Genomic DNA, 72,089 nt, shown 5'->3' with positions numbered 1-72,089 from the left:
TATGGAGAACGGTAAGAGTTTTATACCGATCGAAGACAATTGTTTGGAGGAGAAGCGGAGCGACGACTTCAATTATTGTCTGAGATCGATTACCCTTAACGCTAGTTACAGTACAATGACCGCTACCATCCAGTAAATTCTACCACGTGGAGTCAACACGAGTCTACCGCTTGAACATTCTGGACCTAATTGCGACGTATTGGACAGCAAGATCAGCAATTATAAAATTATAAAACACCATGTAAAAATCAATATTTTTCAGTCTGATTTTAAATTATTGAGTTGTATCTAAAATCTTTGTTTGTCGAAATAAAAGTTTTAATTGTGAAGTTTAGTTTTTTAAAAAAGTGTTTTTCCAAAGAACATTCATAATTGGCGCAGAGTCAGTACGGAAGTGGAAGAGTCTTTACAGATCCTCGTCACTTTTAAGTGTTTGTCCACTGTTCCAAGAACCAGCCCCAGGGAAACCGTTGCAGAGTTCACCCAAGGGAATTAGCAGTTAGAAATAGAAGTTAGGAGCCTTCAGGAGCAAAGGAATTATACAAGGAAGTAAACCAGCATATACAAGAGAATAAAAATAAAGTCATCGAAAATAGAAACAAATCGAGACAGGACCCTATTACGTATAAACCAAGCACAAAAATCTATACACGAAAAACAGTTACCAGAAATAAATTACTTCCGCGATATTCCGCAAAATATATAAAAAGAAATAACGAAGTGACTGTAAACACATCAAAAGCTACAGTTCACAAGAAAAATATAAAACATCAACCTAAGTCAAAAACTAATTCTGAACCTTCCCCACAGGATCACCTTGACGATGGGAGAAGAAGTGAAGATCAAGGACCTGAAAGACAACCCAGGAATAATTCCCCTCAACCTGGGACAAGCAAAGATTCATACTAGCACACACGATTTTATACACTTTTTCAAACTACTACCAATAAAAGAAGAATTGGACAGAATTGAAACCCAGTACGATGCAGTGACCACAGCAATTCAAAATGGACTTAGCCATCCGTATTTTAGCAGTTTACAAAATTTTGACCAAGCTCTTAGATACCAATTGAAATCAGCTCAAGAAAAATTCTCAACAATTTACCCCTATAGCAGAACAAGAAGAGGGCTAATTAATGGACTAGGAAGCATTATCAAAGCAATTTCTGGAAATTTAGATCAAGATGACGCAGAAAAATACAACAATGCTATAGAAACCTTACAGACGAATCAGGAAAATCTTATAAATCATCTTAATCGTCACATTAGCCTGAACAAGAAGATTATAAAAGAGTTTAACGAAACTATCACATTACTAACACACAACCAAGAAATAATAGCAGAAGAAGTAAATAATATCAGCACGAACCTCAATACATTTATTTTTGACTTCAATCATTATTTGCAAGCAAGGAATGTTCTGGACCAATTAAATTTGACCCTTCAAATTATACTTCAGTTACTTAATGACCTAGAAGAAGCCATTACATTTTCTCGTGTAAACACTCTCCATAACAGTGTGATCAAGAAAGACGAAATAAAATGGATAATCAATAAAATGCTAGAGCACCATAAGGCAGACCAGCTTGTGTACATCGAAGACGAAGACATCCTAAAGTACTACGACATCATCAAAGTAGACGCCTATTATTCAAACAATACTATTATATTTATCCTTCATTTTCCTGTCCTACATCCTAATTCCTTTACTTATTATCATTTATTTCCTATACCTACCGCAAATTCTACTACAATCATTCCTCCCGAGCCATATCTCCTCATAAGCGAAAAATCCTTTCAATATTTGGAAGAACCATGTGCCCGAATCGACACAAGATATCTTTGCCAAGAAGGAACAATGCTGGAAGCAACAAAAACTGACGACTGTATCAAACAAATCCTGCAGTTGAGCACCCAAGAAGCTTCTTGCCAATACACCCCCGTCCAAACTCGAGATGTCATCATACAAAGACTATCAGATGCCCACTATATAGGAATATTCCCCGAATCAACCAAAATTACAACTCGATGTTCTACGACAAAAATTTTAGGCCTAAAAGGAACTTATCTCATCAATCTTCCACCCAGATGTGAATTCAAGACCCCAATCCAGAGTTACATAAATTCAAGAACAACCATCCCAGAGGAACCACTAATGCTTCCCAAAATTAGGACCATAGATATTCAACCAGCGATTAAATTCAAACCATTAAGAATAGATCACATCCCCTTAGACAAACTGCATGAACTCTCTAAGGAAGAGGAACATCTAGAGACCATTAACCCGAAATTATGGAACCATAGCCATAACCATTTTTGGATGACTCCTTTATATATCTTAATTACAATAATCTGCCTCTATATATGTTACAGGTATAAAACAAATAACAAAAAGCCCAACTCTAGCGACGAAACTCCAGAAGAGGCCAACTCAACAGTTCTGTTCGTCCCTCACAAAACTTCTTCAGGGGATGGAGTAGTTACAGTACAATGACCGCTACCATCCAGTAAATTCTACCACGTGGAGTCAACACGAGTCTACCGCTTGAACATTCTGGACCTAATTGCGACGTATTGGACAGCAAGATCAGCAATTATAAAATTATAAAACACCATGTAAAAATCAATATTTTTCAGTCTGATTTTAAATTATTGAGTTGTATCTAAAATCTTTGTTTGTCGAAATAAAAGTTTTAATTGTGAAGTTTAGTTTTTTAAAAAAGTGTTTTTCCAAAGAACATTCATAATTCGCTCGACATGCTTGTAACGTTTTTTGCACGATTGATACCATTATAAATTATAAAATTAAACATTTTCGTCATACTGACTAGTTTCATTCATTTTATCAAGATAGATACTTTGGTTGTTAGGTAGTAACTAGTTTTCCAGCAGTGGAAGTATACGGATGTATGTTTTGATTTGTTTTCTTGTGTTTACAAGTTTTGTTATTTGTTTTGATTTATGTGTTGTGAATACTAGCTGTAAGTGTTTCAATTTTTATTACCATCATCACATCGACCTAGTTAATTTTTGCACATCTAACCTTGAAAATGACGTACACTTGTGAACATTGTCTTACACAATATTCTGACTCGGATAAATACAACCAGTTAAGATGTAATGGAGATTGCCAAAGAAACTTCTGTATGAAATGTACAAAATTAAACAAGACCATCACTAAAGCCCTATTGGACCAAAAGTCTTCTCATCTTAGATTCTTTTGTACCGTATGTGACTCTCCAAGTTTAAATTATTTAAATGACAAAATTACAAATTTATCAAAAAATCAAATACCTTTAGAGAACTTTGAGGCCTTAATTCAAGTTACTAAAAAACTAAATGACAATTTGCCTGTTTTTATCGAGACTTATGACCTATTAACTAAAAATGACGGCAAACTGGACTATCTTACGAAAAAAATTGACGAGATCCACAAACTAAACAACCTGCTGAATCCTGAGAAGGTTTTAAAATCTGTAAGGCAGAAGGAACACGACATTTTTAATATATCGTCAGTCTTTTTCGGCTCTTCTTCAGATGAGACTATCAAGGTTGAAATCCAAGACACAAATTCAACTGAGATTAAGTTGGGATTAGAAAGGCTCTCTTCAAATATCGGTGAAATGTCAAATCAAATGAGCAGTCTTACAAAAAATCTATCTAATATACCAACTAAAAAAGAGATATTGAAGAAAAATACATCTTATGCCACCGCAAGTACCCAAACTGAAGAGCCCCGACATCTCGAACCAAGTCCAGAGCAAAAGCCAAAAATTACAGAAGATAAATGTCACTTTGTAGTTATTAGTAACTTGACCCCAACGTACACCCCTATACAAGTTGTGCACTATATCAAAGAGAGGCTAGGCATTAAGGAATACATTAGATGTTACACACTCCTTAAAGATGCCGACACAGCAACTGGCTCTTCGTTCAAAATAGGTATAAAATCTAGAACAGCTACTAACCTATTATTTAATAAGGAAATTTGGCCACCTGGTGTTAACATCAAATGGTCTATAGAATCATCAAATTCTGAACCAACGCTTTTATCTGAGTCACATAAGAATCCGAAGAATCTCAGAAGTCCTGTCACCTTGGAAAATCCAATTACCAATTCTCGCAAGAACAAAGATGAAGTAGAAGACACAAACATACGTACAGACAAGCAGGCCATCGAAGTTTGTAAATCTAAGAATCCGTTCCATTCGCCTGTAAATTTCATTAAGAAGGATACTTTAGAACCTTCGATAAATCTGGATCCTTTGACCCCACCAAGAGTTAGATTAACCAATAACTCGAATATTCGATATCTTCTAGCCAGATTAAGGGAACCGGATATCTTAAAAGCCATTAAACTTCATCTTGCTTATCTACACGACCAACCAGCTTCAGTGTTTTACGATGGATTTACCAATACAAGCGTTAAACTCTTTTTGGCTTTCGAGGGATTTCCCACTAAGACTGAAGATCTACGACGAATTCTGCTGGAATTTAACAGTGCCTATGGGATTGGTCCAGATGAGGTGGAAGCTGATCTTGATGCTTACAGATCCTTTCTCACTTCTGAAAGAATTATTCACCTGCAAAAATCAAGGGAATGTCACCGAAATTACTATTCCGCTACCTCTCCAAAACGAAATTTTTAAACATCACGACGTGTTCTGAGGGACTAGAATCCTCAAATTGTTTTAGTGATAACAACTTTAGCATGGTTCTGATTAATATTCGTTCTATAAGATACAAAACTGATGAATTATTTTTGTTCCTAGAGGAATTAGGATTTCCCCCGATAGTTGCGGTTACAGAGCACTGGCTTGAAGTCAACGAGCCTTTTTTTGTAGAAAAATACACCACAATTGCTAGGTATGATCGTCCAAGCTCAGCTTACGGAGGCACCCTAATTCTATCTACGAGCAATGATTTTTCTTCGGTAACAAAATATGACTTTCTGCTAAGTGAAGCCTTCTTTGAGTTTTCGTTAATTTACAATAAGAATCTTAATCTTTATATTATTTGCATTTATAGATCACCTAACTCTTCCGTGGAACTATTTTTTCAGAACCTGCTAAATTTGTTAGATGACCTGCGCCATAAAAGTAGAAAAATTTTATGCGGGGACTTTAACATTGATTATGCTGCTGCTAGTGCTACACAAATATCCTTGGTCAACATATTTGAATCGTATGGTCTAACAATGCACGTTGATTCTCCTACAAGGATTACAAAAACTTCATCTACCATAATTGATTATACTGTCTCAGATTTTTCACCCCTTGATGTCCACTCTACAATTATTAATGCTAGACTATCTGATCATGAAGCAGTTTATACGAAGTTTAATATCTTGAGCAAACCCTCCTCGAAAACCCGACGTTTAGGCAGGATTTTTTCCACCCGGAACTTTCGTAATTTCCAAAATTTATGCTTAACCTCTGAGTGGCGTTTTCCTGCTATGGACGTGAATAATAATTTCAGTGCTTTTTTGGATAAGCTTGTCTGTATCTTCAATAAAGCATTTCCTTTAATTGCAATTAAGCCAAAACATCGCAAACCCTGGACTACTAAAGGTATCCGAATACCTTCCAAGAATATGCGTTCTCTTCTCTATATCAGGAAATTTACTACCAACGTTTATATCACTGAATATATCACCAAGTACAGGGCAACCTATCTTAAACTTATAAAATCAGCTAAAAAAAACTACTACCATAACCGTTTGGGAAGCTCAAAAAGTTTTGCAAAAGAAACTTGGTCCATAATAAACGATCTTCGAAATAAAACCCACACTTCTAAAACAATTTCCCTTCCAGACCCTGAAAATCTAAATGAATACTTTGTTAATGTGAGTAAAAATATTACATCAACTATTTTGCCACAACAAGATCCCATTGCTTATCTCCCTAATTCAAGAAAGGTCTCGAATTCATTCTTTATAAAACCAGTCGATAAATCTGAACTGATCCAAACAATCAATAGTATCAAAAGCAAATCCTTCTGTAGTACTGATGGTCTATCGATAAAAATGTTTTCTAATCTCCCAGAAAATGTGTTAGAAGTCCTCATCTCACTAATTAATGATTCCTTTGAGAAAGGTAAATTTCCAGAGTGCCTGAAGACAGCCATCATTATTCCTCTTCATAAGGGTGGTGAAATAACTAATACCTGCAATTATAGACTTATTGCACTACTACCGGTACTCTCCAAAATTATTGAGAGGCTCATAAAAGCCCGACTTATGTCCTTTCTAGTTGAAAACAACATTTTATCACAAAATCAGTTCGGCTTTTTAAATAATAAATGCCCCACTGATGCCATCTTTTCTGTACTACATGAGGTTTATCAAGCACTGAACAATAATCTTCACACTGCCACCGTTTTTTGTGACTACGCCAAAGCTTTTGATTGTGTAAATCATAACATTTTGATAAGAAAACTAAATTTCTACGGAATTCGAGGTATTTCTTTAGATTGGTTCCAATCTTACTTGGATGATAGGAAACAACTGGTTAGAGCAAATGATACAGACTCTAGTCTCAAAAACATTGTATGTGGGGTACCTCAAGGTTCAGTATTGGGTCCTCTACTTTTCCTTATCTTTATTAATGACATCACTAGTTTAAAAATCGATGGAAAAATCTTTCTTTTTGCTGATGATACCAGTATCACTTGGAGCAACTCAAATATTGCAACTCTTCATACTACTATAACTTCTGATCTACTTACAATAAAAACCTGGTCTGATCTAATTTACTCTCGTTTAACGTATCTAAAACAGTAGCATTGTCTTATAAAGGAGTCCTTCAACCCTTACCTCTTAATAACAGCCAGATCAGTACCGTTGATTCTGTGAAATTTCTTGGTATTTTTTTAGACAGCAACCTTAAATGGTCCCACCATATCGATTTGTTAAGGAAGAAACTATCCTCAGCTTGCTATGCTATAAGATCTGTTTCGAATGAACTCAATGTAGCATCTTCCAAAATAACATATTTTTCTTTGTTCGAGTCACATCTTCGTTATGGTCTTCCTGTTTGGGGTTCTGGTACAGCTGCCCAATTCGATGTTATTTTCAAATTACAAAAAAGAGCAATTAGATATCTGTTTGGCCTCAGAAGAACAACATATTGCAGAAGTTACTTCAAAGATCACAGAATTTTAACCCTTCCATCTTTGTGTATTTTAGAAACTGTTTGCTTAATTCGTAAACATCTACATGTCTTTCCACCAAGACCTAATTATGACTACTTCACGAGAAATTCTACGTTTGACGTCTATATGCCGACCCCGTCCTCTGAGTTAGTAAAGAAATCTATATTATATTCCGCAAAAAAACTTTACAACCATCTCCCTCTACAACTTAAATCTGCAGCATCTTTCCCCAAATTCCGTAAACTGACAGAAGCCTACCTATCTGAAAGACCATATTATTCAGTAGAAGATTTTCTTAATCAATAACTAAGAAATTACAGTACCCTTTGCAAAAGTAGTATTTTTATTATCATTTTTTTTTGTCTATATTTGGGTGTCATATGCAGCAGCTTAACTTTTAAACTTATTAATTACTAGGTAGACTATGCATTTGCAATTTACTTAAATTTTGCAATTGATTACTTCTGTTTAACTTCATTATTATTGTTATTATTGTAAATATATTGACAATTTATGTAATTTTTGTAAATTGGATTGTTATTGTTTTGTTTTCTTGACTTTTTATAAGCTTTGTCGATAAAATTGTACAATTTTTCATGACAATAAAGCATATTTCTATTCTCTTCTAGGGTGCATAACAACAATGGAGAATTGAGTTTTTATTTAGTTGTCAATAATTTTAACTACAATTTTGATTATTATAAATTAAAATACGAGCGAAAGTGAATTTGAAGAAATTGAACGGGCTTGGGAAGAAGGGTGTTCCGCAATTATTCCCGAAAAATCCAAAATCCGTTATCAAAATACCTACCAAAGTTTTAAAAAATGGTGCGAAGGCAAGAATTTAAGAATCGAATAAAAGACTCTATTGGCATATTTCGTTCAAAGACATATGCAGTTAAAAGCTCCTGGAAGCCTCTGGGCAGAATATTCAATGATTAAATCCACCGTTTTTCTTTATGATGGCATTGATATTTCCAAGTTTTCAACTTTGATCGCGTATTTGAAGAGAAAAAATTTTGGATACTACTAATGTATGCGATTCTGCAGGAGTTTCTGTTAGAAGTGAAACCACAGCCCAAACAAGTGGGATTTCATTAAATAATTTAACAAATTGGACCATAAGTTTCAATATTAATAAATAGTTCGTTAGTTTTCTTTATTCTTTCAAAAAATAAATTAAAATTAAGAGATTTTTAACTCGACGGTAAGTGAATTACTTACCGTCGAGTTGGAGTACTTACCGTCGAGTTGGATTACTTACCGTCGAGTTGTTAGTAAATGTCACCTACTGACGTAAAATCTGTCACGGTAAACAGTCAAAAATTATCAATCGTGCCAAAAGTTATATTTTGACTTGTTTATTAAATAATATTGATTTGATAATTGATAATTGATTTAAGACGTCAAATTAATAAAAAATATTTATTGTTTATTATTTGTGGAAGATCCAAGACAGAATGCATCAGGTTATATTCTGTAATCCAAGTATTTTGTTGTTTAATATTATGTTCAAAACTTAAGCAAGCGTTCCATACTTACAGTATATTATTAAAAAAAATAACTTTATAACTTTCCTCTTTTCTCGATTAAGTATTAGTTTTTATTGTATAGTATATAAATTATTAAAATCACTGAATACATAGTTAGTCAAAAAATTATCATAATTAAAACTTAATTAATAATTTAAGCGATTATACAAGTAACATTTATCCAAGAACATTCAAAAAGACATCTCTTTAGTTAATGATGACAATGTCATTGTCAAGTAATGTTTACATATCTATACCATTGAGAATTTTACTACACGTAATTTGCCGTGTAAAGAAAGAAAAAGTAAGGATAGCCGAAAAAAATTTGCGCCTACACTCTTAACAACGAAATATTTGAATCACAGAATATATCCTGGTGTATTCTCAGGTTGGATGTTCCATAAATAATAAACAATAAATAACTTTTTATTAATTTCACGCCTTACATCAATTATTTATCAAATACACTATAAATATTATTTAATAAACAACTCAAAATATTCCTGAAGCCGTGTAAAATATTTAAAATTGTCACTGTCTTGTCAACACACTATGTTCGACTGAGTGCGTTGTATGACAAAGATAGCGAATGTTTGATTTGGAAAATGTCACCACAGATATGGTGTTCATTTTTTTCGAATCCTGAAAAAACTAATCGATATTTTTAAAAAAATTTAAACGCATGATGAAAGATTACGTTATTACCGAGGGCCGAAAGTCCCTTAGAATAATCAAAAATTTTCCTTTGAATGAGATATTTGAAAATAAAAATCACACTAAATTTTCTCGTTTTTTCACCCCTCTATCTTATTGAAATAAACATTATAGAAGTTCTCAGGGTCTTTCGGCCCTCGGTCATAACATAGTCTTTCATTTTGCGTTTAAATTTTTTAAAAATACTTAATAACTTTCTCAGTATTTGAAAAAAAAAAAGAATGCATTTAAATAGGATTAATAGTGAAAAATTTTGCGCCTATCCCCTTAATTTCAAGTTTTACGCGGATTCTATAATTCTATTATCCTTTTTTGTAAATATGGAAAACAAACATCCCTCGAGTTACAAAGTGTTAACACAGTCAAATATTCTTTTTATATGATTTTCTTGTCAGCTATATGTCACACAAAAATGTATAAGTTTTTTGTTTTCGTAGTTGTGATATATCATGTATAACTCGGCCAACTCGTGTCACTTTCGAGATTAATCTTTTAGAGTACCATTTTAATTTCACGCACCAAAGCTGATGTGATGTAAGTGAAATGTCGGACAACTCCGGAGTTTTCTCTGACCTGATAAACTTATAGTCAGCAGAGAATAACGTATTGAGGGTTTTGTCTTCGCTAACATGATAATAAAATCAATATCAACGAAAGTATTGTCTCTTCAATCGTCTTTATAATATTGTTCTTTGCAATATTAGAATATACAGGATGTTTGGTAACGAATGGGTACATAGCTTAACCTTAGATTCCTGAGGTTTAAGTGGGTCGATTTAAGCTAACTTACTTTGGAACCTACGAAAGTTGATAATAACCCAAATACATGGTGTCAAACTTTTATTTTACTTATTCCTAAATATTTATACATTCTATACACTTTTTGAATCAAAACTTTTATTCTCTTAATATTTTTACTTAAAAAAATATATTAGATGCATTTCGCTAAACTCAACCGTTTTCGAAGTACACGCATTTTTCCACCTACCTCTACCGAAAGTATACTTTTCCTGACCGGATTGTAGGGAGCAAGGTCGTACTTTTCCTCCCTAGGGAGGAAAATTAAAAGTGACGTCATGGTATGTCATTGATAAAATAACTTATTGGCGACCTATACAATATTATGTATTCCAATATTATCTATTACGTAAGTATCTACACATTTTAACGTTTATTTATAGAGCACCCTGTATTTTGCAGAATGGTAAAAACAGTAAATTATTATTTTGATTTAACAATGTTTACATTAATAATTTGAGTTATATTTGACAGTTGACAGTTATACTGTACCTACTTGTTAGTTTTAGTGCTCTAATAAAGCCAGTTAGTTATATAAATAAATTATTTAAAAATGAAAAATTTACTTGATATTTGAGGAAGGTGGAAAAATCATATGTATAACATGGGAGTAAAATGCCTTTTCCTCCCTCGAATGATTACTGCCCTCCGCTACGCGTCGGGCAGTAAACTTCATTCTCCAGAGGAAAAGTAGCACCTTCCTCACTTGTTATACAAATAGCTATTAAATGTGCGATACAACATCATTTTTGCATAATATCATTGTAGTTACACCCGAAAAATAAACTTGAAACCTCATGCATACATGCACATTTAAAATAGGTGTGCCTGTTCTCATATTTATGTCATTGCATTACAAATTCCATTTGAAGGAATTTGCGATAGATTTTTGGATATAATTATGGTTTTAAGTTTATTTTTCGCGTGTATAACTACAACGATATTATGCAAAAAATTATTTTGCATTTCTGATTTAAAATGCGTTTATCTCGAAAACGGTTGAGTTTAGCGAGATGAATTAGCAAAATAAATGTAATATACTTTTTTAAGAAAGATAATAGGGGAATAAAAGTGTTGATTCAAGAACTATGTAAAGTTGGTAATAAAAAAATGGACGTATTGAATGGGCGCGTGAAAAACGTATATGGCGTCCCATGCGTTATCCCATGCCTATCAGGAAGTATTTAAGAATAAACAAAATAAAAATTTCACGTTGACACCCTATATTTCGTTTATTATCAACTTCCATACTAAAGTAAGTTAGCTTAAATCGACCTATTTTAATCTCGGAAATCTAAGGTTAAGCTATGACCCAGTCCTTACTAAACACACTTTATAAAGTCCAGAACACTTTCTGTTGAATTTCTATTAAAAGTTGAAGCAGCGTTTAAGTCAAAATATTTTTCATAAAAATAAAATCAATCTTTCAACAACAAACATATGGATGTGCCATGGGAGCTAGCAAATCTAGTGCAATCGCTCAGTTAGAGCACCTAGAAGAAATTGTTCTAAATAAAATAGATTTCGATGTACGTTTTTTTATCGTTATATAGATGACTGTTTGAGGGCAGCAGCAGAAGACAAAATGACTATTTTGTTAAATGAATTCAATAACTTTTACCAAAAAAACTATAATTCACACTAAGTTGAAAAAAATTGTTAAATCAATTATGTGGAAAATATTTGTAACTATTTGCAAAGAACTGAAATATCTATTCAAAACAAATGTTACATTATTTGTTCTACGAGTTAAACATAGGTAGGTATTTCAAAATTTGGCAAATAGTTATTTATGTATCAAGGGCGTAAAATAGGCGTTTATGGACCGCGACGTGTAAGTGTAGTAAACTATTAACACGTAAGGTCCATAAACACTGTTTACGGCCGAAATACATAAAAATTTTTATGCACAACTGTTTTAATGATAATTTATTAATAAAGATACAAAATTCCTGGCACGATCGTCTTAGTGATTATTTTTTAATGCTTCTTTTTCTTTCCACCTTTTGCGAGCAATTTATTAAAAATACCGATTCAAAGGTGCATGAGTTTTATAGCTCAATTTATTAAAACTCATCCTGTATAACAATTCACCGAATTATTTGTATTGGTTAGTTAATAAAAAATGTCATATTGAAAGAAATATGTGTAAGACATAATAATATGATAGAACAGTAATCTCTATAGCTATGTTCGCGTTACCCTAGCAACAAACTAAATAAGTCAAGAATAGTAAGCCGCTATTATTTATCGTATTGAAAGTTTCATAACACATTTTTTAAGAAGTTCTTTTATAATGGAAACTTGTGACGATGAAACATTTTCTGGAACACCACCGGAAATTGTTAAAGCAGCAGAAGATGCAAAATTAAGTTTACAACCGGCTAAATCTAAGAAAATATACGATAAGGTCTACGATGAATTTGTTAGTTGGTGCAAATTGCAGAATGTTAAAGACGGTAATTATACAGAAAATATATTTCTTGCATATTTTCTGTAGAAGTCTAAATGCCGTAAGCCGTCGTCTCTATGGTCATATTATTCGACGTTAAAAGCAACTGTAAATTTGCACAATAATGTAAACATCGCTAAATATTCAATATTGATAACATTCTTAAAACGGAGATCAGATGGTTATAAACCAAAGAAATCTAAAATTCTAACCAGAGAAGAAATAGAATCGTTTTTGGTAAATGCTGCAGATAATTTATATCTTGATTAGAGCTCGGGAAATATGCAAAATGCATATTAAGTGCATATTTGCATATTTTGGATAAATTTTGTAAGTGCATATGCATTTATTAAAATTGCATATTTTTAGACTTTTTTACATTTTTTTTGCATAGATGCATTTTAAAGAGACAGAAGTCTCAGATCTAAACAATAAATCTGAAAATTCTCGTGGAACCACTTTCTGGTAATATCCTTAATATCTGCCTTTTACAATTTATAAGGCGACGAATAAAGGAGACGAAGGGGACTCTACAATATGTAGTAACATTTTGCTAGTGAAAACATTTTGTTATTGTTAAGTGATGCTGCGCCATATGATCAAAGGTGGACAACATTTAAAAATATTTTTTTCAAATTTGTTACTTGTCTAGAGCACGCGTCTGCTACAAATAGAGTAGCAGGATGCTACATTCTGTAAGGATGGAATTTAAAATGGTCAATACCCTTCTATCAAATATAAAAACATATTTTTAAAAGCATTTCTGCGCGTATAGGTGTATAAAGATCGTTTACCTAATGTGTCTTTACCACCTGAACTTGTGATAAGTAGATGGAGAACATGGTTAAATTATGTAAATTTCTTAACGGATAATTTTGAGGGAATTAGAGACGTCCTTTGTAGTTTCGACGTAGACGCAATTGAGGTGCTATGAAAAATGTGTGGATATTTAAAAAAACCGTTATTAAAAAGTATCTTGACACATACAGTATTCAAACACATATAAGTATTGAAATTATCAATTAATTAAATGAAATAATTAAACACCTTGGTGAAACCAACAAAGTGTATCAAAAATCTGCACGGTGTTAAAGAAAAATGAGGGATGATAGAGGGATGATAGAGGATGTGAAGATAATTTAATTTTTTAGTTAGAACCCTTAATTAAACAATATTTTAGTTTGCTTCTTTAACTTCATGTGAAGTAGAAAGAAGTTTTTTCGTGTATGCTTAAACAATTACAATCAGACATACCTACGACTGTTCTTCTGTAGAAAATTTAGAAAAACGTTTAAAAATGTATAGTTTTAATAACAATTGTAATAATAAAAATAATTACAGATGCCGATATGGATGTCAAGCCCAAGAAACCATCCAACACCTTACAGCGGGCTGTCAGGCATTTGCTGCAACTGAATACAGGCAACGGCATGACGCAGTGGGAAAAATCCTTCATCAAGAGATAGCGATCAAGCTGGGACTTCTCCAAACGGACTATCTCCCATATTATCAATACGTCCCTGAGAGTATGCTTGAGGATGGCAACTACAAGCTATACTGGGACCGCACTGTGCTCACAGACCAAACAGTGGCACATAATAGACCAGATCTCGTACTAGTTAATAAATTAACAAGACAAAAAACACTAATTGATGTGGCGATACCTAACAACAATAATCTACGTAGTAAATTTACTGAAAAGATCTCCAAGTACAGAGATCTGGAAATTCAAATACGAAGGCAATGGAGAATGCAAAGTACCCAGACGATACCGATTATTATGTCTACTACTGGAGTCATTCCGAAGACCCTCCTCGAAAGCATAAAAAAGCTGGGTCTGAATGAACATCTTTATAAGACCATGCAGAAAGCTGTACTACTCGCGACGGCCAGAAGTGTACGAAAATTTTTGGGAGATACACCTGCATTCCAAGTCACCTAGGGCTCGATAACACGGAAAGAGTCCCACTAGAGCTCAATCCTTTTGATACCGTATGTATCTGGGATGAGTCAATTTTCCCCTTAGAGAGAGTGTGAGCCGTATGGCTAAATCTGGAAAAATAATTATGATAAATATAAAGAATAAGAAATGAATATTAAACCAGGGCGGATCTGTAAAAATATTAGTACATTTGGACGTTGAGAGGTGACTCAAATTTTTTTGCAGAAATTGCTTGAAAATAACTGAAATAATAATATTTGAGTTATCCTCCCTCTCAAAAAGGTCCGGAACATTGTTTAAATAATCAAAATGTAAAAAAATTAAGGAAAAATTCGATTTTTTTCTTCGTTTTTTGATTATAACTTTAAAAGTATTCATTTCCGAGAAAAGTTGTACTGACATAAAAGTTGCATAATTAAATTTCCTACAATATTGGATTGGTTAAAAATTTAAAAAATAGTCACCCTTGTTGTAAAATAGCAATAATTGCGAAAAAACTATACAAAATCAAGTATTCGCATTTTACGTTTTTTCAATCATTTATGCTACACTTAGGACCTTCATATTTCACCCAGAAAAACTTTATGATACAGTAAAACAATATTGTAAATTTCATTAAGATCGGTTTAATAGATTTTGCAAAATAAATTTTGCAATCCAGCTTTCGAAAAAAAAATCGTTTTTTTAAATTGTTACAGGACTGAAAATAAAGCAGATAGCAAGTTGAATTTTTTTGCGTATAAAAGTGTACTGTACCTTTTATTTGCAGTTTGCAAGATTAAAATCGATTAACTGCCACGGCGTTAGGAATTTTTTTAAATAAACATTAATTATTGGTGCTACGCGCAGGACAGCGGATAGTTTGCTCTGATTGGGCATTTCAATGACCTTTGATAATGATTGTTACATTTTAATTTTTATTACATTTCGATATAAGTAAATAAATTTGTTTATTGCAAAATAAAAACACATACTCTATCCTTTGAAATAACACTTTTGTCAGCAAAATCTTTCTTTGTTCATATATTTTAACTTAGAGAATAAAAGCTTATTATTTTTAAACATATGCAATTGTTTAAACAATGTTTCACAAACAATAATAAAATTAGTTTGATTTTTGTGGAATTAAAATATTAAAATACAACAAAATATAGAGTAAGAAAATAATATATTAGATAAAGATTAGAAGAAATTTTGGTGGAAATCAACTTTTGTGAATCGAACACCGCTGTCCTGCGCGTAGCACCAAAAATTAATGTTTATTTAAAAAATTTCCTGACGCCGTGGTAATTATTCGATTTTAATTTTGCAAATTGCAAATCAAAGGTACAGTACACTTCTATAAGCAAAAAAAAATTCAACTTACTATCTGCTTTATTTTCAGTCCTGCAACATTTTTAAAAAATGAATTTTTTTTTGCGAAAGCTAGATTGCAAAATTTATTTTGCAAAATCTATTAAATCGATCTTAATGAAATTTACATTGTTGTTTTACTATATCATAAAGTTTTTCTGGGTAACATATGAAGGTCCTAAGTATAGGATAAATGGTTGAAAAATGTAAAATGCGAATACTTGTTTTTGTATGGTTTTTTTCGCAAATATTGCTATTTTTCAACAAGGGTGAATATTTTTTAAATTTGTAACCAATTCTATATTGTAGAAAATTTAATTACACAACTTTTATGTCAGTACAACTTTTCTCAGAAATGAATAGTTTTAAAGTTATATTCAAAAAACCAATAAAAAAATCGAATTTTTCCTTCATATTTTGACATTTTGATTATTTAAACAATGTTCCGGACCATTTTGAGTGGGAGGATAACTCAAATATTATTATTTGAGTTATTTTTAAGCAATTTCTGCAAAAAAATTTGAGTCACCTCTCAACGTCCATCTCAAAACAGATGAGCCCTGGAATATATAACGATGTAGGTTATAGAAATTTCAATAAATATTTTTTATGACTTTAGCATAAAATAAATATTTTTTAGCAAATACCTCGACAGTCCATTGGCATCAAATAAATAATTAAATACTTTCAAAACAAGGATTACTGCGTTTTTTTATTTATATGCATTAAATGCATAAAAGCATATTTCAGTGCATATTTCAACTGTTTTTTGTGCATATTTGCATGCCTATTTTAGGGTTTTTAACTGCATATTTCCCGAGCTCTACTCATGATAAAAGTAAGTTACTTGCTACTTGTTTATATTTTAGAATATTAGACTATTATTTTAATTGAGTATTTATTGTAGGTTGCACTAATTTTTGATATTTGTGGGGCATGCCGTCGAGAGGTTATAGCTAATATTTCAATAGACGATATTCAAGATTTAGGAACAACATTGCTGGTAACCATTCGAGAGTCTAAAACCAAAATTTACCGTATTTTTAGTGTAATTGACAAAGAGCAGAAGTCACCAAGTTATCTCTACTTATACAGGGTGTCCCGAAAAGAATGGTCATAAATTATATCACACATTCTGGGGTCAAAAATAGTTCGATTGAACCTAACTTACCTTAGTACAAATGTGCTCACAAAAAAAGTTACAGTCCTTTGAAGTTACAAAATGAAAATCGATTTTTTTCAATATATCGAAAACTATTAGAGATTTTTTATTGAAAATGGACATGTATAATTCTTATATCAGGAACATCTTAAAACAAAATTATAGTGAAATTTGTCCACCCCATAAGAAATTTATGGGGATTTTGTTCCCTTAAACCCCCCCAAACTTTTGTGTACGTTCTAATTAATTCATTATTGTGGTACCATTAGTTAAACACAACGTTTTTAAAACTTTTTTGCCTCTTAGTATTTTTTCGATAAGCCAGTTTTTATTGAGATGCGGCTTCTTTTTCAATATATTTACGTAAAAATTTTATGGGGGTTTTGTTCCTTTAAACCCTCCTAATGTTTGTGTACGTTCCAATTAAACTATTATTGTAGTACCATTAGTTAAACACAGTGTTTTTAAAACTTTTGTCTCTTAGTCTTTTGTTCATAAGTCACCTTTTATCGAGATGTAGCTTCTTTTTCAAAATATACCTAAAAATGTAAATTATAAATAAATTTTCAGATTATTAACAGGTCTCTATAACCGTACTTAACCATATACAAATATGTGGTGGATTCGACAAATATTCAAAATATCTCGATAAACACTGGCTTATCGAAAAAGTACTAAGAGGCAAAAAAGTTTTAAAAATAATATGTTTAACTAATAGTGCCACAATAATAGTTTAATTGGAACGTACACAAAAGTTTGGGGGGTTTAAGGGAACAAAACCCCCATAAAATTTGTATGGGGTGCACAAATTTTACTTAATTTTTTTTTAAGATTTTGCTGTCGTAAAAATGCCACATGTCAATTTTCAATAAAAAATCTCTGAGAGTTTTCGATATATGCAAAAAAATCGATTTTCATTTTGTAACTTCAAAGCGCTGTAACTTTTTTTGTGTGCCCTATTGTATATAGGTAAGTGAGGTTCAATCAACCTATTTTTGACCCCAGAATCTGTGGTATAATTTATGACCAACCTTTTCGGGACACCCTGTATAGAAAATATGCTGCACGACGTACTACAAATATCAACCACCAAAGTTTTTTTGTATAGTACAATAATGGCAGATGTTCCAGTCAGGTCGTTGGAAAGAATACGTTTGGTCAAACTCCTTGTAAAATAGCGACTTATTTAAAATGAACTACTCCAAAAGATTACACGGGCCATTGCTTTAGATCAGGGGTGGGCAAATACTTTTAAGCGCGGGCCAAAATGATATTTTCAAAATGTCCTCCGGGCCGGAGGACTACACCCAATATGTACGCTAATGTTTTTGGTGGAGGTTTTTCTCTGCCCAAGAAATTTTTTTGACAAAAATACTACAAGTATCATTTTAAATCATTTGGAGAAAGACATTTGACTATTAATAATAATAAAATGTCTTTCTATTGTGTACATGCGAACAATTTGTTCCCAGTAAAATTACGAAATTTTTAATATGGTCCATTATATTAAGCCATAACAAGGATCCAGATAAAAAATGAACTTCAGAAATTCGATCAAGAATAGAGTAATCAAGAGCAGCCTTTTTGAAGATTAGGAAATTTTTGAGTAACCAAAGATTCAATCTGCAAATCTGATATCGGATGGTAAAATGTTATGTCAAGTCAACCATCATAGACGAAATTCAAAGGAGGCAATTGATCTGGTATTGTCACGTACGACGTCAATGGACGACGACAGGCTGCCAAACCAAATTTTAAAATGGACGCCAAGGAAAAGAAGGAAGAAAGGAACGCCGAAACAATCCTGGCTAGGAAAGGAACCTTCACCCTGACGAATGCAACGACTGACAAAGCTGGAAACGGGCAACCGGAAGGCGGAGAGCACTATAAAAATCCGTTATAATAATAAAAATGTTATGTCCATTCTATTCTTCTTTATTGGATTGTTAATGCTGACTTAATGAAAAAGCTGCAAGCTTTTGAGATGTGGCTTTTTAGGGGAATTTTGTAAATACCATGGACCGATCATATTACGAACGAAATGGTGTTGCACAGAATGGAAAAGGAACAGAGAACTTTTGACCATCATTAAAAGGAGAAAGACAGCAAGGAGAAAGGGCACATACTTAGAAATGATAACGCAAGTAAGTTGTTGCAGCAGATGATTATGAAGGGTAAAATCGAAGAAAAAGGGGTCCTGGTAGACGACAAATACCCTGACCGAAAAATATTCGCAACTGGACCGGGTTCAACACACAGACGCTTTTAAGAAAAGCAGAAGATAGATATTCATTATTTATACGAACATTACGAAGACTAACACTGTTGATTTCAGCAAAATCGCATAAAAGAGATTAAGAGCGTAGGCACATAATTTCGGACCAATGCTTTTTAAATGCATTCATTTTTTTTTCGAATCCTAAGAAAACTAATTAATATTTTTGAAAAATTACATTATTACCGAGGGCCCAAAGTCCCTTAAAATAAACAAAAAGTTTCTTTGAATGATCTATTTGAAATTAAAAGTCATACTAAATTTTCTCTTTTTTTATCTCTGTGATAAACATTATAAAAGTTTTCAGGGACTTTCGGCCCTCAGTAATAATGTAATATTTCATTCTGCGTTTAAAGTTTTCAAAAATACTTATTAGTTTTCTCAGGATTCGAAAAAAATGAATGCACTTAAAAAGCATTGCGCCTACGCTCTTAAAAAAATTGCTTGCGGGATTTCTCAATGGGCCGGATAAAATAAGCAAACGGGCCGGATCCGGCCCGCGGGCCGGCTATTGCCCACCCCTGCTTTAGATGATCCTCAGCAACTTTGCTGGCTAACGCAGGTGAGGATATCCTTAACATAAAACGACATGCAGGTTGGAAGTCTACATCAGTAGCGGAAGGATATATTGAAGATTCCGTGTCAAATAAAATGAAAATCGCCCAAGAAATTGTCAATGCTGATATGCCATCTACAAGTTGCTCAAATTGCAGTCCAAATTTGTATGGTGATTCTTTTGGGCATGCACCTTCCACAAATCATACGGACTTATTGGAAATTCATAGCAACTTACAACAGAGCAAAGTAGCAAATCCTAACATTTCTATAAATAATTGTCCAAATGTTGTTCTTCTTCTTCTTCTTTTGCCCTTCAATTCGTCCAATTTTGAACATAGGCTGCCCCCAGTTTCGTCCATTCGCTTCTGTTTAGTGTTTTCTCTTTCCAGTGCGTTCCTCCTATCTTTTTAATGTCTTCTCCCCATCTCATCTGGGGTCGTCCTCTTGCCCTCTTTCCTGTCCATGGTCTCCGTTGTTGTATCGTGGTATTCCACCTATTGTCCGTTGATCTAGCGTTATGACCTGCGAAGCTCCATTTTAGCATGGCTATATGTGGTCCAGCGTCTTTGAATTTTGTTCTATTTCTTACCAAGTTGTTTTTCTTTTTGTCTGTTAATCTTACTCCTAACATTGCTCTCTCCATGGCTCGTTGTGTTTTCATTATTTTATCCATCTTTGCCTTGGTCAAGGTCCATGTTAGGCATGCGCATGTGAGAATTGGGAGTATGCACTGGTCAAACACTCTTGTTCTTAAGTATTGTTGTATTTTTTTATTCTTTAGGGTCCATTTTAATTTCCCAAATCCTGCTCAGGCTAATCTGACCCTTCCTTTTACCTCCGCTGTTTGGTTTTCCTTATTTATTTTTATTATCTGTCCCAATTATATATAATCATTAACAGATTCTATTGTGATGTCGTTTAGTATTACGTTTCTATTATCTTGTGTGTTTATCATTGTTTTTGTTTTGGCAAAATTCATTTTTAGACCTATTTGTTCGGATTCATTTGCTAGTTCGGTTAGCATGGTTTGTAGTTCTTCAAAACTTGATGCTATTACTACTACATCATCTGCATATCTTAGGTGGTTTAGTTTCTTTCCATTTATGTTTATTCACATGTTTGTCCATTCCATTGTTTTGAAAACATCTTCCAGTGCTAACGTAAATAGTTCAGGAGAAATAACATCTTCCTGCCGCACTCCTCTGTTATTTGGTATGGGTTTTGTGGTTTCTTCCAATTGTACTGTCATTGTTGCTTTATTATATAATATTATGTATCTGTATCTGGAATCTATTCTACAGTTGTTTATAGCTTTTTCCTTTTTCTATTGGCCACATTTCCACGCTGTCAAATGCTTTTTCGTAGTCAACGAACGCTAAGTGCAGATCTATATGGTATTCGTTAGCTTTTTCTATTATTGGTTGATATGAATCAAGTTTGTGTGTTAGCCTGTTGTTGATAATCCTCATGAATAGTTTATACGTTTGCGACAGCAGTGAGATGGGTCTGTAATTGTTGATGTCCTTGCTGTCGCCTTTTTTAAATAGCAGGATTGTAAGACTTTCGTTCCATTCGTCGAGTATTTCTACTTTATGTATACAGTGATTAAATAGATTTCTTAATGTTTGTAAGATTTCTTCTTTCCCTTCTTTCAACATTTCAGCAAGGATTCCATCTGGTCCCGGTACTTTGTTGTTCTTTAATTGTGATAGTGCTGCTTCTATTTCATAATTTTCTATTTTTGCTAATGTTTCTGAGTTTACATTCGTGATTGTTTTCTTGATATATTCCTGAGTGTTGAGGTTTGCGTCTTTCTTTGAGGTGTATAGTTCTTTATAAAACCTCTCTATTTCTTCTGATATCTTATCTTTTCTCCTCTCTTCCCGTCCTGTTTCATCCTTTATTGAAATGAGTAGTGGTTTCCCTAAATTTGGTCGTAAGCATTTTAGGCCCTTGTTTCTCTCAATTACTTTCTCGATTTCATTTTCGGTGTGTTTTCTTAGATCTTCTCTGGTCTTTTCCTAATAAGTTTATTTAGCTCTACGTATTCTACTGTGTTTCTTTTGTTTTCGCTTATTAGTTTACTTTTCATTAATTTAACTGTCCCGCTACTTAATCTATTTTCTCTTGTTCTTAGTTTTCTGACACATTTCATTCCCACTTCTAAGAGTTTTTGTTTCATTTCTTCATTAATCTTATTAATTTCTGACTATTTCTTTGCTACTTGTTGTTTATAGTTTTCCCTTAAAGTCTGTCTATATTCTTCTGCGTTTTGTCTTATTCTGCTAGGGTCAATAGCCGTTGGTTTTCTTCTAGCTTTCTGCGTCTATAGTTTGACTATTTCTATTTTGGCTCGTAGGATGTGGTGGTCGCTGCCAGTTGAGAATTTATTAAGTGCAGTTACGTCTTCGAAGATTTGTTTATCTTGGCAGAGGAAGTAGTCTATTTCATTTTTTGTCACCCAATTTGGGGAGACAAATCCTATTCCTCCATATGTTTCGTCCGCCTTTCCTTTGTAATAGAGGCGATTTTCTGATTCTAGTTCTATACACATTTCTCCTCTTCTTTTGACCTCTGACAATCCTACAATGTCCCATTTGATTTTAGTTTATTCCTCTTCGAATTCGTACAGCTTTTCATCTTGAGCCATGGATCTGATGTTATATGTTGCTATGTGTATTGTGTTGCATTCCTTCTTTTTCCATTTTCTGTGATTTGTTCTTGTCGAGCTTTTGACTCTCCCAGAATCCTTGAGTCTGATCGGTTTCCCGATGTGGGACTCCGGATTTCTCCTACCCACCTGGGGTCCATTTCCGCTTTGTTGTAAGTTCGACATTGTTAGTTTGGGGAAAATAGCCTTAAAACACCACGATGGCCAGACGGCTTGGTGAGTTGTAGGGATCACATTTCCTTGATTCCCTGTAACTGTTGTATGGCTATCCCGCTCATACTCGTTCGCCAGAGCCTCGTCTGTTATATAGCAGGAGGCACCGGGTAATTTTAGACTACCACTCGTGCAGGTGAGGTTGACTTTTGGATCGATTGATGTATTGTTGTTAAGTCCGATCCCTTACCTCTCCAAATTGTGTTATAAATATACAATTATAGATGTAGGAAACTCACGTTTGGCTGCTAAAGTTATATTTCTTTTATTAAAATAAAATTCAATAAATAAAAACTTTGTGTTTCAGTAACCACACCCGCCAGCTAAAATTACCGTCCGGCAGGGGATAAAGAAGCCCACGGGCGGTAAAGTGGCACTTAACGCCCGCCAAATGTATACATAATATGGACTTTACAGCCCGGCCGTGCATAAAATATATTACATTTGCCAGAGTATTATTATATACGGAGAATTTTACTGAGAATATCAATTATCAATTTTAGGACCCCAAAAAATACAAAAAAAATTCCGTTTCCCCCTAAAACCCATCATAAACATAGTAAAAAATGGCAAAAATTATAAATATAATAAAATACACATACTATTTTAACAATAATATAAATGGTTAAATACAAATATCTTAATTATACCATATCCCTTAAATCTTTATTTGCAGATACATTTATTTTGATCATTAAATTAAAAGAGACCAATTTACAAAGGATCAATTATATAAATGAGCCTTAATGAACCCGCTTCGCTCAAAATATCTGATTAGTTTTTCATAAATTATGATAATGGAATATAGCTGCAAAAACAACAGGATAAATAACAGCCAATTAGTAAGTTCATTTAAATAATTTGCTAATTTACTACAAAAATATATGTCGCTACCGGTTTTAGCCTCTAGTTGATTTTATTATTCGAATACAAGAGAGCAGGTGTATTGTTAGTACAAGAAATATAAACTGGTCCACATTTTAATCTCTTCGCATAATTTTAAAATGTTTTATTTAAAGTACATAATTACAGTGTATACAAACTTTTATACTTTGTCTGTAATAATTTTAGGTTCTTTTAGTCCGGTGTCTTTTGCATTTTGCATATATAGGCCTGGATTCCGCGTTCCAAAAACGTTTATTAATAGCAAGCTGAAAATTTGTTAATAGCTTAACGGTGTCTAGTCGGACAAACTTTAATATACGGGAACCCTGGAACAGGAGTTTTAATTGTGGAACAGGTTACAGGTTTCGTACGTCAGACTACGAGAAAGTCCCATGTATTTTGTCGTACAGAACTTATAATTGATTTGCTACCCTCTCATTAAACTCTCATGCAAAAATCAGACTGATATTTACTACTAATATAATTCCTGTTATTTGATATGTTCTACGTGTCGGCCTTATTAAAATGCCCAACATATTTGTCGGGCAAACATTTTTTCATATATTATACAAAGTTTTTAATATGTTTGTCATATCAAATATTGAATAAACCTAAAAACAACCTGCTAGTTTTCACAACCATAAACTTGTCAGGATGACACGATTTTCAATTAAAGTCACATTCCACAATTAAAATTTCCCCTGTTCCAGTGTTCCCGTACATCAAAGTTTGTCCGAATAGACACCGTTAAGCTATTAACACATTTTCAGCTTGCTATTAATCAGCTTTTTTGGTACGCGGGCTCCAGGCCTAATAGATCTGGTATAAAATATAAGATAGTTATTACACAGTTCATTGTTTTATGAGAATTCTCCACGAATAATATTATACTTTTGCATTCGCACCAACTAATTCTGGAAAAAGTTATTCCAATCGTGTCATAGAGTCAAAATTGTATATTTGAAGGTATCAATGCATTTTCGGATGACTGAAACCTATGACCATGTGGTCAGTTCTTGATTTAAATAACAGTAAAAAAGTCGTAACACAAGTCTTGACTTAAATGGAATGTTTTTTCAAAACTCACTGTAAATTAACAATCATATCCCAACCAGCATTAATAGTTCTTTAATATTGTAGAGAAATTGCTTCTTCATGATTTCTGTAAGTTGAATGTAAAAATCCATAGATATGACTATTTATCTCTCAGGATATTGAACAAAGTTCCTACTTTGAAAATACCAGTTTGTTTCTTTTGCTTAAGCTATCTGAAAGAAGGTTCATGATAGATTATGTTATAAACAGCACAACATATAACAAATAATAGAGGTACATCTATCAAAAATAATCAAAGTAAAGTAAGATGTCTCAAGTTTGCAGATGTACAGCAAATACAGCACACCCAAGAGATTGACACCAACAAAACCAAAAATCATAATCTAAGGACAACATAAGGAATCCACGAAATACTTATAAAGAAAAAGAATATCAGGGAAAATGGCTGAGAATGAAGTATCAGAAACCGATAACAATGATAACATCGAGGAAAGAAAACCTTATTGTTTAAAGAGAAAGTCATGGCAAGATATGAAGAAAAGAAGAAAGCCCTTTTGAAATACACAACACGACAAAAAACAGGCATATAACTATAAAATGCTTTAAACCAAACAAGATAAGAGGAGCTATAAATAAATCTCAGCCATATAAGTCTCCTGTGATAATTGGGGTATACATGTATATTATCTTCAGCCATATATGTATATCTGATACTTATGCATATTTATGGGATTAAAGGTATTGATAACATACATATGCAAGCTCCTCAAAGCCAGTTTAGCATGGGGGGTCTAAAATATGGCAATAGGTTAAAGTCATATACTTGCCTAAGGTAGGTAAAGTATCAAACCTAGCACCAGTCACATATATTGATAAACCTATCTTCTTTATGAGTGTTAGATGATCTAAATCTAAATAAAAGGCTTACTCAAAGTGAATGAAAAACAAAAAAAAAATAGCTAATGGATTCGACCGTTACTTGATGGAAGTTCATTTTATCTCACAATAAAACACTGAAAACTTTTGTTTTCTATACTTCCACAAAATTTATTATTTACAACTATGTGACTACAGCTGTTTCGGCAGAGTGCCATTCTCAAGTGATATAATTTACAATGTGTTTGCCTTTTTAAGTCTCTAACTGAAGAGGTTGAGGAGTGGGGAGCTGTTTGTCTCGAGTTGGTCATTCAGAATTATATCTGTATTTTTCAGTTTATTAATTTCCACAGATTCTAAAAAAGATAGCTTAAGGCCTTTATTTTGGATATGCAGAATTTGAAACTCTTCATTGAAAGAATGATTATGATCTAGAAAGTGAAGTGCGTATGTAGAAGTGTCTGTTTTTCTATTGTTGAAAGCCCTTTTGTGTTCTGCTATCCGTTTGTCAAAAGTTCTGCCAGTTTGACCGATGTACGTTTTCGGACAGTCACCACAATTTAGTTTGTACTTTGTACACACCACTCTGTAGTTGCTTTCTCTTTCGGCTTTTATTGTTCTTAATATATTTGCTTAAGTTGTTGTTAGTCCTGAAAGCTGGTGTTATTCCTTTCTATTTTATGTATCTGGCTATTTTTGTTGTTATCTTGCCAGTATATGTGAGAGAGCAGAAGGTACTGGGTTCTTTCTGTAGTGGTGGATACACTACTTTCGGGGCTTTCTTATGGAGTTTTTGATTTAAAATTTTGTTAACTGTTTGTTCGTTATAGCCGTTGTTTACTGCTATTTGTTTAATGATGTTTAGTTCTATCTCGAAGTTATTTTTTGTCATGGGAATTTCTGTCGATCTATGTCTATGCATAGACTGACAGAAATTCCCTTCTGTCAATCTATGTCTATGCATAGACTGACAGAAATTCCCATGACCAAAAATAACTTCGAGATAGAACTAAACATCATTAAACAAATAGCAGTAAACAACGGCTATAACGAACAAACAGTTAATAAAATTTTAAATCAAAAACTCCATAAGAAAGCCCTGAAATTAGTGTATAGTCGGTTCGCTAAACTCAGACGCAACTGGCTAGATATTTTAGTCTATAATTTTTTTGTTTTTTGCCAATTATCCACCACCACAGAAAGGACCCAGTACCTCCTGCTCTCTCACACACACTGGCAAGATAACAACAAAAATAGCCAGATACATAAAAAAGAAAGGAATAACACCAGCTTTCATAACTAACAGCAACTTAAGCAAATATAATCAAGTATATTCAAATGGGAAATAAGCCACAATTTTACCTAAAAATGATTTTATTAATAATTTTATTAAAATTATTAATAATTTTATTTTATTAAGCAAATATATTAAGAACAATAAAAGCCGAAAGAGAAAGCAACTACAGAATGGTGTGTACAAAGTACAAACTAACTTGTGGTGACTGTCCGAAAAGTACATCGGTCAAACTGGCAGAACTTTTGACAAACGGATAGCAGAACACAAAATGGCTTTCAACAATAGAAAAACAGACACTTCTACATACGCAGTTCACCTTCTAGATCATAATCATTCTTTCAATGAAGAGTTTCAAATTCTGCATATCCAAAATAAAGGCCTTAAGCTATCTTTTTTAGAATCTATGGAAATTAATAAACTGAAAAATGCAGATATAATTCTGAATAACCAACTCAAGACAAACAGCTCCCCACTCCGCAACCTCTTCAGTTAGAGACTTAAAAAGGCAAACACATTGTAAATTATATCACTTGAGCTTGAGAAAGGCACTCTGCCGAAACAGCTGTAGTCACATAGTTGTAAATAATAAATTATGTGGAAGTATACAGAACAAAAGTTTTCAGTGTTTTATTGTGAGAAAAAAAATAGCAATGGCCACTTTTTGAGATATTAATGGAAAATTTAATAATGATATTTTTGACAAAGGCAATGAGTAGAAGAGGCACTCTTGCGGTAATATGCAGACGAATAAGGGCCTCCCTAGAGAATAGGATAATGCCCCAGATACTTTGGACAACCTTGGTACAATCTTTTAAAAAATCTGTCCACAAAATATTTTTACTGTCTAGGTTACGCTGGCAATATTGCAATTGTTGTTAGAAGCAAATGTCCCAGGTAGATTTTGGGAGAATGCAAGCATCCCCAAATATAGTCGAGAGCTTGTGTAAACAAGGAAGAGATAGTCAATGCTCAATAAACACAAATCCTCCACTGCACAAAAAAGACAGCATTGATGGGCATAAAAACACTGGTGCTGGAAGGAATAGAGATTTCATTTGCTGAAGAAACAGAATACATAGGGGTATATTTTGATCATATGCTTACAGGGAATACTCACATACTGAAAACCATACAGAAAACTGTGTGCAAGAACAAGCAAGAGGAAGGAAAGCTGTATGTAGAAGAAAGTGTGGTAAGAATTGGGAGCTCAACTCAGACGTGGTGCACGAAGACGCAGAACGTTGGGCAATAAGGCTGCTAAGTAATACACAAATGCTAGCATGCTTGTATATTATGGAGTTGACATGCGTGTGTATTACGCGAGCCATAAAAATATCTCCTACAGCGTCGTAGGAGATAAACACAGAGTCAGCAATACATAAACCTGGCCCACAGTTTTGATAATCAAAAGCTAACCGGGGAGCTAAAAACACATATTGTAATGGGGCAACCCTTTGATGCAACAGCTACCGGATATATTATAGCATTGACAATAAATTCAAAATTAGTATATCAGGTAGCGAAGACTGAAAGGAAGGTGTACCCATCGATTAATAATAATAATAATGGTAATAAATTACAAGCATAAAGGAAGAACAAGTGCAGTACGGTCCTTGAAAGGATATAGCGAAGTTATAATATTATAGTTATGGGTTGGATTTACAGTTATATTATAGTTGGATTTATCCGAGTTAGCCGGAGAATGTGGTAAAAATTAATAAAATACAGTTCACTTACGGATAAACTCCATTATATGTAATTGCAAAAACATGAAATACATATGCGTAGTACATCTAAATTACGTACAGTTGTATACAGTATTGTTCATGTCTTGCTAAAAAACTCAGTCAAACTAAAAAAATGCTTTTTTGTCTGATGAAAATCGGTCCGAGTTATCGGGGGCCTACTTATCGGGGTTCAACTGTATATAGTATGGAAAAAAATCCGTAGCGACTCGACTTAATAATATTGATCTATAAAGTGTCAGTTTCAATTTTGCAGTCAAGGAGGATGGATCTAGCATTCCTATTCGCATCTGATTTGGTTCTCAAGAAGAGGAAAAGAAGTGGCAAGGAACAGTGTTGATAAAAAAACTGGTGAAATTTACATTCAAGTCATGCATATGGAAAATCGCTTCGAGCACTCCACAGTGAGCCAGACTACTGCAAATTTTTGTAAAAATTGACGAACAACTGTTTTAACACCTAGTTGCATTTTAAACTATCTGTTAGTTAACTTATACCGAATTGCGATGAATGGTCCCCATTTGCTCTTTACATAGAATGTCATTATTAAATTTTTTGGCAAATATTTTGTGTTTAGAAGCCATAATTTGAAGTTCTTTGACCCAAATGGTTGTAATTTGGAAGTCATTTAGGACAGAGACGCACTTTGGTTCATGTAATCGATTGCAAGCTAACATAATAAATTCTTCGACAGGTAGTATGACGCAAAGAACAGTGTGGATAAACACTGGTTAAATAGACGTCCGACTCATAGATATGAGGAATTGCTCTAAGGATTTAACAGTGATCCAAATGACTACAAAATTTTTTTAAGAATAGATTAACAACTGTTTCAACACCTAGTTGCAGTCGTTTCACCATTTTCACCGTTTCAAAACACTCAAACAAACAACTTTTACAGCGTCTGTAGAACGGCATTTCATTATTGTGGTCAAATACTTCAGGAATTTTCAGATTGCGATCGGTACACCACACACCCGCATCCTGGAAGTAGACCGCAGACTATAGTAGCACCAGTTATTCTTATTATGAGACCTGTAGGTCTGGATCCCGCGTATGAAAAAAAAGTTGATTAATAGCAAGCTGAAAATTTGTTAATAGCTTAAGGGTGTCTAGTCGGATAAACTTTGATATATGGGAACACTGGAACAGGGGCAGTTTTAATTGTGGAACAGGTTAAAAATTTGGAACGGTCACACCCCGAAAACGGCACATGTATTTTGTCCGACAGAACAGACTTAAACTCTTCGAACAGAGATTAAACTCTCATGCAAAAATCAGACTGCTATTTATCACCAAATGGGCGTTTTAATGAGTGGAACATGTAGAATATGTCAAATGACAGGTATTATGACAGGTGATAAATAGCAGTCCGATTTTTGCATGAGAGTTTAATCTCTGTTCGGAGAGTTTAAGTCTGGTCTGTCGGACAAAATAAATGTGCCGTTTTCGTGGTGTGACCGTTCCAAATTTTTAACCTGTTCCACAATTAAAACTGCCCCTGTTCCAGTGTTCCCATTTATCAAAGTTTATCCGACTAGACACTCTTAAGCTATTAACAAATTTTCAGCTTGCTATTAATCAACTTTTTTTTCATACGCGAGATCCAGACCTACTAGTAGTACCATTTTACACTAATCAATCAATTTTAAATTTAGAACAACTGAAGTTTTATTATGGTAGGGGAGCCCAATCGGGGATTTTTGCAGTTACTCGAGAGCGTCAGATTAGCATATGGGGAGAAACCTGGTACCCTGCAGATGTACCTCTACCATATATTGGCTCTTAACACAGGGGAGTTCGTTAAGGGGGGCCCGAAAAAAAATCTAAAAAAACTCAAAATTGTCAGATTAAGATAAGGTAAGTTACGTATAAGTATGTATGTACATACAAAAGAGTGTATATTTAAAAAATCTGACGATTTGATCCGGGCGTAAGAAAATGGGTGAGTCCCAAAGTTTTACAAGAATAAAGCGAATATTTCGCGAAATGAATGACAGATCGAAAAACTAAAAAATATGTGCTCAACATTTTTTAAAGATCTATCGAATAATACCAAACACGACTTTCCACGGAGAGGAAAGTCGTTACACGACTAATACTTAGAGATGGAAAAAACCGACCAGTTTTTACCTAAAACCGGTTTTTTACTTCGCAATAACCGGTTTTACCGGTTGTTTTTTTGTCCAGGTTATAACCGGTTTTTTTCTTTTTAAAGTAAAAACCGGTTATTAGGTTTTTACGGTGATTAGGATTAGGTTAGGTATTATTTTGGATCCCAATCATAATTATTATTCTCAAGTAATTATTCCAAACAAAACCATAATTCAAATTTTATTTTATAAATTATACAAATATACAAACGTGTTAAAAGAAACACATACATACATAATATTTTTTTTGATTCTAGTAAAAATAAAAGATAAATTGCATTATCCAATTTAATTTTAGGTAAAATATTTATGTTGATATTATTTTATTTAAATCCCATTTAAAAGAGTCTGTGAAATTTTTTATAATTTGAAATGGTTGGGTTAAATTGTATATTATGTATTTATATTAATCTTACTCTATATTATATTTAATAATAGTCAATAAATATATATAATAAAATAATAAATAAATATAATAATTAATAGAATAAAATGGTTTAATTAAAAATTGTGTTTTATTTATATTGATATTGATGTTCTTTCGATAGTACTAATTTTGATCATATTGATATCGAGTATCGAGTCGAGTGGAGTATCGCAAACTAAAGTGCATTGTAAATGTAACATTGTAACCTATTGGATTAAAAAACCGAAAACCGGTTTTTGGAAAAACCGGTTTTTTTACCAGTTATAACCGCCAGGTTAAACCGTAAGCAAAAAAAAACCGGTATAACCGAAAACCGGTGTTTTGTCAAAAACCGCCATCCCTACAATACTCAATATGGTGTATATCACTCACACGATATCAATAATATTGACGGCGCCTCAATTTATATTGATGACAATTCAATAAAAATCAAACCGATTTCATCTTCTTCAATACTATTACCATTAATATTATTGTTTCAATGTATTCCTTACACGTTCAATATATTGATAAATATCGATATTGCTTCAATGGGGCTTTTCATTCACAGTCATTTGTTTCGAGCTTATGTCATATGTCTTAGAATCCGTGTATATTAGTATTACATAGATTATACAACATATGACAGAAGCTCGAAACAAATGACAATCGATGAAAAGCCCTATTATACTGACTGTGTAAACTACGCTTTTAAAGTGATTAGGTAAAGAATGACGATCCCAACTCCAGATGTGAATATGTGAATTTCTCATAGTTCCTTAATTCGTGAAAAGTATTAATTCAATTTAAAAATGTAAAACAGTTAGAAATGAAACGAAAAATATGTCAACCACACATTTAGCTTTAAACTGTACGTTTAATTTTCTAAAAATTTCCATTATACAGCCCTAAATTATTCATTTATTCTTTAAAAAAAGTTTTTTAATTCGATTATCCCAATATTAAAATTACCCACAATTCAATTTATATCAACGACTAATGATAAATTTAAAATTATACAAACAATTTAATATTATAATTTTGAGTGGCGAAATATTTTAATAATTGTTATTAAAGTCAAAATACTGGCAGATGTCAATTTATTTAATTGAAGTTTGAGCATTTTATTCTGATAATTAGAGGTTTGTATAAAGCGCTCGCAAATATTCCATACTAATTACCGGCATAAATAATGGTACGTATATCGGGTTTAATTTAGATATTATTTATAATAAAACTTTTACATAATTTATTGCCACTTATGGTATGCTAATACTAATATTAAAAAAACTCTTTTCTACCTTTCTATGCATATATGTATTTAAAGTTCAGCGATTAGAATAAATATATAACAATAATAAAAACCGCTACACGCCGTAAAAATGAGTGGCGCATACAATATTCCAGCTACAAAAGATCTGATATGAATATTACGTGGCGCGAAACTGTATTTTTATTTTGATGAAAAACAAAATTCTAGTTTTATTTTAATATATTTTTTCATAATATTTGCCCAATTTGAAGTAAAACGCACCACAAAAGAGTAACTTTGATACAGTTTGAATTTTGAAACTCTTTTGTGACTCGTTTACTTCAAATTTAGCACATTATGAAAAAATATTTTAAAATAAAACTAGAATTTGGTTTTGCATCGAAATGAAAATACATTTTCGCGCCACGTAATATTCATATCAGATCTTTTGTAGCTGGAATATTGTATGCGCCACTCATTTTTACGGCGTTTAGCGGTTTTTTATTCTTGTATCAGGAGTTTTTCAAAGTTATTTATAAACTAAACGTATAAAGTTGAATGCAATGTTTCTCGATTACACGTTAAGCTTTATAGATGGTCGCCTTTGTCGCATTATTTCCCAAATGATCTAGTATCCATCGAATGTACAATAGATTTTTTTTCTATTCGAAATAGATTGAAAAAAATATTGGGATGGTCGACAAATTAACTCGGATTGCCCGTTGCCAGATCAAATTAGCGTCGTAACCACTACAACTACATAAACCCTTTAGGGAATAATCATTAATTGGATTATACTTTTGTAGCTTAATAACTTCTAAACGGCTTAACCGATTTTGTTCACTAAACATGAGTTTGAAACGTATTGACACGTAGTATCTTATGCATCTAAGGTTAGGTATGATAACTGAAGCTATTACAGGAATTACTGAGCTTGAATAACCGTTTTTTCCATAAGAAATAGATTTGATCATACTTATAACTTAAAAATTCAAATTTTCCCGGAAATAAGGTATACACCGTTAGATTCGTCTAGAGTCCTTCTACAAACGCTCAGTTACTGGCGTAATTCGTAGGTTGAAATTTTGAGTAATTGTCGAAAAACCAACATTTTCAAAAGTTTAGTTTTTCAGATTTTCGGCTATACTGAGCCGTGTGTATGTCTGATGCTGACAGCTTAGACACCATTTGAAAGCTTAATTTAACGCTATTGATTTGGCGTATTTACTGTTCTCCTGTCTCTTCTTGAACCGAAGATATATACCGCCAAAAAATATGCCGTTTTGTACCTGCCAATTCCTATAGCTAACTTATGGGTAGTCAAAACTCACAAACTACACCGGTTCTGAATCGGCTCTCACCACCTCTTCAAACACAGAAAAAAAATTCAGATCGGTTTAACTTTGCCACAAACATACATACATACATACATTCATACATACATACATAGTGTTATGATCTGCTTCTTATTAATTTTATATTAATTATTATTTATTTGATTAATTATTTAATTGTCGCAAATCATACATAAAAAATGAATAAAAAATCTCAGGGGGCCTTTTTATAATATCAAAAAAATGTCTAAATTATCTTACGTTATACTTATCTTCTCTCGTGGGTTCAGTATCTCTTAGTTGATCCTAATCGGGATAAAATAGGGAAAAGAAATAAAGCAAAATATAAAATAAACATACAGAATTGTCTTTTATTTATCAAAATCGGTACTCTAAAAATCTATCAAATCTAAAACCTGTGGACACAGATGTCCGAATGAAATTTCTACCATTTAAATTTATTCTAGTTAAAAAAAAAACAATTTATCGGTTTGTTCCCGATGACTTTGGTACAACAAAATAAACAAAACCAAATTATGTATTCGCAAGATTAGCTATACTCCCTATTCACTTTCTGAAATATTGGAATTTTAATTCCTAGGCCTTTTACTCAAAATTTTAGTTTCCGAACATAAATATATCTTTCACATAAGTTGACTGACCTTTTGCTTCACTCTCTCTGATGTCTTCTCCTGACCCAAAACAGCTCTCCCTCGTTGACTATGTTAAAGGCTACTCATCAAAGCCCTCTCCGTTCTCCAGCTTCAAAACTATCAGCATACCAGCACCAATTCTCCAACAAGCCAGGCCTCTTTTGACCAGTACTCGATTCAAACAAAACTCCAAAAATTCTCTGCTCTCCTTCTCACAATAATACAGAATCAAAGAGGTATTTCGTCTCAATTTGATCTGTCTCTCGTTCCACTTTTCAGCACTATTCTCCACTATCAAACAACCACTGGTACTTGCTAACTATCTATCCACGAAAACGTCGAACTGCTCCTCAGCGATGCCAATAACATAATGCCCTCTTTTTCAAACTCCCTCAATCATTCAAACCACTTTTCCCCTTCCAAATTTGCCAAGAATCAGAAACATTTCTCTTTTCCATTCGACAAATAAACAGTCATTCTTTTTAAATTATTCCGATCATCCTAATTACTTTCGGTGAATTCTACAACATTTTACTTGGGGTGAAACAAAGATATTAAAATTCCAAACTTTCTTTTAAACCATTTTTCTAGAAAATGATAATTACCTCTACCTGTGGATTCTATAGTTCCCGTAATAAACAATTTTTTTTCCATTTTAAACCTAAATACATCGTTCTTTTCACTTTAATTATTCACAAAAGTCTTTAATGGTTCATCGGAAAGCTCATTAAAAAAGAAATCCACTTACATCCAAACTAAATTCTAATAAATATTTACAGATCAATATACAGGGTGTATCAAATTTATGTGCCCGCGTTATTTAAAAAAAAAATTAATTTAATTTTAATTTTGCCTTTGATTGATAAATTGAAAACACAATAATACATACTATTGTGTTTTCAATTTATCAATCAAAGGCAAAATAAAAATTAAATTATTTTTTTTTTAAATAACGGGGGCACATAAATTTGATACACCCTGTATATGGATCTGTAAATATTTATTAGAATTTAGTTTGGATGTAAGTGGATTTCTTTTTTTAATGAGCTTTCCGATGGACCATTAAAGACTTTTGTGAATAATTAAAGTGAAAAGGACGATGTATTTAGGTTTAAAATGGAAAAAGATTGTTTACTACGGGGACTATAGAATCCACAGGTAAAGGTAATTACAATTTTCTAGAAAAATGGTTTAAAAGAAAGTTTGGAATTTTAATATCTTTCTTTCACCCCGAGTAAATATTGTAGAGTTCCCCGAAAGTAATTAGGATGGTCGGAATAATTTTGAAAATGACTGTTTGTTTGTCGAATGGAAAAGAGAAATGTTTCTGATTCTTGGCAATTTGGAAGGGGAAAAGTGGTTTGAATGTTGAGTGAATTTGAAAAAGAAGGCATTATGTTATTGGCATCGCTGAGGAGCAATTCGACGTTTTCGTGGATAGATAGTTAGCAAGTACCAGTGGTTGTTTGATAGTGGAGAATAGTGCTGAAAAGTGGAACGAGAGACAGATCAAATTGAGACGAAATACCTCTTTGATTCTGTATTATTGTGAGAAGGAGAGCAGAGAATTTTTGGAGTTTTGTTTGAATCGAGTACTGGTCAAAAGAGGCCTGGCTTGTTGGAGAATTGGTGCTGTTATGCTGATAGTTTTGAAGCTGGAGAACGGAGAGGGCTTTGATGAGTAGCCTTTAACATAGTCAACGAGGGAGAGCTGTTTTGGGTCACGAGAAGACATCAGAGTGAGTGAAGCAAAAGGTCAGTCAACTTATGTGAAAGATATTTTTATGTTCGGAAACTAAAATTTTGAGTAAAAAGCGTAGGAATTAAAATTCCAATAGTTCAGAAAGTAAATAGGGAGTATAGCTAATCTTGCGAATACATAATTTGGTTTTGTTTATTTTGTTGTACCAAAGTTATCGGGAACAAACCGATAAATTGTTTTTTTTTAACAAGAATAAATTTAAATGGTAGAAATTTCATTCGGACATCTGTGTCCACAGGTTTTAGATTTGACAGATTTTTAGAGTATCGATTTAGATAAATAAAAGACAATTCTGTATGTTTATTTTATATTTTGCTTTATTTCTTTTCTCTAATTTATCCCGATTAGGATCAACTAAGAGATACTGAACCTACGAGAGAAGATAAGTATAACGTAAGATAATTTAGACATTTTCTTGATATTATAAAAAGGCACCCTGAGATTTTTTTTTCATTTTTTATGTATGATTTGCGACAATTAAATAATTAATCAAATAAATAATAATTAATATAAAATCAATAAGAAGCAGATCATAACAATATGGCGAGCCAACGTAGGACATTAAAGTATCTCTGGTTGTGAATTTGAAGGGAATAGGAAACGAAAAAACAGGTGAAGAAAAATTTATTTGCACGTCGGAAAAAGTTGATATATTTAAAGTTTAAGAAATATTTGTTTGGAGTTAATTTTTTATCTAGGTACAGTTTTTACATATTTATTTTATGTTTGATTGATTTGAATTTTGAAATATTTAAAAATTTGTGGGATAAATTGATTATATTTGCGGAGAGAAAAATTTTCGTCTCGACAGCATACAAGGTATTTTCGAATTTCATATTAGGCGGGGATAAAATTTAAATACATGTCGATAACAACCAGAAGCAAAAGCAAAGAAAACAAAAAACAAGAAGAACGTTTGGAACAAGAAGAACACATAGAACAAGAAGACATTTTCGAAACAACAATCATGGCATCAGAACAACAGGAATTATCAGGAATAGATAATGTAATACAACTGATGCAACTCCAGTTACAAAAATGGCATGAAATATTAAATAAAAGGGATAAAAATCAGGAAGAAACATCGAAGAAGATGGATAAAATGGATAAAATGCAAGAAAATCAGGAAGAAACAAAACGACCAATGAAGGAAACACAACAAAAAATGGATAACAATCAACAGGAAACAAAACAAGCAAAACAAAAAGAACAGGATATTCTGGAAATGGACAAGGAACATGAGAAACGGAAAAAGGATAATTTTGACAAAAAACAAACGGTGGAAATGAATTTGGCAATGAAGCAAGGACAGAGAAGAAAGAGGAGAAAGCAACAGAAGATAAATAAAGACAATGAAGCCTGGGATTCCTCGAAAAAGGAGATGAGCCCAGAAGAAGAAAAAGAAGAAGAAGAAGAAAAAAGATTGACAAAAGAAAATGAAGCTTGGGATTCCTCAAAAGAAGAGATCAGCCCAGAAGAAGAAGAAAAAGAAGAAAAAAGATTGATACAAGAAAATAAAGCTTTGATTTCATCAAAAGAAGAGATGAGCCCAGAAGAAGAAGAGATCAGAATAGAAAAAGAAGGCGAAAGAGATACCTTTGAAACTGTGTTATTTGAAGAAGAAGTAAACAGGGGAGAAGCCAGAATTAAAAAAAGTGGTATTTGCGCAGCAGTCGCGCTGAGATATTATTTTATTTACGAAAAGTTAGGCGGAGGAGAACCTGAACTTCGTTTTGTGCAACATCCCTTAATCGAACTAGAAGTTGATATTCCAAAAGAGGACAAAGAGGAAGAACTAACTCCAGAAACCGTAGACTATAAAGACGATGTAGAATATTTGAGAAGTTTAGACCCTAAAGAATGGAAGTCACAAGATCATTACAAAGTCCTAGGTATCCCAAATATAAGATACAAAGCAACAGATGACATTATCAAAACTGCCTATAGGAAGAAAGTCTTAAAGCAACATCCTGACAAACGTAAAGCGCTAGGGGAAGAAATCAAAACAGATGATGACTATTTTACCTGTATAACAATGGTTTATGAAACTCTAGGAAATATAAGTAGGAGAAGAGCGTACGATTCTGTTGATCCACAATTCGACAATGATCTACCTTGTACTAGTGATATAAAAAAAGACTTTTATGGGCCATTCCACGAACATACGCCTGTTTTGGATTACTTCGACAACGAATATTTTACTGTGCAACATTAGAATTACGAAAGTAAATGGCGCTAATAATAATTATTCCAATAAAGAACAATGTAATTTGCAATTTACTTTCGTTCTTCTTATTTTTCACAGTAAAATATTCGTTGTCGAAGTAATCCAAAACTGGCGTATGTTCGTGGAATAGGGTTTATAAAACGTTTACGTATTATTTTGACTTAAACTCCCGATGGTCTGAAAAAACACGGGTGCCCAAATTAGGAACTGAAAATTCGACAAAGGAAAAGGTGGAACACTTTTATTCGTTTTGGTATGATTTTAAATCATGGAGGGAATATTCCTATGAAGACGAAGAGGATAAAGATAAATGTCAAGATCGTGATGAGAGAAGGTATGTGGATAAGTTAAACAAAGCTGAGAGATTAAGAAAGAAAAAAGAAGAAATAAAATTGATATGTGGAGAAGAAAAGGAGAAGGAACTGCGTGTAATATTGAGGGAATGTGAAAATTTAATAAATGAAGAAAACAGAGTAGCCAAATAGTATGAAAATTCATTTGAGACCAGGGGCGTCATTTGATAGGGGGCAGGGGGGCATTTACCCCCCTGACCCTGAAAATTACTGAAATTTACAAAAAATAGATCAATTTTGTATTATGTTTGCATATAAATGTATTGTATATATATTGCTTGCCCCCCCCCCTTATCAAAATTTCAAATGACGCTCCTGTTTGAGACTAAAGACTTAGGAGATTTTCGATCGAAAACTTACCATATCCCATCTAAGTACAGACACTGGGAAAAAGAAAGCAATTGTTTTTCAGGTGGGACTAAATATTTTGACACAATAGAAAAGTGTTGTTTTCGAGAGAAAATCAATTTTGTTTGCACTTATTAATACTGATTTTATCTCAAAACAAGGCGGGGATGTTATTGTGTTTTCAATTTATCAATCAAAGGCAAAATAAAAATTAAATTAAATTTTTTTTTAATAACGCGGGCACATAAATTTGATACACCCTGTATATGGATCTGTAAACATTTATTAGAATTTAATTTGGATGTAAGTGGATTTCTTTTTTAATGAGCTTTCCGATGAATCATTAAATACTTTTGTGAATAATTAAAGTGAAAAGTATGATGTATTTAGGTTTAAAATGGAAAAAGATTGTTTACTACGGGAACTATAGAATCCACAGGTAGAGGTAATTATCATTTTCTAGAAAAATGGTTTGAAAGCAAGTTTGGAATTTTAATATCTTTGTTTCACCCCGAGTAAATATTGTAGAGTTCCCCGAAAGTAATTAGGATGGTCGGAATAATTTTGAAAATGACTGTTTGTTTTTTCGAATGGAAAAGAGAAATGTTTCTGATTCTTGGCAATTTGGAAGGGGAAAAGTGGTTTGAATATTGAGTGAATTTGAAAAAGAAGGCATTATGTTATTGGCATCGCTGAGGAGCAGTTCGACGTTTTCGTGGATAGATAGTTAGCAAGTACCAGTGGTTGTTTGATAGTGGAGAATAGTGCTGAAAAGTGGAACGAGAGACAGATCAAATTGAGACGAAATACCTCTTTGATTCTGTATTATTGTGAGAAGGAGAGCAGAGAATTTTTGGAGTTTTGTTTGAATCGAGTACTGGTCAAAAGAGGCCTGGCTTGTTGGAGAATTGGTGCTGGTATGCTGATAGTTTTGAAGCTGGAGAACGGAGAGGGCTTTGATGAGTAGCCTTTAACATAGTCAACGAGGGAGAGCTGTTTTGGGTCACGAGAAGACATCAGAGTGAGTGAAGCAAAAGGTCAGTCAACTTATGTGAAAGATATTTTTATATTCGGAAACTAAAATTTTGAGTAAAAAGCGTAGGAATTAAAATTCCAATATTTCAGATAGTAAATAGGGAGTATAGCTAATCTTGCGAATACATAATTTGGTTTTGTTTATTTTGTTGTACCAAAGTCATCGGGAACAAACCGATAAATTGTTTTTTTTAACTAGAATAAATTTAAATGGTAGAAATTTCATTCGGACATCTGTGTCCACAGGTTTTAGATTTGATAGATTTTTAGAGTATCGATTTAGATAAATAAAAGACAATTCTGTATGTTTATTTTATATTTTGCTTTATTTCTTTTCCCTATTTTATCCCGATTATGATCAACAAAGAGATACTGAGACCACGAGAGAAGATAAGTATAACGTAAGATAATTTAGACATTTTCTTGATATTATAAAAAGGCACCCTGAGATTTTTTATTCATTTTTTATGTAAGATTTGCGACAATTAAATATTTAATCAATTAAATAATAATTAATATAAAATCAATAAGAAGCAGATCATAACAATACATACATACATACATACATACATACATACATACATACGTACATACATACATACATACATATATACATACATACATACATACATACATACATACATACATACATACATAAATACATACACACATACATACATATCCACAAACATTTTCCCCTTTTTAAATAAAAATTGACTAATATTTCTGAGCTCGGTAACTTTTGAACGGTATAACCGATTTTCAAAATTAGACATGCGTTGGAAAGGTAATGATCGCTTCTATTAGAAACTGCAAAGGTCGGAGTTAAATTTTCGAAGTTTTTGGGAGTTTTGGGGACGAAAACGAAAAACAGACCCTAAATAGGAGGGGCCGTAAAATCCACACCCTTGGACCAAAATGGATGGTTTACAAATAAATGGGTGAGCCTTTTCCTGGACTTAAGATGGGAAATATAATAATATAAAAATGTATACCATTTTACTCAGTTGCAATGCAAAGGCAAAACAATCTTACTTTTCAACTAGAATACGGAGTGCAGTCCAGTCCTTTGAATGGCGATATTCGGCTCTTATTGGAGCCTTCATCGGAAGGAACGTAGGCACTGTTCTCCATATTTTAACTGATTCGTATCGAGAGGTTCTCCCACCCATTTTAACTGAAGTGATGATAGTAGGTGGCTAGCGCCATTGTACAAGAATTCATCTGTACTCAGTAGATATATCTTAAAAACACCCTGTATTTATCTACGATAATTACTTTCAGTTATTTATGTCATCATAACAATATTACAACCTTCATTCGATTATATAAATATTGTTATCCTAGATCACGATTCACTAATAATTGCAGAGTCAATTATAAACACTTTTCATGGTCGATGCTGAATAGGCATTTCTAAATATGTAAACAGCAAAACTATAACAAGGGAATTCTTATTATTATATGAGACATTCGTCATTCTATTTTTTGATCAGACGTAATATTTCCACATTAAAGATAGTGTCTCTTTCTACACGAGACGTTCTTTGGGTGCGGTGCTACCAGCTTATGCTCATGCGAGTGTAAATAAAACAACTCAACAAGTAAAAGCGTATCAATTATTCCACCCCTCGGATAAGGGATAACCACCCTCACCGGGAGAAGATAGCCTTAATGCAAGGGCTGTCATATGGCGATCCAAGACCAGGCGAGAACTCAGAACTAGCAGTCTAGAACGAGAAATGAGAAAACACGTCAATGTTCAGGCACCTAGACCACCTTAGACAACAGTGTGGTATGTAAAATGGATGGAGACATCAGGCCGACGCGGAGCTGAAAAGGGAATAGTATGGAGATGGAACATCGTGGGACAATGGAAAATGGACAATGCTATGGAACGTGCAGCGAGGACTTGTGATACGAACAAAGACGTGTAAAAGTGGTAAGTCCATATTAGCTATTTTTATGGTATTTCCTGATTAATATAAAGTATAAAGTATAAACATTATGTGCTACCTTAATTACATTAATATATGTTTCAAGTTTACCTATTTTTACTTAATTATTCTATTCTATTACCAATATTTATCAATATACAAAGATTTTTTTTTACCCTCATATTAAGTTATTATAGGACGCAATGATACAATTTTATATGATTTTTTACATATTTATCAACGTATACTTTATCCTTGCTGACTTTTATTCATTTATTATTTGACTACTGATTTTTAGTACATTTTTGCAATTTTTTATGATTTTAATATTTGCTGTCGTAAATATACCTATCAAAATAAATACACGATATATAACAAATATACGCTATATGCATAATACATTTAAATTATTATTCTAACTACTTATTTACAAGGGTTAATATAACGTTATTTATTTTTGAATTTTTTATTACCACTGCAATTTTTACATATTTTTACCATATATTGACGTATTATTTTATCTCCATATTTTTTTACTATATATCTATATACTACATATCTATATACACCGTAAGACTATCGAATTTATATTTTCGCTAAGAAGTGCAGAAGCTGGAAAAAAGAAAAAAAATTATGTATAAATGAGTAGCAACAAAGTTACTTGGGAAGATTTTGTCAAAATAGTGGAGGAAATTGCACAAGAAATAGACAGGCAAAGCAGAAGAGTCTTAAAGAAAAAAGTTCCGAAATCTAAGGACATAAAGGAAGAAGTGACGACACAGCTAATTAAAGCTTATAACAAGTTCACGCAATTGACTAGGAAAAACTGGGAAGCACTTTCGGACAAACAAAGGGAATCGTGCAACAAATATTTTGGAAAAATCAGAGACAAAGTTATACGATCATTTCAAGCAGTAAATGTGAGAACAGTGGTTCCAAGTTCAATACATCAACCAATCGACAAGGAAGTTGAAGAAGAACAAAGCGATGAGGAAATAGAAGAAGGAAAAAGCGAAGAGGAAGGAGAAGAAGAAATAATTAACGACGGAATAAAAGAGGATAAAGGTGACATAAAACAAGATATAACAATATTAAACATGGCTTTGACAATCAATGAATTTTTGAATATCGCAAGCAAGATATTGCCCAACGAGTTCGATGGAAGCGCAGGGAAATTACAGCCATTTTTAGACGCATTAGAACTACTTGGAAAATTGGTAGAAGGTCATGAAGACACAGCTGTAACGCTAATAAAAACGCGACTCACCAATAAGGCTAGGAACCTAATAACCACAGAAGATACGATTCCACGGATAGCTGAAGTACTAAAGAAAGAATTAAAAGGTGATAATCCGAAGAATTTAATAGCCAAATTAGCCAAAAAAAGGCAAGGGCATAGAGATGCAGCAGGGTACGCATCTGAAGTGGAAGAGTTAGCAGAACAATTAAAAGTAGCATACATAGCGGAAGGAATGCCACTTGACTTAGCAAAGAAATATACGACGGAAGCAGTAGTAACAACAATGAAACGAAACGCTAATGCAGAGAAAGCTAAGCTAATACTGGAAGCAGGTAACTTTACATCACCGCAGGAAGTAGTATCTAAATTTTTGTCGATCGATACGACTGAAGAAAATGCACAAGGAATAGTCTTAAATTATAGGACAAACTACGAGAATAGGAGAGGACAGCAGCAATACAGAAGAGGATACCATAACAAATATGACAGAGGAAGAAGAAATAACTTCGGACAACGGAACGAAGGAGAAGCAACGGACAATCAACGAAATTATTCGAACAGAGGATACAGACAATTTAACAAACAAACATACAGAGGAAACCAGAGAGGCGGACGTAACAGGAACGTAAGGTTACTAGAAATAGAGGACAGTCAAGAAGAGCAAGGAAACCAGCAGTTGGGGTTTTGAATGAACAAGAAGTTGGAAGCACACAGGCAGAAATAAAATATAACATTTACAACTTCGACCTAAACCTAACGAACTTTGTACGAATGAAAACAGGAATTCTTGAAAACACAAGCACTTTTATCATAGACACAGGAGCTGACATTTCAATACTAAAATGTTCACAAGATTTTATTAAGGAACAGGTGAAACCAAACACAAAGGCGAAAATAAAAGGAGTCACTAAAGGAGAGTTGCAAACAATGGGAGAAGTTGAGACAACACTCGAAGTAAAAGGAACTCGATTCGAACACATCTTTCAATTGGTAGAACCTAACTTTCCAATTCCAACAGACGGAATCATTGGGAGAGACTTTATTTCTAACTTTCAATGTATACTAGATTACGCAAACCTTAAAATGCACATTAAAGAGGACAACGATTGTTACATTAGTACGAAAATTCTGGATAATATAGACAATGACACCATAATAATACCGCCTAGATGTGAAATTTACAGAATCGTAAAAATTTTTCAAACGTTAAAGAAAGACAGGATAGTGGAACAGCAAAAATACAACCAGGAATATTCATAGCAAGAGCAATTATTTCAAGTAATAATCCATACATCAAAATTTTGAACACAACGTACGAAACAGTAAATGTAGACGCAAGCACAATCAGGACGTTGGATATTAAACTATTCAATATATATAGGCTAGTCAACGACAGCAAGGACAGAAAAAAAGAATTACGAGAATCACTGAAATTAGACATACCAGAATACATACGAGACAACTTAGTATCGTTATGCGAGGAATATTCGGACATATTCGCCCTAAGGCATGATATGTTAACCTGTAACAATTTCTACGAACAAAAACTAAGAGTTAAAGACCAAACTCCGGTATATATCAAGAATTATAGGACACCTCATGTGCAAACAGAGGAATTAAATCGACAAGTACAAAACCTAAGAGACCAAGGAATCATAGAACCATCTACATCCGAGTACAACAGCCCAGTAGTACTGGTAGCGAAAAAAGCTATAGATGGAGGAAAAGCATGGAGATTATGAATAGATTTTAGACAACTGAACAAGAAGATAGTTACAGACAAATTTCCATTACCAAGAATAGATTCGATATTAGATCAACTAGGAAGAGCAAAATGGTTTTCAGTTATAGACTTAATGTCAGGCTTTCACCAGATACCATTAGAAAAATCATCGAGAAAATACACATCGTTCAGCACAGAAAATGGAGCATTTCAATTTACCAGATTACCTTTTGGATTAAATGTAAGCCCAAATAGCTTTTCAAGAATGATGTCAATAGCATTTTCAGGATTAACACCAGACAAAGCATTTCTTTATATGGACGATATCGTAGTAATTGGAATATCCGAAAAACATCACTTAGACAACCTGAAAAAGACATTCGAGACATGTCGAAAATTCAATTTGAAACTTAACCCAGGAAAATGTCAATTCTTTAGAAGGGAAATAACATATTTAGGACATGATCTTTCTCAAGAGGGAGTATCACCAGACAAAGCGAAGTATGCAGCAATTGAACAATATCCGACACCTAAGACAGCGGAGGAAACAAAGAGATTTGTAGCATTCTGCAACTATTACAGACGTTTTATTAAAAACTTTGCGGAAATATGCAGACCACTCAACAAATTATCGAGGAAAGGAGTATAATTTTCGTGGACCGAGGAGTGTGAAAAAGCATTCAAAAAGCTTAAAGCATCTCTGACGAAACCACCAATTTTAAAATATCCTGATTTCAACAAACAGTTTATCTTAACAACAGACGCATCCAATGAGAGTTGTTCAGCAATTCTAAGTCAAGATTACAACGGAATTGACCTACCTATAGCATATGCATCAAGAAGTTTTAGTAAAGGAGAATGTAATAAACCTATAATCGTTAAGGAATTACTAGCGATTCATTGGGGAATTAATTATTTTAAATGTTATCTATATGGAGCACCAACATTCAAAGTAAAAACAGACCATAAACCTTTGACACACCTATTTGCAATGAAAGAACCAACCTCAAAACTCACGAGGATCAGATTAGACCTAGAAGAATATGACTTCGAAATAGAGTATATAACAGGGAAAAGTAACTACGCAGACAGCCTTTCAAGAATAACATTGCAGCAACTAAAAAACCTATACATAGACAACGCCCATATACTAGCTATAACAAGAGCTCAAGCAAAAGAAAAGGAGAAAGAAGCAAGACAAACAAAGGCTGAAAGTGAACTCGCACTACAGCCAGAAGCCACCAAACAGACAGTAAGGAAGGTACTAAATAATTTAGAGGCGCATAGACTACCAATTTTGTCCTTTGGAGCAGAACTAATCTCACCAAGACTGAGAATTAGGGCCAAAAACAAAATAAAATGCAGCAAAAGCATAGCCACAGGATTGAATCATTTCGATTTAAACCAAGCGTTGGTACAGCTTGATAAGCTGGCGGTAGAGAATGCAGTACGTAAAGTAAAAATATACGTAAATGATATTATTTTTAAAATGTGCACAATTGATGAATTTATTAAAGAAAGAAATAAAAAATTGAAGAATATAGAAATATACATATGTGAAGTACCAGAAACAATAAAAGATGACAAAGAAAAACACAGATTAATAGGAGAATACCATAATCACCCGATGTTTGGAGGACACGTAGGGAATAACAGACTAACTAAGAAGCTAAAGGCAAGATTCCGATGGAAAAATTTGGAAAAAGACGTAAGAAAATACGTAAAACAATGCCACAAATGTCAAATTAACAAACCGAAAAGAACACATGTCGAAGAGTTCGTGATATCGGACACATCTTCCAAACCATGGGACATAGTATACATAGATACAATAGGTCCATTCACGAGAAGTAATGAAGGTAATAAATACTGTATCACAATGTTGTGTGAACTGACAAAATACGCGGTCAGCATACCAGTGTGCAATAAAGAAACAGAGACAATAGCAAGAGGAATCTTTGATCATTTCATACCAACATACGGACTCAAGAAGCAAATAAGAACAGACCAAGGCACAGAGTATAAGAACGAAGTAATGCAGGAATTAACAAAGCTATTAAAAATAGAACACAACTTTTCAACGGCATACCACCCACAGTCCATTGGAAGTTGCGAAAAACTACACAGAACGTTGAACGAGTACGTAAGAGCATTCATAGACGAAGACAGAGAAAATTGGGATGTGTGTTGCAGAATGTTCACATACTGCTACAATACAACCCCTAACGCGTATCATGGATACACACCGTTCGAACTGTTATATGGCAGGAAGGTTAACCTACCGGAAGACCTTACACATGAGATTCAACCATGTTACAATATAGATGCCTACTACAATGAGTTACGATACAAACTACAAAGCGCACACGAGAGAGCCAGAACCTTCTTATTAAAACACAAAAAAGAGCGGCAAGAAAAGAATAAGCTCAAAGCAACACCACAACACTTTAAAATAGGAGACCTAGTCCTTGTAAAAAGGGAAGAGAATGGTAAGTTTGATAGTCTTTATGTAGGTCCTTTCACGATAACAGAAGTAAATAACGTTAATTGTAAAATCAGAATAGAAAACAATAAAATCAAGGAAATACATAAGAATAGATTATATGCTTACAATCCGAAAACACAGTGAGTGACAAGTGTTACGAAACAATGTTGTTAAACGAACATTTTATATTATTTATGTATTTGCGTAGGCTTAGGAAGTTTGTATATAAAATAAATTTTTTGTATTGATTACAACACAGTATGGGTTGGTAGCACGACTTGCAAATTTCCCTCCCCGTAGTCGGAAAATTCCTAAAAAGGGAAGGTGTACAAGAATTCATCTGTACTCAGTAGATATATCTTAAAAACACCCTGTAATTATCTACGATAATTACTTTCAGTTATTTATGTCATCATAACAATATTACAACCTTCATTCGATTATATAAATATTGTTATCCTAGATCACGATTCACTAATAATTGCAGAGTCAATTATAAACACTTTTCATGGTCGATGCTGAATAGGCATTTCTAAATATATAAACAGCAAAACTATAACAAGGGAATTCTTATTATTATATGAGACATTCGTCATTCTATTTTTTGATCAGACGTAATATTTCCACAATAAAGATAGTGTCTCTTTCTACACGAGACGTTCTTTGGGTGCGGTGCTACCAGCTTATGCTCATGCGAGTGTAAATAAAACAACTCAACAAGTAAAAGCGTATCAATTATTCCACCCCTCGGATAAGGGATAACCACCCTCACCGGGAGAAGATAGCCTTAATGCCAGGGCTGTCATACCATCTGGCATTGAAAGACGAAGTAGCTTTCAATCCTAATAGTAAATTATTAACATTGAAAATATTAAAATTATTACTAAAAGGTTTTTAAATTGAAAACTTATTGGTACACTTTCCTGGTGACACCTCCAAGACTTCTACAATTTGCAAGTAAAATGGATGCTGCAGTGAAGACGAGAGGGAAGGAATTCTACACTATGCAATTCACATCCCCCGTCTGCAGCTGGTAAAGTTCCAACGGAAAAATGCACCTAGTTACTCTACGAAGTAATACGACTATAAAATAAAAATGTATACCATTTTATTCAGTTGCAATGCGAAGGCAAAACAATCTTACTTTTCAACTAGAATACGCAGTGCAGTCCAGTCCCTTGAATCGCGATTTTCGGCTCTATTGGAGCCTTCATCGGAAGGAACGTAGGCACTGTTCTCCATATTTTAACTGATTCGTATCGAGAGGTTTTCCCACCCATTGCAACTGAAGTGATGATAGTAGCTGGCTAGCGCCATCTGGTATTGAAAGACGAAGTAGTTTTCAATCCTAATAGTAAATTATTAACATTGAAAATATTAAAAATATTACTAAAAGGTTTTTAAGTTGAAAACTTATTCGTACACTTTCCTGGTGACACCTTCAAGACTTCTACAATTTTCAAGTCAAATGGATGCTGCAGTGAAGACGAAAGGGAAGGAATTCTACACTATGCAATTCACATCCTCCGTCTGCAGCTGGTAAAGTTCCAACGGAAAAATGCACCTAGTTACTCTACGGAGTAATACGACTATAAAATAAAAATGTATACCATTTTATTCAGTTGTAATGAGAAGGCAAAACAATTTTACTTTTCAATTAGAATACGCAGTGCAGTCCAGTCCCTTGAATCGCGATTTTCGACTCTTATTGGAGCCTTCATCGGAAGGAACGTAGGCACTGTTCTCCATATTTTAACTGATTCGTATCGAGAGGTTTTCCCACCCATTGCAACTGAAGTGATGACAGTAGGTGGCTAGCGGCGCCGTCTGGCATTGAAAAACGAAATAGTTTTCAATCTTAATAATAAATTATTAACATTGAAAATATTAAAAATATTACTAAAAGATTTTTAAATTAAAAACTTATTGGTACACTTACCTGGTGACACCTCCAAGACTTCTACAACTTGCAAGTCAAATAGATGCTGCAGTGAAGACGAGAGGGAAGGAATTCTACACTATGCAATTCACATCCCCCGTCTGCATCTGATAAAGTTCCAACGGAAAAATGCACCTCGTTACTCTACGGAGTAATACGACAATAAAATAAAAATGTATACCATTTTATTCAGTTGCAATGCAAAGGCAAAACAATCTTATTTTTCAATTAGAATACGGAGTGCAGTCCAGTCCCTTGAATCGCGATTTTCGGCTCTTATTGGAGCCTTCATCGGAAGGAACGTAGGCACTGTTCTCCATATTTTAACTGATTCGTATCGAGAGGTTTTCCCAACCATTGCAACTGAAGTGATGATAGTAGGTGGCTAGCGCCATCTGGCATTGAACGCCGAATTAGTTTTCAATCCTAATAGTAAATTACTAACATTGAAAATATTAAAAATATTACTAAAAGGTTTTTAAATTGAAAACTTATTGGTACACTTTCCTGGTGACATCTCCAAGACTTCTACAATTTACAAGTCAAATGGATGCTGCAGTGAAGACGAGAGGGAAGGAATTCTACACTATGCAATTCACATTCCCCTCTGTCCCTTGTCCCTTGAATCGCGATTTTCGGCTCTTATTGGAGCGTTCTTCGGAAGGAACGTAGGCACTGTTCTCCATATTTTAACTGATTCGTTTTGAGAGGTTTTTCCACCCATTGCAACTGAAGTGATGATAGTAGGTGGCTAGCGCCATCTGGCATAGAAAGACGAAGTAGTTTTTAATCCTAATAGTAAATTATTAACATTGAAAATATTAAAAATATTACTAAAAGATTTTTAAATTGAAAACTTATTTGTACACTTTCCTGGTGACACCTCCAAGACTTCTACAATTTGCTTGTCAAATGGATGCTGCAGTGAAGACGAGAGGGAAGGAATTCTACACTATGCAATTCACATCCCTCGTCTGCAGCTGGTAAAGTTCCAACAGAAAAATGCACCTAGTTACTGTACGGAGTAATACGACTATAAAATAAAAATGTATACCATTTTATTCAGTTGCAGTGCGAAGGCAAAACAATCTTACTTTTCAATTAAAATACGGAGTGCAGTCCAGTCCCTTGAATCGCGATTTTCGGCTCTTATTGTAGACTTCATTGGAAGGAACGTAGGCACTGTTCTCCATATTTAAATACATTCGTATCGAGAGGTTTTCCCACCCATTGCAACTGAAGTGATGATAGTAGGTGGCTAGCGCCATCTGGCATTGAAAGACGAAGTAGTTTTCAATCCTAATAGTAAATTATTAACATTGAAAATATTAAAAATATTACTTAAAGCTTTTTAAATTGAAAACTTATTGGTACACTTCCCTGGTGACACCTCCAAGACTTCTACAATTTGCAAGTCAAATGGATGCTCCAGTGATGACGAGAGGGAAGGAATTCTACACTATGCAATTCACTGCAGTTCACAATTCCCTCTCGTCTTCACTGCAGCATCCATTTGATTTGCAAATTGTAGAAGTCTTGGAGGTGTCACCAGGAAAGTGTACCAATAAGCTTTAAATTTAAAAATCTTTTAGTAATATTTCTAATATTTTCAATGTTAATAATTTACTATTAGGATTGAAAACTATTTGGTCTTTCAGTGCCAGATGGCGCTAGCCACCTACTTTCATCAGTTCAGTTGCAATGGGTGGGAAAACCTCTCGATACGAATCAGTTGAAATATGGAGAACACTGCCTATGTTCCTTCCGATGAAGGCTCCAATAAGAGCCGAAAATCGCGATTCAAGGGACTGGACTGCACTCCGTATTCTAATTGAAAAGTAAGATTGTTTTGCCTACATTTTTATTTTATAGTCGTATTACTCCGTAGAGTAACTAGGTGCATTTTTCCGTTGGAACTTTACCAGCTGCAGACGGGGGATGTGAATTGCATAGTGTAGAATTCCTTCCCTCTCATCTTCACTGCAGCATCCATTTGACTTGCAAATTGTAGAAGTCTTGGAGGTGTCACCAGGAAAGTGTACCAATAAGTTTTCAATTTAAAAATCTTTTAGTAATATTTTTAGTATTTTCAATGTTAATAATTTACCATTAGGATTGAAAACTACTTGGTCTTTCAATGCCAGATGGCGCTAGTTACCTACTATCATCACTTCAGTTGCAATGGGTGGGAAAACCTCTCGATACGAATCAGTTAAAATATGGAGAACAGTGCCTACGTTCCTTCCGATGAAGGCTCCAATAAGAGCCGAAAATCGCGATTCAAGGGACTGGACTGCACTCCCTATTCTAATTGGAAAGTAAGATTGTTTTGCCTTCGCATTGCAACTGAATAAAATGGTATACATTTTTATTTTATAGTCGTATTACTCCGTAGAGTAACTAGGTACATTTTTTCGTTGGAACTTTACCAGCTGCAGACGGGGGATGTGAATTGCATAGTGTAGAATTCCTTCCCTCTCGTCTTGACTGCAGCATCCATTTGAGTTTCAAATTGTAGAAGTCTTGGAGGTGTCACCAGGAAAGTGTACCAATAAGTTTTCAATTTTAAGATCTTTTAGTAATATTTTTAATATTTTCAATGTTAATATTTTACTATTAGGATTGAAAACTAATTCGTCTTTCAACGCCAGATGGCGCTAGCCACCTACTATCATCACTTCAGTTGCAATGGGTGGGAAAACCTCTCGATACGAATCAGTTAAAATATGGAGAACAGTGCCTACGTTCCTTCCGATGAAGGCTCCAATAAGGGTCGAAAATCGCGATTCAAGGGACTGGACTGCACTCCGTATTCTAATTGAAAATTAAGATTGTTTTGCCTTCGCATTGCAACTGAATAAAATGGTATACATTTTTATTTTATAGTCGTATTACTCCGTAGAGTAACTAGGTGCATTTTTCCGTTGGAACTTTACCAGCTGCAGACGGGGGATGTGAATTGCATAGTCTAGAATTCGGTCCATCTCGTCTTCACTGCAGCATCCATTTGACTTGCAAATTGTAGAAGTCTTGGAGGTGTCACCAGGAAAGTGTACCCATAAGTTTTCAATTTAAAAATCTCTTAGTAATATTTTTAATATTTTCAATGTTAATAATTTACTATTAGGATTGAAAACTACTTCGTCTTTCAATGCCAGATGGCGCTAGCCACCTACTATCATCACTTCAGTTGCAATGGGTGGGAAAACCTCTCTATACGAATCAGTTAAAATATGGAGAACAGTGCCTACGTTCCTTCCGATGAAGGCTCCAATAAGAGCCGAAAATCGCGATTTACGGGACTGGACTGCGCTCCGTATTATAATTGAAAAGTAAGATTGTTTTGCCTTTGCATTGCAACTGAATAAAATGATATACATTTTTATTTTATAGTCGTATTACTCCGTAGAGTAACTAGGTGCATTTTTCCGTTGGAATTTTACCAGCTGCAGATGGGGGATGTGAATTGCATAGTGTAGAATTCCTTCCCTCTCGTCTTCACTGCAGCATCCATTTGACTTGCAAATTGTAGAAGTCTTGGAGGTGTCACCAGGAAAGTGTACCAATAAGTTTTCAATTTAAAAATCTTTTAGTAATATTTTTACTATTTTCAATGTTAATAGTTTACTATTAGGATTGAAAACTACTTCGTCTTTCAATGCCAGATGGCGCTAGCCACCTACTATCATCACTTCAGTTGCAATGGGTGGGAAAACCTCTCGATACGAATCAGTTAAAATATGGAGAACAGTGCCTACGTTCCTTCCGATGAAGGCTCCAATAAGAGCCGAAAATCGCGATTTAAGGAACTGGTCTGCACTCCGTATTCTAATTGAAAAGTAAGATTGTTTTGCCTTCGCATTGCAACTGAATAAAATGGTATACCTTTTTATTTTAGAGTCGTGTTACTCCGTAGAGTAACTAGGTGCATTTTTCCGTTGGAACTTTACCAGCTGCAGACGGGGGATGTGAACTGCATAGTGTAGAATTCCTTCCCTCTCTTGCAAATTGTAGAAGACTTGGAGGTGTCACCAGGAAAGTGTACCCATAAGTTTTCAATTTAAAAATCTTTTAGTAATATTTTTAATATTTTCAATGTTAATAATTTACTATTAGGATTGAAAACTACTTCGTCGTTCAATGCCAGATGGCGCTAGCCACCTACTGTCATCACTTCAATTGCAATGGGTGGGAAAATCTCTCGATACGAATCAGTTAAAATATGGAGAACAGTGCCTATGTTCCTTCCGATGAAGGCTCCAATAAGAGCCGAAAATCGCGATTCAACTGACTGGACTGCACTCCGTATTCTAATTGAAAAGTGAGATTTTTTGCCTTCGCATTGCAACTGAATAAAATGGTATACATTTTTATTTTATAGTCGTATTACTCCGTAGAGTAACTAGGTGCATTTTTCCATTGGAACTTTACCAGCTGCAGACGGGGGATGTGAATTGCATAGTGTAGAATTCCTTCCCTCTCGTCTTCACTACAGCATCCATTTGACTTGCAAATTGTAGAAGTCTTGGGGTCGATTTCTCATACCTGCGTTAATCTATGGTTCAGTTGAACCAGGTTCACCCGTGATCTGTGGTTTTGTTTGAAATGCATTTCTCATTGCGCGTTCATGTCAGCGCTCGTTCTACAGCTTTCGAGAAATGCCAATAGATGGCAAAAGGTAAAAAACTGTCGCCATTTTGAACTACCATTTTTATGCTGTTTTTGAATAAAGTTAAATTTAAGTATTTATAGTCAAATAGTCATTTTAATAATTATAAATAAATATTATAAAAACAAAAATAATGTTATCGTTTATCGTTAGGCTTAAATAATAAAATAGGATATATTTATATTATGACAGCGTTTCGTGTTAATGCAACGCATGCGTAGTCCATGGAATCATCTGAACTGAGTTCTGAAATCTTTGAACGGCCGAATTCCACCGTTCAAGCATCGTTCAAGTTTAAACTGCCATCGGTTGAACGTGAATTGAGAAAGACGATTTTGACTTTAAACTGACGTTTACTAGAAGTTCAGGTTAAACTGGAGTTGAACTCGATATGAGAAATTGGCCCTTGGAGGTGTCACCAGGAAAGTGTACCAATAAGTTTTCAATTTGAAAATCTTTTAGTAATATTTTTAATATTTTCAATGTTAATAATTTACTCTTAGGATTGAAAACTACTTCGTCTTCGTCTTTAAGATGGGAGTTGGCCCAATTTTCAATTCAGTCAGATTGAGAAAATCGAAAATTTCGTGTATATATAGTGTCGCGTCTAGGGGTATAGGTGTGCGCCACTGGTGAGAACTGCCGTTCTCTGGTAATAAACAGATTTAAATTGTGCCTAAACGTCAGATAAGTTTCGTCTAATTTCCTGCTCAGTTACGTAACAGTCTTGCTAGGTAAAGGTTTTCTCCAAAAAAAAATAACAAGAAGCAAATTTTACAATGAAAATTATTAGTGCTCCTATTGTAATGTATATTTAAATTTGTTTAAAGTTTTCTAACACTAACACTAACACACAATAGCGAGGACGTTTAAGTTGGAATAAATTCATTTTCTCGAGAATGGGCGATTTTGGAGAGAAATCCAAAACAAGTCGATTTTTAGTTTTAAAATATGATTTTTTGACGTATAGGTCATACTAGTAACGTCATCCATCGTAGCGCGATGACGTAATCGATGATTTTTAAGAGGAAACAGTAGCGATCAACAAGTAGTGAAAACGCGTTCCAAGCTTGCCGCTGTAATTTTGAATATTTTTTCGGGATATTTGGCACACGTATTCGTAATTTAATAAAGAATGGCGGTACAGAGCCCAATTTGAAAAATGTATTAATATGTGGAAATTACTCTGTAATTAAATATCATATTAAAAAAACGAGCCTGTACCGCCATTAAGAAGAACAAAAAAATACACTTTCTTCAAATAAACTTTTTTATCCGATGCCTAGATTTTGTGTCATTTTGGAACTACTAATGAAACAAAAAATTTAAGTAGTTCCAAAATGACACAAAATCTAGGCATCGGATAAAAAATTTATTTGAAGAAAGTGTATTTTTTGTTCTTCTTAATGGCGGTACAGGCTCGTTTTTTTTAATATTGTAATTAATTACAGAGTAATTTCCACATATTAATATATTTTTCAAATTGGGCTCTGTACCGCCATTCTTTATTTTATTACGAATACGTGTGCCAAATATCTCGAAAAAATATTCAAAATTACAGCCGCAATCTTGGAACGCATTTTTGCAACCTGTTGATCGCTACTGTTTCCTCTTAAGGTGAATACTTCTTATCGTTCGGTATGGAATTTTGGCGGGTGTAAAATCAAAATTGGGTGTCATTCAAAAATCGTGACGCCAGAGCGTCATTCAAAAATCGTGACGCAAGAGGTTAGCTTGCGGTTACCCCTCGCGGTATAGGTACGTTACATAAACGTAATTATATAGCTACGTTATAATAAAATAATATGTTTAAAATTGAAGAAAGGAATTATATTGTTTAAACAGATTATGACCAATTATAACCCGACGCCGTAATAGGCATAAGTAAACAAAGACCAGAAGAAGAAACAGATGTGTTGTGTTTAAATAATATTTAATATGTTTGTATTTATATCAGCAAACACAAGTTATTTACCTTTGAGTTTGACACATCCGTCAATGGCAAACTAAATTTTAAATTAATAAAATATAAATGACATTTGATAGTGAATTTAATTATTATATAAAATAAATAAGAGGTTTAGAAATACAATTTGAGCATATTTTGAAGGGAATAATTTATTAACAACTTTAAAAAGGTTTATACACTTTTGTATAACGACCTCCCCTTTAACGGGAGTACCTAATAATAAATGGACTGTTCCATCTATTGTTGACGATTTAAAACCATAGTTTAAAACACGAAATATTACTATACTTCATCAATAATTATTAAATTTTTCGCCCAATGAAAAAAAAATATTGGTTATTTTATTAAGAAAATAACATTTTATTCTTTTAAACGCCCCAAATGTTTGTGTACGTTCCAATTGAATTATTATTGTGGTACCATTAGTTAAAGGCCATATTTTTAAAACTTTTTTGCCTCTTATTATTATCTCGATAAACGATTTTATATCGAGATGTGGCATTCTTATGACAGGAACATCTTAAAAAAAATGGAAGGACAGCAGCCATAGTTATGTATGCTCATCATGATGTTTTACAAGGTATTGACATTTTTTGTCATGTACATGACAGTAATTGTTGGGAATGAATTTTTTTTTTTCATTTTGTATAAAGGGCCATTATGTCAGACTGTGTCAAATATCTGGGAGATGTCTGAGAAGTTTCCGGAGCCATATTTCCTGTTCTTCAGTGATTGGCGTAAATACTGGTAAACCCGATGAATTTATTCAGTGGTAGGGTGCTGTGGCCTAAAGCCAAACCAGTGATAAGGTTTTATTTGTTTGTCAATTAAAATGGGAAGTATTCTAGCTAACAGCAGTTTTTTCAATATTTTGAACGTAATAGGTAGCAGGCTAATAGGTCTGTAGGACTTTTTTCCTCCGTAGATTTTCCGGGTTATGGAATTAAAATTATTTGGGCTAGTTTCCAATCCAGAGGAAAATATCCTGTTCTTAATACGGTGGCATTATACAGTTGTGTAGTTTTTTTATGGGGTTTTTCTTGGCAATTCTTTTATACTCTGGGCTAATTAGCAAAATTCATGGAAAAGTTATTTACCAGCAATTTTATTGCTGGAATCGAATTATAAGATCCTATATATTAATAATATAGGTATGCAAAGTCCGCAGATAGTGTGCTACTTTGTTTATAAACAAAATGGCGCCGACAAATCGTATTTTTTTCAATTATTGCTCTATAACTCCGAAGATTTTACTTTTACAACAAAAACACCCAAATAAAAATTCACCGCAATTAAATTCTGCATAGAGATATGTTTTTTACGATTTGCTCCGACGAAAATTTTCCTCGGAAAATGCGGGTTTTCCTAACAAAAACTCTAATTTTCAAATAAAGTTTTAGGTAAGTAATTATAAATCAATAATTAAATAACTTAGGGACATCAAAGCTTTCTTTGTATAGATTGTAATTCCAGAAGCCGGTGAAAATTAAACGAATATTTTAGCAACAATTCAATTGTTAATTAACAATTTGCGATCGCAATAATAACCAAAATAATCATGATACGTTGATCAAACTAATAAAGATTATAAAGATGAGATGCTTATTTAATATTTTATCGACAAAATATAAATTTTTCTTTTTTTTGCATAATCTTTAAATTTTGAAAAAAAATAGTTATAATACGCTGGCCTAATTAGTAAAGTACAAAGAAAGGTTATTTACCAGCAATTTTATTGCTGGAATCGAATTATAAGATCCTATGTATTATTAATATAGGCATGCAAAGTCCTCAGGTGGTGTGCTACTTTTTTTATAAACAAAATGGCGCCGACAAATCGTATTTTTTTCAATTATTGCTCTATAACTTCGAAGATTTTAACTTTACACCAATAACACTCAAATAAAAATTCACCCCAATTTAATTCTACATAGAAGAATGTTTTTTTCCGATTTGCTCCGATGAAAATTTTCCTCGGAAAATGTGGGTTTTCCCAACAAAATCTCGAATTTTCAAATAAATTTTTTGGGCCAGTAATTATTTATCAATAATTATATAGCTTGGTGAAATAAAAGCTTTCTTGGTATAGATTATAAATTCAGAAGCCGGTGAAAATTAAACGAATATTTTAGCAACAATTCAATTGTTAATTAACAATTTACAGTCACAATAACAACCAAAATAATCATGAGACATTGATCAAACTTAGAAAGGTTATAAAGGTGTGATGCCTATTTAATATTTTGTCGACAAAATATAAATTTTTCATTTTTTTGCATAATCTTTAAATGTTTAAAAAAAATTGTTATAAAAAAATTAACATTTCTCAGAAATTGTTTATTATATTCCAATTTTATAAAATACTTAAAATGAGTATTTCATAGGTCTTGAAAATGAATGCTTTAAAAAAATTTTCCAACCATTTGCAAAAACGTTATGAAACAGCAAAATAAATATACGATTTCTCCGTTATTTATAATTTGTTTTAATTGTTTCAAAGCTTAAAAGCGAGTTTATGGTACAATCTAATTACTCACAAAATATGTCAAAAATTGGTGTAATGGTTATATTTTAGTCAAAGATTAAAAATACTTTTTTTTTGTAATTTTTAGCGCAAAAGTAGGCCTGATACAGAGTCGGAGCTAAAATGTTCACTCGAAGCGACTGACACGCAGCATACATTATTTATAAAAGTGTACGTCTCGCGCGGCCGGTCGTCGCTCCGAGTGAAAATTTTATCTACAGTACTGTATTATTCTACTTTCGCGCGTGTAAATTATAATCTTTAATTAAAATATAACCCTTGAACTGATAATTGATATTGTTTTGTAAATAATTAGCTTGTACTTTATACTCACTTATACGCTTTGAAAGCATTAAAAAAAATTATAAACACCGTAGTAATCGTATGTTTATTTTGCTGTTTCATAACTTTTTTGCAAATGGTTGCAAAAAAGTTTTAAAACATTCATTTTCAGGATATTTGAAATGCTCATTTTAGCTATTTTTTAAAATTACAATATAATAAAAACTTTCTGAGAAACGTTAATTTGTTTATAACTATTTTTTTTTTAACATTTAAAGATTATGCAAAAAACAAAAAAATTATATTTTGTCGACAAAATGTTAAATAGGCATCTCACCTTTATAAGATTTCAAAGTTTGATCAGTGTATCATAATTATTTTGGTTATTATTGCGACCGTAATTTATTAATTAATAATTGAATTGTTGCTAAAATATTCGTTTAATTTTCATCAGCTTCTGGAACTATGATCTAAACCAAGAAGGCTTTTAAGTCACCAAATTATTTAATTATTGATAAATAATTACTTATCTAAAACTTTATTTGAAAATTAAAGATTTTGTTAAGAAAACCCTCATTTTCCGAGGAAAATTTTCATCAGAGCAGATCAGAAAAAACACGTCTCTATGCAGAATTTAATCACGGTGAATTTTTATTTGGGTGTTTTTGTTGTAAAATTAAAATCTTTGGAGTTATAGAGCAATAATTGAAAAAAACCTGATTTTCGGGCGCCATTTTGTTTATAAAAAAGTAGCACACTATCTGCATATCTATATTATTAATATATAGGATCTTATAATTCGATTCCAGCAATAAAATTGCTGGTAAATAACTTTTCCCAAAAATGGCCTATTCTCCGATAATCAGCCCAGACTATTAAGCTCGTTACGGAAACTAGATCATATCCTGCGGACTTCTTGAAGTTTAGTCTACTATGAAGTATATTATTGACATCGTTTAATGTAAACGAAATTCGGTAAATTTGGATTTCATAATCTATACTAATACTCTGCACGAAATGGTTGGAAAAATGTTTTAAACTGTTTAGCGAAAATTTCGGCTTTTTTTTTATTGCTTTTCCCCATGATCTTCTTCAGTCCGGATTGGAAGGTTGGAGAATTGAGGACATTTCATTTGCTTGGTTGCTTTCCAGAGTGAAAACTTCGTAGTTTCTATGGTTGAAAGATGTCTGAGATAAGAATATATATAGAGGAGAGTTGGATAAAACGGGATAGTCGGATAAAACGGGATACCTAGCCTAGAGACCCAACTAGTGCTGCTATCAATCGAAAACTTGTTCTCTGTCTTCATTTTAACATTCTCAATTCGTTTTACCTCGATGCCATTATTTGATGAAAAGTTGTTGTGTTTAGAATTGTTTGAATTAATTTTTTTTTGGTACTTTGTACTTTTAAGTGCGTTGTTTTCTATATTATATTGCCTACATATCTAAACATATAATTCTGGTGACTATTACATTTAATTAAGCACTCATTAACGAATATTCTCATATTATTTAGTCTATCTAATTTTACTTTCACGTTTAGGCAGGAGCCATTTTTTTTTTAATATTTTCTGAGTTGGACAAAACGGGACACTTATAAGTTGGATAAAATGGGATACAATTTTTTATGTCCCGTTTTATCTACCTATTTATTTGTTGGCTTATTAATTTTTTAAATGGCGATAAAGCGTGTTCTCATACTGCAGAAAAGAACAACATATTTTTATGTGACTTTTGTTCTGATATACGTACCTAGTCCTAAATAAAATATCTTATTTCCCATTTTGAAATAAAACAAGAAGAAGGCCTATTTTTAAGTTTCTGACTACTGAAGATATTGTTTTTTCAAAGGTAAATTTGGCTTTGCAGTCTTACTTAAATATACTTTTTAGATAATTTTATGCAAAAAATTAAATATTGTGAACATATCCCGTTTTATCCAACCGTGGTATGCTAAAACGGGATGTGCAGGACTTAAATAAATATTTTTTTTACGATTTTCCAGTCATTAAAAATCGCTAAAAATATGTTTTTTGTATGCTTCAATAAATTTTATACCTATAAAAAATAATAATATGATAATTTCTTTAACATTTTTTCCGTAATAAAAATAAACAAGAATGGTATCCCGTTTTATCCAACTCTCCCCTACCATTATTTTTGTGGTTATTTAATAACACTTTTAACTGTGCTATTTAGTTCTATATTTAGTTCTAATTTATTATTTAGTGATTCTCTGAATTGTTCCCAGTGTTTGGATTTGTTAGTTAATGTAGGAGATGGTGTTCTGCTGAAGGATTTTACATACTTCTATTAAATAGTCCTGTCGCCAGGGGGGGTACAACGGCCTCCTGTATTCAGATGGACTTACCCAAGTTTTTTTTATGTATTTTGACCCGTAGAACACGAATTTTTTGGGTAACAGTTGATCCGGATGTCGATAAGATTGTTATAAACAAAGAAGTTGAGGAATTACATAACAGCGATTTCTCGCAAAACAAAACATGTTTTTGTATTTTTTGGGCCATTCTAACCAAAAAATGTTCCTACAAATTTTTTCGTAGGATGCATAGTTTTCGAGATAAACGCGTTGTAACTTTCAAAAAATCGAAAAATTGCAATTTTTGTACCCGAATAACTTTTGATTAAAAAATAAAACAGCAATTCTGCTTACCGCATTTGAAAGTTCAAGTCAAAGTATATCGGTTTTAGTTATTTGCATTGCTAAAAATTTATTATTTTATTGTTAAACAAAAGTATAAACACCTAGTGCTGGAGTGATGTTTTCAATGATTTCTCATTTAAAATCGAACGAGTAGGTAGAGTAGGTACAAGTGCAAGCGAGGCTATTTCTACGTAGCATGCATGTAAACGCATGTATTAGGCACGGGAAACACTATGTGTTTATAGCTTTTTTTAGCAATAAACACATAAATTTTTAGCAATGTATATATTCGAAACCGATAGAATTTGACTTGAACTTTCAAATGCGGTAAGCAGAATTGCTATTTTATTTTTTAATCAAAAGTTATTCGGGTTCAAAAATTGCAATTTTTCGATTTTTTGGAAGTTCAACCGCGTTTATCTGGAAAACTATGCATCCTACGAAAAAACTTGTAGGAACATTTTTTGGTTAGAATGGCCCAAAAAATACAAAAACATGTTTTGTTTTGCGAGAAATCGCTGTTATGTAATTCCTCAACTTCTTTGTTTATAACAATCTTATCGACATCCGGATCAACTGTTACCCAAAAAATTCGTGTTCTACGGGCCAAAATACATAATAAAAACTTGGGTAAGTCCATCTGAATACAGGAGGCCGTTGTACCCCCCCTGGCGACAGGACTAAAAACATGAGAATGATCAGAAAACAGATCCTAACTGTAATATAGTGGTAACTAGTGGGCTGGTAACCCTTGTAGGTTAAGGCAGTCGTTGGGCAGACAATATATTCTATGTCACCTGTCTGTCCTGTCATATAGAATGAAGGGTTGAACTCAACCTCATTGTAAGATCATGTAAGGAAAACGTTTATAGCACGTTTATAAAATAAAGTATTTACACAAATGTCTTAATGTATAGTACTTTCTTTAACGGTAAAATATTGCAAAACCTCTGAATTTTAAAGAACCGCTTGGATTGAAATGTAATTTGGTATACACATAGCTAATAAGTCAAAGAAAAAAAGTGATATTGTGCCGATGTGTGCTTTTGCCCTGGGGGTGAGTTTCACCCCTTCTCGGGGGTGAAAAAGTATATGTCCAAAATAAGTTCGGAATTCGATAAACTGACTAATTCTAAGCAACTTTTGTTCTATACAATTTTTTCACCAAGTCAATACTTTTCGAGTTAATTGCGAGTTAATTTGTTCATTTTTAAACAAAATAACCACGGATTTAGACGGTTTTTCGCAAATAGCTCAAAAAGTAAGTATTTTGTCGAAATATATTCTTAACAAAAATATAGTTTATAAAAAAATGAAAGAAATGGTGCCTGTATTAAGTCTGTAGACCCAGTACAAGCAACGTTGTAGCTAATGAAAAGTAGGTTCTTATTCTTCAAATTCCAAATCGAATATTTCATCGAAAAATAACCAAAAAAACACTGATTTTTTAAAGTGTTTAAAAAAAGGTTTATTTTTGTTTTTTAAAAAAATTTCTAACCTTAAAAGTAAGTGAGTTATGCTCAAAATATTGTTGGAACTTTTTATTTTTTGGTAAAAGGAAGCGCGAAAAGCACCCCCAAATTAGCATATCAACTAAAATTAATCGTTATCGCTTCACAAGTTACTTTACTTATTTCTTCTTTATACGATCTGTAAGTCTCAGCGGTTCAAAGTGCTTATTCTTGAAAAGGCTGTAGTTAAAATGGCTTGAACGAGTCACTAATCCCGAGTATATGCAAACTTTGAACAGCCATAGCATAACCGATTTTTGTCTAACAGAAAAACAAAAAGTCCAAAATATTCAGAAAAGTAAAACGTACATTTTATTACTTTTTGAGAGTTTTGGTATAACTAATAATTTTTAAGTTATTTTGAAAAGAGCGTTTTTTCAAATTTAAAAATTTTAAAAATTTTATTTTAAAACCATTTTTTTCCAAAAATAAGCCCGTTGAATCGATGAAACTTACAGATCATATAAACACAACATAAAGAAAGCAACATGTGAAGCGGAAAGGATTAACTATATTTAAGTTGTTAATTAGGGGGTTATTTTCCCGATTTTTTTATGCCAAATCAAAACGGACCAACTGTATTTTGAGCGTAACTTGCTCACATTTGATGCCAGAATATTTTTTATAAAAATGGACATAAAGCTTTTTAAACTCTTTAAAAAAGTTGAAATGAGTTTTTTCCAAGAAGTGCTTCATTTTTTGGTTATTTCACGTTGAAATATATTTATTTGATGTTTGGCGAATACAAACCTATTTTTCTTTACTATAAATTTTATGGATGACACTGTAGTCACAGGGAAGGATAGGGGAGAACACTTAAAAATTTGGAGGATGTATTTAGTAGGCTCTACAAGGCTGGTTTCAGACTTAATTTTAAAAAGTTTTTAAGCCCGAAATTAGATATTTAGGATATGTGATTAATAAAAATAGTCTTCATACAGTTCCAGAAAAGGTTAAAGCCATAGTAGTGGTTGTTCGACCTACCAACGTAACAGAAATTACGGCTTTTGTGGAAATGATTAACTATTATTCTCTTTTTCTCAATAAATTGTCAATATTGCTAAGTTCATTATATAACTTGTTGAAGGCACTTAGATTGTCAAGAGAGTGTGAGAAATCTTTTAAACAAGCTAAATAGGCTATATTATCAGGCCAGATGTTAGCATATTTTGATCCTGCGAAACCAATTAAATTGGTTTGTGACAGCTCAAATAAGAAAATGGATGTGTGCATTTACATGTTTGCCCAGATGGGTCAGAGAAACCCATTAGTTTCACTTCAAGGTTATTAAGTAAAACAGAATCTAATTATTCAGTTATCCAATAGGGATAAGAGAAAAAGAAGATCTTGCAATATTTTGGGGGGTCAAAATGTTTTATCAATATTTGAGGGGAGACAAGTTTGTTTTTTGTTCAGATCACAAACCTCTTCAGGCAATTTTTGGGGAACACAAAGGAATACCACAAATGGCTGCGGTGCGTCTTCAAAGATGGGTTTTTTCTTAAGCGGATTTAATTACAGTTTTCAACATAGGAAGGGAAGTCAAAGTGGGGGAGCAGATAGGCTCTCAAGGCTTCCTTTAGCTTCAGAGGGGGAAAATGACACAGCACTTTGGTAAAAGACAAGGTACCAGTAAGCGCTGAGATATTAGTTCGAGAAACACGAGTAGATAGAAACTTAGCGAAGGTATATATGTATGTAAGGGAAGGTTGGCCAGAGGAAGTAGAAAAAGATTTACGGCCTTTTAAGGGGAGATATCTTGAATTAAGTCTAGGTAATGGTATGCTAATGTGGGGATTTAGGGTAATTGTACCGGACAGGGTAAAGAAGCAGTTATTAGAGGAAATACATGGGACCCACAATGGAATGGTTAAGATGAAGACACTTGCTAGACAGTATTTTTGGTGGCCACATCTGAATGAAGAACTTGAGGATTATGTAAAGAGTTGTGGAGCATGTATGACAAACGCAAGTAATCCAAATAAGACAGTATTAGTAAAGTTTGAAGAAGCCAAGGGAGTATTTGATATAATTCACTTAGACTTCTTAGGACCAATCAAAAGAAAGATGATTTTGATCATAACAGACTCATTTTCAAAGTGGCTGGAAGTGTATATCATGGATAAAACAGATGCCACAGCAACACTGCATAGACTAAGAGATTGATTTGCTAGGTATGGGTTGGCAAATACTATAATATCGGATAATGGGCCCCAGTTGGTTAGTGAAGAATTTGAAACAGTTTGTAAAACGAATGGCATCATACATACAACGTCTGCTCCATATCATTCAGCAACTAATGGGGCTGCTGAAAACAGCGTAAAAACCTTTAAAAATTCCCTAAACAAGTTATTATTGGATAAAACTTCTGATTCAAAAGATTTATGGGTGCTTATAAGTAAATATTTGTTTCCATATAGAAATAAACCTTATTGTACTACGGGGGAAACTCCTTCACAACTAATGTTTGGTAGACATATTAGGACCCGCTTAGATTTTATGACTATCTCTGCTAGAGAAAGGTCTAGGTTAAACCAGAATAAACATCACCATGGGGGTAGACAGGTAGTATTTGAAGAAGGGGAATTAGTTTATACGAAAGATTATAGAAATTTAAATAAACCTTCATGGGTCCAAGCTATAATTATTGTCTCAAAGCTGGGCCAGTTAACATATATCTGTAAGCCAGTTACAAATAGTAATTTATTATGGAAAAGACATGCAGATCAAATTATTAAGGTAGGGAAATTTTATGATGAAGTTAAACTTGATGTGGATAGGGAGACAGTTGTAGACAGACAGGAATTTCAAGGTAATACTCAAAATGTAGCTGGCTATCCGATATGGTTACCACAGGTGACGACAGTTTGGAGAGATTAATTGTTTCTGGAAACGTTCCGGGTAGATCAAGAGCACGATCACTAACTAGATGGCCTGACCAAATAAAGCATTCAGCTAGAAACTCATTCTGTGAAGCTCTTAGAGCAGCTGAAGATATAGACCAATGGAAAAACATTGTTAGGAATATTGGAAGAAATCACGATCCTCAGTAATGGGGAAACGACAGGAGAGAGAGATCCGATATGGACTGGTATATTAGGCGATACAAACATACCTGATAGTTATAATAACAGCAATACTATAGGTCAAGAGGTTGATGTAGTGGGAGTGTCGGGAGTGCAAACAGTTAGTTCGGAACCGCTAGAGAGTGACTCGAGTGCATGTAATCCTAATGCTAATGTAAACCTGGCTAGCTCTATACAGTTTGGTTCTCTTAAGGTTAGCTGTCCAGTAGTTTCCACAAGACCTCATCGTATTATAAAACCTCCTGAAAGACTTGATTTATAATGTTCTAATTTAAGGATGGAGAGGTGTAATATAGTGGTAACTAGTGGGCTGGTTACCCTTGTAGGTTAAGACAGTCGTTGGGCAGACAATAAGTTTGTTCTAGCAAACAGTCAAACTAGTCAGAAACCGTCAGCAAACAGTTGGTCAGTGAGAGAACATAATACAGTCACCAGTACTATACCCTCTACTAGCGCTGGTCCACTATTCGCTTATGGTTTCAAGAAACCGTCTGAAACTGATGCTAGAACAAACCTACGATATTCTATGTCACCTGTCTGTCCTGTCATATAGAATGAAGGGTTGAACTCAACCTCATTGTAAGATCATGTAAGGAAAACTTTTATAGCACGTTTATAAAACAAAGTATTTACACAGATAAGTCTTAATATATTACACTAACAAGAAGACGGAGTGGTTGTTTGGTAAACCGACGGTGACCAAAGTTTTAAAAAACATACAAATACGCCAGTCAATGGAAGCAAGAATAGGATATTACCTCCGAATTCTATCCTACTTCATGGATTTTAATGAAATTTTGAGAATTGCCTCTACTTATCTCCTAATTCAAAGTTTACCCTATACCGATGTGTGCTTTTATCTTGGGGGGTGGTTCCTACCCCTTCTCAGGGGTGGAAAATTTTTTGGTAAGATAACCACGGAATTCGCTAGAGAACCTAATTCTAAGCAAAATCTTTTCTATAATTTTTTTTTGAAAACTCAATACTTTTTGAGCTATTCCTGGTTGAAAATTGGCCATTTTTATTGAAACGTAACACCTTTTCAAAGGGTTTTTTCCAATAGCTTAAAAAATATGCATCTAATTAAAAAAACTATATAAAACATTTTTGTAAGTTATAAAAAAAACAAAGACACACTTGCCTTCATAAATCTTCTAGTTATAAAACAAAAAGAGATATGGTAGGTGAAAAGAGTTTGTTTTTTTTTGTTACATGCTCAAATTAGTGTATTTAACTTGAAATAACAGAGAAACGGTCAATTTTATGTGTATAATGCTACCGATACCTTTTGTAGTTCTTGAAAAGACCTTTAAGTGAGATATCTTGCAAACAAAATTGATAACTAATGTATTTTAAGAAAAAATGAGAAGTAATTTTAACCCCCATCCACCAGAATGTTAATGCATCATTTTTCGTCTACAATACCTTTTATTATAGTGATATTTCTATGTTCAAAAAGTTGGACGAGTATATATCTTTTTTCGTATCTCTTATCAGTTTCGAGTTACCAGGGAGAAAAGGTAGATTGTTAGGAAAATTTAAAAATGCGCTCTATAATTTGACCTTACTTTTTTCACAAATTCTTCATTTTAAACCAGTTCAACTTTTTGAACATAGAAATAACAGTATAGTAAAAAGTATTTTAGAAGAAAAACAATGTATTTAAATTCTGATGGATGAGGAGTTAAATATACTTCTCATTTCTTCTTAAAATACACTAGTCATCAATTTTTTTGCAGCATATCTCAATTAGTTTGAATGTAATAGACATTTAATACTCCTCATTTTAAAGGCCTTTTCAGGCACTACAAAAGTTATTAGTACCATTATACACCTAAAATTAACCATTTCTCTGTTATTTCAAGTTGAATACACCGATTTGAGCATGCACCAAAAAACAAACTCTTCTCACCTACCATATCCCTTTTTGTATTATAACTAGAAGAGTTATGAAGTAATGAATCTCTTTGTTTTTTTATAAGCTAAAAAAATATTTTATATAGTTTTTTTTTGTTAGGAGCATAGTCTTTAAGTTATTCGCAAAAATCCGTCCGAAAGAGTATCATTTTTCAATGAAAATGGTCAATTTTCAACCACGAATAATAAAAAGTATTGAGTTTTTAAAAAATAATTATGGAACAGTTTTTGCTTAGAATTAGATTCTCTAGCCTCTTCCGTGGCTGTTTTGTCCAAAAAAATTTTCACCCCCGAGAAGGGGTGAGAACCACCCCCCAGATAAAAGCGCACATCGGCATACGGTAGACTTTGTTTCTTGAGCTATTCCCTACTTACTGTGAAAATATCAAGTAAATCGATGTAGTAGGATGGAATTCGGAGCCAAATACCCTCATTGACTGCCCTAAAATTGTTTTTCCGCTTCTTAATATTTGAAGTTTAAGACCGTCAGCTTATTATTCCCAGTAAATCCGAAATAAAAGTATCGATTCTCCTCCTTAATCCGAACAATGTAAGAACTTTGTTCGTACTTTTAATTACTCGCAGAAAAACTCGAGCTGACAGACGTATTAAAATTCAAATCCCTCCGCATAATTTTTATATCAAGCATCAAGAACTGATAAAAGATTTGTTTGAGTTGTAAAAGTTTGACTGTTTCAAAATGACGATGGGTAATGTAAAATGTCCATTAAAATTCTCTCGAATTAACCAAATCCAATTAAAAATTGAGTGCTTTTTCATTTTCGTTTTTTTCTTTTTTGTTTTAGAGGGAAAACTGTTAATCAGATGAACTACGAATAATTTTACTCTTTCTTATTGTACTTAAAAGACTTTAAGATTTCTTTTGTATTTTAAACGCAGTCAAAGAAAGAATAAGTAAAATAGTCTTCTTATTTTTTTTAAATACTAATTGCTTAACAGAAATAAAGAAATTTTTTAATCATGAAGTAAGCTTACTTATTAATGCTTTTTTTACTTTATTAATATTGGATTTTACAGGCGTAGACACAACTTCATATGACTTATAAAAGGTAAACAATATGGATACAAAGTTAGTAAGCTGACTAAGAATTATGAGATATATAAGAGTAAACAATTTAACTGTCTTCCTTAATGCTGCACAGACTTTCGATAAAGTGTGCCATGCAGGTTTAATAAATAAATTAAAAGGATCTTTGCTCCAACAGTACTCACAATATTTATTCGTACATAAATAAATGGCATTATAGAATAAAGCATAAAGACTGTTTTTCGGACAAAAAAATTAGAGCAGGCGTTCCTCAATGCAGTGTGTTAGCTACTACCTATTCTAAACGTGTGATATACCTGTACTACATGTACATGTAACTTGTAACACATGTGTCACCTTTGCTGATGATACGGCTATCCAAGCAATAGAGACGACTAGTAAAGAGGCGACCAGCAAAGTCCAAATAACAGTTAACCAAATCCACAAATCAACAAAAAACTGGAGAACCAGAGAAGAACTAAACATAAGATATAAAAAAATGTCTTGACTAGTTGGAAGAAACTTCACTATGTAAATCCATAAGTTATTACTTATACTGAGACACTGAGACGTGTATAGACTGATGAATTCCCACTAGGGGAGTGTGCTAGGCCAAGCAATAATACAAACATTCTAGAACAAACTACTGAGAAATATTTTTAATACTACTTGGTACATGGCAGACAGTGACCTCCATAAGGACATAGGAATGGAAACAGTGGATATAATCATTTAGAAGAAAAAAGGAATATTGCAGAAACGACTTCATATGCATGAACATATTGAGGCAATCCAGCTCCTTGATACTCCTGCCTAAGTAACCTAGAAGATTGAAGAGGACAGATCTTTTTTAACTAGTTTGATTGATAGTGACAAACAGAGCAAGTGCTTGTGAGTGTCTGCATATTAGAATAGTGCACTGTCTTGTTGGTTTATATAAGAGACGCTATGGGGTAAGGGCATTATTCTAAGAAATAGTAGTAGTTAAAGTTGAATTGAAATAATTGCTTATTAATCATTATTATTATTATCTTTTTTCTCTCTTTTTTCTACTATTAGCTTATTATCAGCAGTTTGTATATTGCTGTCAAGAGACAACATACATCTGCTCTTCCACCTAACCTCCAATGTTGCAATTCTTAGTCTAATTTAAATGATTTATAAAAAAGTAAATATTATAATAAAGAAGTACTTACAGCTGTCAATAATGAATGTAAATAAATATCTATAATTAATAGTAACTTAATAGTTCTTATAAGTTCTTATAAGTAACAATTGGTACATATATTCTTATATTATATGTTACTGTTCACTAAACAAAAGCTCAAACATTTTTCTTTTAAACATTGTCCTGGAAATGATTCGAAAGCTATCACACAAATCGTTATAGTAGCTAACAATTGAAAAAGAAAATGAACGTCTAAAAAAATGTGTTGAATGGCTTGGTAAGGTGAGAGAATTTTTATGACGAAGGTTAAGATTATGCACGTCAGTCCTATAAGTTATTCTATCATACAAGTATGGAGGCATTCTATTCCTAATGACTTTATAATAGAAGCATAAAGCATGTAGTTTTCGTCGATTTTTCATTTTTAACCATTTGAGTGTAGTAAAGGTACTACTTATACTTTGAAATTTTCTGATTCCGAAACCTAAACGCAGGCAACAATTTTGTAACTTTTGTATTCTCCTGGAATCGAATTCTGTGAGACATGCATGATAAAGTACATCGCAGTAATTAAGTTTGGATGAAATTAGAGCATTACACAACATAGATTTGGTAGCTCTGTTTAATATACTACGACTTTGATATAACAGTTTCAGTACCGCGTATGCTCTTTGTAGACACAGACTGACGTGATGCGTAAATCTTAAATCGTCATCTAACCACACACCAAGGCTCTTAATCTTTTTACTAAAAACTAAACTGTCATCACCAAAGATAATTTTTTTTGAGTAATTTTCCAAAAATATTTTTCTATAAGCTGATTTTCCGAAAATAATAGCCTGAGTTTTTGATGCATTCAATTTTAAACAATGATTTTATATTTTATATTTTATATTTTATATTTTATATTTTATATTTTATATTTTATATTTTATATTTTATATTTTATATTTTATATTTTATATTTTATATTTTATATTTTATATTTTATATTTTATATTTTATATTTTATATTTGGGAAAAAATTTATAGGCTGTATAAATCATAATTTATTGCTTGGACCGCCTGTTCACATTCATCTAAACTAAATGATATATAAAGCTGACTATTGTCTGCATAATAATGTTGAGAACAAGATAAAAAAGTAGTTTTCATATATAGATTTTACAGCTTTATTCACTTCTGATGTGAAGTGCAGTTAACAGTTTAGTATTCAAGTGTTGTGTGAAAAGGCAGTTAATTTAGGACTAACCATCTAATCACGAAAGAACTTTAACCCTAAAGCGAAATTTTCGAAGTGCAGGTATCTATAAAACATGTTTTAATGGAGTTTCTCACATATTCCCTAGAAAAGCTCAAAAACAGCTCCCAATCAAACCTACGCGAACTCTTCCAGAACTGTACCAATGATAATTTGATGAACTTTTTACTCGACTTAAGGGTTGTCACTCCCGAAGTTACCTTTTAAAAAGTCCTTTATTAGGAATAACTAACACAGCACTTTTATTAATTAAATTACAACCGAACTTTTTAAAGTAAATTTACATACAGAGTGGGCCAAAGAAAACAGTCCACCTCGATATTAGGCAGTATTTATTAGATTTTAAGAAAATGACGAAACAGGTCGATGTGCGTTTTCCGCACATCTCGTGCACTCCTGAAATTACGCAAATATGCGGTTCCCGCAGTCAAAGGGTTAATTCAAAATACATTCTACTG

The 72,089-nt window shown here is 33.1% G+C and overlaps 1 protein-coding gene across 1 annotated transcript; it reads left to right on the top strand.

Moving 5' to 3' along the window:
* The first annotated feature begins 12,492 nt into the window (after nt 1–12,492).
* Nucleotides 12,493–68,975, top strand: LOC126888574 (dnaJ homolog subfamily C member 2-like). The gene is made up of 4 exons (XM_050656923.1): nt 12,493–12,655; nt 38,002–38,389; nt 38,599–38,941; nt 68,961–68,975. Exons 1-4 carry the CDS (start codon nt 12,493–12,495, stop codon nt 68,973–68,975), a joined length of 909 nt encoding a protein of 302 aa, XP_050512880.1.
* Nucleotides 68,976–72,089: the final 3,114 nt, after the last annotated feature.

Source organism: Diabrotica virgifera, chromosome 7 (assembly GCF_917563875.1).
Source record: "Diabrotica virgifera virgifera chromosome 7, PGI_DIABVI_V3a".
Classification (NCBI taxonomy): Eukaryota; Metazoa; Arthropoda; class Insecta; order Coleoptera; family Chrysomelidae; genus Diabrotica; species Diabrotica virgifera.
The sequence above is the reverse complement of the archived record's forward strand: the minus strand, read 5'-3'. Positions and strand labels throughout refer to the sequence as shown.

Excerpts from the sequence above, each read along its gene's own strand:
- LOC126888574 (XM_050656923.1), top strand. The coding sequence starts at position 12,493 with ATGGAAACTTGTGACGATGAAACATTTTCTGGAACACCACCGGAAATT. Across the intron at positions 12,656-38,001 it reads ATTGCAGAATGTTAAAGACG|AAGTTGATATTCCAAAAGAG; the intron begins GTAATTATACAG and ends TAATCGAACTAG. Across the intron at positions 38,390-38,598 it reads ATAAAAAAAGACTTTTATGG|GGTTTATAAAACGTTTACGT; the intron begins GCCATTCCACGA and ends TTCGTGGAATAG.